The sequence below is a fragment of the Bubalus bubalis genome, chromosome 15, assembly GCF_019923935.1.
Source record: "Bubalus bubalis isolate 160015118507 breed Murrah chromosome 15, NDDB_SH_1, whole genome shotgun sequence".
Taxonomy (NCBI): domain Eukaryota; kingdom Metazoa; phylum Chordata; class Mammalia; order Artiodactyla; family Bovidae; genus Bubalus; species Bubalus bubalis.
Window position 1 is genome coordinate 22,410,866 of NC_059171.1, and position 72,089 is coordinate 22,482,954.

The window sequence follows — 72,089 nt, forward strand, 5'->3', positions numbered from 1 at the left end:
TTAGTACTTCTGGAAATAATATGCAGAGGGTTCTAGTGTTCCAAATTTACAGATGGAGAAATTGAACCAGAGTTAAGCTAAAAATATTGAGTCAGCTCACATGATAGAAATTGATAAAGTCAGATGTGGATTCTGAAGTCTAGCTCCAGAACCCAGGCTCTAGCTACCTGTCCTTGTTTAAGGTGATGGATTGAAGACCACTGGACTCAGCTCATGAGACTAGCCTTTGTTTCTCAGAAATGGAGGGGTCCGTAACATACAGAAAACATGGAAGCCAGGTTTATGCTTCCCTCAAGTCAAAGAAGTAGCTCTTGGTTTCCCAGAAAAAAATTTTTCTTGACCTCAAAGTAATAAGAGTACATGCCTTTTGTTTCAGGTCTAAAGTGGAGGTTTCTTGTATTTATACAAGAAGTATTTCTTGAACATGCACATTTATCAGATGAGGTGTTGTCAGGATATAGTAGATAACAAGATAGGCATGTTAGGATATAGTGGACAGTAAGCTTTTGGCCCTGAATGACTATATAGCATTGTACATTGTCATTGTACTTCAGTTTATTCTAATTTTGGAGAATCAAAGGATTAGATTGAAAATCTAAAAATATGATATCTATCATCAGGTTTGTTACTGTTATTTGTCAATAATTTGCATGTACTATAGATCAATTCAAGTTTCTCCTAAATATACAAAGAATCTGTTTCAAATTAATTGTGTGTCTCAAGGACTGTGTACTGGGTTCAACAACCTCTCTAAGCACACACCAAACTATATTTGCAGCCTGATTTGCACTTTAGGCGTGGTTGGACACTGGGATGTGGGTTGTTGTCTGAAGCAGTTTTTAGCAGAAATAAATGTGTCTAGATTTCTGTGTTCCTTGAGTAAAAATACACAGTCTCATACAGAATTAAAGAGCCATGGAATCTAGAACCTGCTTCCTGAAAATGAAGAAAGTATCTTCCCATCAGAGCAAATGCCTGGGAGACATGTGTTCACCCTTCCCACGGGTGTAGTACTTCTGTTATCTTAAAATGCCGCCATTTTTCAGTTTGCTGGGGTCTTGTGATCCAGCCATTTTCATTGTATTCCTTTTTTAGTATCAGTTTCTGTTCTACAACGATAAAATATTTGAAATTCTGGTATTGAATTTCATCTCCTCCTGAGACTTTCTCATTTAGAGACACGGCTCTTGAGCAGTGCCAAAGTTTCCGCTCCTAAAATTCAGAGGCAGAGATTTAAAACCAGTAGCAATCTGGGCAGATGTCAGCGGGTGAGAGGTTTCCACAGCCAGTCCTCATAAAGCACATGTCCATACCTCACTGTGGCTTCTAATCCCCCAATAAAGCACAGATCCTACCGCGATCATCGGCAGAGTCTCATGTCCAAAGGCAGATATTTTATTCAAATAATCTCACGCTGCTCTGTGGGAAATACTATTTTCATTATGTTTGCAAACATGTTAGCATTCATTAAAATGTGCACTGCCTGCAAGAAAGATTCATGGTGAGTTTTTTCCTGTTAGAGGACATATTTGTGAACAGCTCTCATGAGGCAGAAGTTTTTAACATTGGTGATTTGAAATGTGTGGTACTTTACATTGCTCTGCTCATCAGGAAGTTTCAGAGTATAGGCATCTAGGGTACATTCCATCCCTCCAGCCATCTGACAGGGCCAGGCCTTCAAAATTCTGGAACTTAAACTCCCTTTTTCCTTGTGGAAGACTTCATTCTGGACTAAATTTTGGTTTTATTATTATTTTTTTCCTATTCCATCATGCCCTCCTTACTTGATCAATAGTTTTGAAAGCTTCTTTTTGTTTCTTTATTATTTTTTTTTTTGTTTTGTCTTCTGTTTAGGTCTTAACAACATTATAGCCTACTTTGTCTGTTGAGAACACGCTTTGTCTTTTTCATCCGTTGTATGATTTTTATTACCTGTTTAGGTATTATTCTGTTTTACAATGGATGAGATACTAAAAACTCAAAAGCATAAAGTGTTTATAAATTGAATGCAACTTTTATGTAGATTTATATTATGTTTTTTTAAAGATGCTTTGCGTTAGTCAAATGAAATGCTGTCTAGCTCTAGAGGTACACTTAGACTAGATTCTTTCCTTCCTAAATGAATGGACATTTATTTGTACAGAAGAAGAGACTTATAGAGTATAAGTATAAATTTAAGTAAACTTTAATTTCTAAAATGAATATGATCCCACAGTCATGATTGTATTTCTTACACATAACACACTCATATGCACATAGGTACACACACATACACACACACACACACACACATGCAAATACCTATACTTCATGGTAATGGCCAGGCAGCAAACAGCCTGAAGTCTAGTTAGGTCAAAAAATTAGCAGTGACTTCACTCTCACTTTTCACTTTCATGCATTGGAGAAGGAAATGGCAACCCACTCCAGTGTTCTTGCCTGGAGAATCCCAAGGACGGTGGAGCCTGGTGAGCTGCCATCTATGGGGTCGCACAGAGTCGTACACGACTGAAGCGACTTAGCAGCAGCAGCAGCAGGGGTGGGTTGAGCCATGGAAGTCCTTAAAAATTTGAGTCCATATAGGTAAAAGTTAACCATCATTCCATTTTCAGGAAAAATAATCTATTTATCCCTAAAAATTATGCTAAGTGACAATCACATCTTTCATTTTAAATAAAGCCTTTAGGGGACTTTCCTGGTAGTCCAGTGGCTAAGACTCCACATGTCCAATGCAGAGGGCCTGGGTTTGATCCCTTGTCAGGGAACTAGATCCCACATGATACAACTAAGACTTGGTACAGCCAGATTAATGAAATAAAAATATTTTAAAATAGTTATTACAATTAAATAATACCTTTAAAGCTAAAATTAAATTGCTATGTTGTCAAAGCTCTTAGGAGACAATCTAGTGATCTACAGAAGAGAATTCCATCTTGGGAGGCTCTTGCAGGGAGTGAGCTAGTCTCTGGGAGAAAGAGGTGTCTAGAGATTTTCTACTAAGACTTGCTATTTTTATCTTCATTCCAGTGAATTTTAAATCAGTTGAAAAATTATTTTCTTCTTTGTCAGTGATTGGTAAAAATGGTTGTCCCTGTATTGAATGAGTTATTTAACTTTTATTTCCTCATTTATAGAAAGAATCACAATTTCAACTTAATTGAGATGTTGGAAAGATTATGGGATATGATCCCTGTAAAGGTCAGAATAAAACCTGATACCTAATAGGGTCTCCATGGTGGTGACTCTTCCTGGCACTATCTTTTGATAACACTTCCTGGCTAGTATCTTGTTGTCCCCAAACTTTTTGTCACCTATTTGCATATAATTTCAGAAAATCTAGGGCTAGAGGTCTTGCTGGAGGACTTCACAAGGATCTGCTTTTCTCTTTATGGTTTTAAGATGTTTCCTGGTTGCCTAGGGTCTGCCTGTTGCAACCATGGTCCCTACACCTTCATAGGTCTTATGTGTGCAGTCAAACTCGGTCTATTCAAACTTGGGATGGGATATGTGGGGACCTATGTAGATTCAATTCAGTCATTCTACTTTGAAAAATAATATTTCAAGCTTACTATATGTTTTTACTTCCAAAATAGAGAGAACCTGATAGTCTAATCAAAGCATTCATTCTAACCCAAGTAAAGATTAATGACTTCTGGTAATCAGGGCCTGAGTGTTTTGGTCTAATTTGAAAGAGAATTCTAGCAGCAAAAAACTTTCAGAATAGGAAAGTAAAAAAAAAAAAAAAAATGGTAACAATAACCCTGTGTACGAGACAGCAAAAGAGACACTGATGTATAGATCAGTCTTATGGACTCTGTGGGAGAGGGAGATGGTGGGAAGATTTGGGAGAATGGCATTGAAACATGTAAAATATCATGTATGAAATGAAACAAAACAAAACAAAAAAAAACCTTAGTATATATAATAGAATTAAAGTTGGAAAAGATCTGAGAGATTATATGTATCAATTTTTCATTATCTAGATGGAACTGAAGACCAGAAAGAAAGAGTTAGTCTCTCAGTCATGTTTGACTCTTTGCAACCCCATGGACTGTAGCCCACCAGGCTCTTCTATCTATGGGATTCTCCAGGCAAGATTACTGGAGGGAGTAGCCATTTCTTTCTCCAGGGGATCTTTCTGACCCAGGGTTTGAACCCAGATCTCCCACATTGCAGGCAGATTCTTTACCAAAAGAGGTTAAGTAAAAATTTTAAGGTCACAACCCACTCCAGTGTTCTTGCCTGGAGAATCCCATGGACGGAGAAGCCTGGTAGGCTGCAGTCCATGGGGTTGCACAGAGTCGGACATGACTGAAGCGACTTAGCAGCAGCAGCAGCAGCGAGCTAAATTGGGAGCTGAGACTAGAACTTGAGTATTCTAATTTCTAGTGCTTTTGATTGTTGTTTTTTTCTTTTTTTTAAATAGATGTTTTCTTGAAGGTTGGATCCATGGGCTTCCCAACTTATAAAGCATGAAGTCTGGGCAGCTGGATGGCTCTCTCCTCAGATTTCTACCCTGGTCTTTATCATCCAGTTTTTCTGTCTTATTCTGGTAATCAAAGAACTAAAAGCCTTATGTCAATAGTGTTTTATTCACTGGGAAATACCATTCAGTTCAGTTTAGTCACTCAGTCATGTCTGACTCTTTGTGACCCCATGAACTCACTTTGTGAGCTTGACACCCTCTGGCTCTGTCTACTCCTCCAGCCCTCACTGAGCAATCGCCTCTTTCCATTTCACCAAGTTCTGCCCTAGGTGAATGTATGGCTTCAGGGAGAAGGGAGCCAACTTCTTATGGCAGATCACCCATGACATTGAGTTGCAAGTGGTAAGAAACAGGTGCAAGTTCCAATTTGTCCTCACTCTTCTCTCTTCACTTAGAGTTTTTGTTTCTGATTAGCTACTCTGATGACCTTCGGTGAGCTCAGAATCAGACTCCTTCCCTAGTGTTCATGATTGTATAAAGTCTAATCCCTGTTTGAAATTCATTATTTTTTATCACTGCTTCTCTGAAGGAAACTTTTCATATTCAAAATGAAAACCTTGATATTTAGAATGTTTAAATATTATGTGTGTGTTGCTGCTGTTGCTGCTTTTTAGTTTCAGGCCTTCATTTTAACCTACACGATTCTCTTTAGATGTTGATTATGGCACCAACATAATTCAGGTTCTGAGTTTCATGTCCTCTGCAATTTTGGTAAACAGGTCATCTATATTTTCACCCACATCATATATAAAAAGATCTATTTGTTTTAGACTTATTAGCATATTTTTTGAAGCTATATAACCATGCTTATCACTTCATTCCATGAATATTTTTTTCATATTTCCATAAACATTAAGAAGAGAATTTGTCAAAAACTTTGGTTGTACTCAGATGTGCTATACTTACTATATTTTTATGATTCCACAAGTTATCAGTTCTATCTGTGAGATTTTAAAAAGTTACTTTTAACTTAATTAGAAAATGGCAAGGACATGAATAGATGTTTCTCCAAAGAAGGCTCACAGATGGCCAACAGGTATGAAAAAGTGCTCAAGATCACTAATCATCAGGAAAATACAAATTAAAACCACAATGAGATATCACTTCACACCTGTAAGAATGGTTATTATCTTAAAAAAAACAATATTTAACAAGTATTACTGAGGTTGTGGAGAAATCAGAAGCCTTATAACATTGTTGGTGGGAATATAAAATGGTGCAGCCACTTTGGAAAGCAGTATAGAGATCTCTCAAAAAATTAAAAATAAAACTACCATATGATCTAGCAATCCCACTTTTAGGTATATATCCAAAGGAATTGAAGTCAGTATCTGAAAGAGATATCTTCATTCTCGCTTATTGTAGCATCATTCACAGTAACCAAGATAAGGAAACAACTTAAATGCCTATAGATAAGTGAATGGATAAAGAAAATGTGGTGCATGATACCATGGACTATAACTCAGCCTTAAAGTAGAAGAAAATCTTGCATTATGCAGCAACAGGGATGAACATGGAGGATATTAAGCTGAATAAAATAAGCTGGTCACATAAGGACAAATACTGCATGATTTCAGTTATATATGCTATCTAAAGTAGTTGAACACATCAAAACAGAAAGTTAAATGGTAGTGGTCAGGAACTTGAGGGAGTGGGAACCGGAGAAATTAATAAAGAAAGTTGGCAAAGTTAATTATTTTGTATACAGAAATGCCTAGTATTACTAAAAAATGTTGGAAGGAGAAAACTATAAAAAACTAGAAATAAATATAAGTACTTCTTATTAATTACCTTCTAAAAATTAATACAGCAAGAATGAGATAAAATTTAGAAGTTTTGTGTCTTTTCTACTCCATTTCTGTACTTATTTGTTCTAGGCATCACTTGTTTCTATGCTGGTATTTTTTCAGCTGTTCCTTCAATCCCCATAACTTCTGAATGACTCTGAAAATTAAACATGAACCTAAGAACTCGTTGGCACCAGCCCTCTCTGAACTTCATTACTCCAGCCCTGCCAATGATTTTGTAAACACAAATTTCCATACATACATCTTTTCCTGCTGAAATATTAGAGTGGTTTTTATTTTTCTGAAAGAACAACAATTGTTCTCATTACAATGCTTAACTCGCTTCCCAGCTCATTCAGGGTAAAATTTCTCCGATGCCTTCAAGACCCTACTCAGTCTGGTCTCTATTTCTCTGATCTTGCTCCCTCAGTCCTCTTGTTCATGACCTCTGCTCCTGCCAGACTGGTCTTCCTACTGCTCCTCAAACCAGGAAGGGCCTCCCTGCCTCAGTGCCTTTGCACTTTCTGTTCCTTCTGCTCAAGATGCCTCTCCTCCAGATAGCTGTCCAGCTTACCCTCTCACCTCCTTCAGTTCTTGGTACAAGTGCCATCTTTTTATAGAGGGCTTTCCTCTGACCACCCAATTCAAAAGAATTTCTACCCTTCAGCCCAGGTTGTAGAAGTAGATAGTGGAATCCTCTCTATTTAAAACATAAGAAGATATATGGCTAAGAAAAAAAGCCCAAACCCTTATCAGGGCTTTTAAATGCTAAACCTAATATTTATCTTATCCAAAGTGTAAGAACCTTAAAAAGAATGGTGGTGACCCTAGATGTCCATCAACAGATGAATGGATAAAGAAGGTGTGGTAAATATATACAATGGAATATTCAGTTCAGTTTAGTTGCTCAGCTGTGTCTGACTCTTTGCGACCCCATGGACTGCAGCATGCCAGGCTTCCCTGTCCATCACCAACTCCTGGAGTTTATTCAAACTCATGTCCATTATGTCAGTGATGCCATCCAACCGTCTCATCCTCTGTCATCCCCTTCTCCTCCTGCCTTCAATCTTTCCCAGCATCAGGGTCTTTTCCAATGAGTTAGTTCTTTGCATCAGGTGGCCAAAGTATTGGAGTTTCAGCTTCAGCATCAGTCCTTCCAATGAACATTCAGGACTGATTTCCTTTAGGATGGACTGGTTGGATCTCCTTGCAGTCCAAGGGACTCTCAAGAGTCTTCTTCAACACCACAGTTCAAAAGCATCAGTTCTTTGGTGCTCAGCTTTCATTATAGTTCAGCTCTCACATCCATACATGACTACTGGAAAAATCATAGCTTTGACTAGGCAGAGCTTTTTTGGTAAAGTAATGTCTCTGCTTTTAATATGCTGTCTAGGTTGGTCATAGCTTTTCTTCCAAGGAGCAAGCGTCTTTTAATTTCATGGCTGCAGTCACCATTTGCCATGATTTTGGAGCCCCAAAAATAAAGTCTCTCACTGTTTCCATTGTTTGCCCATCTATTTGCCTTGAACTGATGGGACCAGTGCCATGATCTTAGTTTTCTGAGAGCTGAGCTTTAAGCCAACTTTTTCACTCTCTTCTTTCACTTTCATCAAGAGGCTCTTTAGTTCTTCTTCACTATCTGCCATAAGGGTGGTGTCTTCTGCATATCTGAGGTTATTGATATTTTTCCCGGCAATCTTGGGCACAGCTTGTGCTTCATCCAGCCTGGCATTTCGCATGATGTACTCTGCATATAAGTTAAATAAGCAGGGTGACAATATACAGCCTTGACACATTGCTTTCCCAGTTTGGAACTGGTCTATTGTTCCATATCCAGTTCTAACTGTTGCTTCTTGACCTGCATACAGATTTCTCATGAGGCAGGTCAGGTGGTCTTGTATTCCCATCTCTTGAAGAATTTTCCTACAGTTTGTTGTGATCCACACAGTCAAAGTCTTTGGCGTAGTCAATAAAGCAAAAGTAGATGTTTTTCTGGAACTCTCTTTCTTTTTCAATGATCCAACGGATGTTGGCAATTTGATCTCTGGTTCCTCTGCCTTTTCTAAAACAAGCTTGAACATCTGGAAGTTCACAATTCACGTACTGTTGAAGCCTTTGTTGGAGAATTTTGAGCATTACTTTGCTAGTGTGTGAGATGAGTGCAATTGTGCAGTAGTTTGAATACTCTTTAGCATTGCCTTTCTTTGGGATTGGAATGAAAACTGACCTTTTCCAGTCCCGTGGCCACTGCAAATGGAATATTACTCAATCATAAAAAGGACTGCATTTGAATCAGTCCTAATGAGGTGGATGAACCTAGAGCCTATTATACAGAGTGAAGTAAGTCAGAAAGAAAAAAACAAATATTGTATGCTGACACATATACATAGAATCTAGAAAGATGGTAACTGATGAACCTATTTGCAGAACAGCAATGTAGATGCAGACATACAGAACAGACTTATGGACATGGCTGTTTGAGAGGGGAGGAAGGAGAGGGTGGGATGTTTGGAGAGAGTAACATGGAAACATACATGACCATCTGTAAAACAGATAGCCATGGTAATTTGCTGTATGACTCAGGGAACTCAAACTAGGACTTGGTAACAACCTAGAGGGGTGAGGTGGGGAGGGAGATGAGAGGGATGTTCAAGTTGGAGTGAACATGGGTAAACATGTGGCTGATTCATGTTGATGTTTATTGGAAACCAACACAATGCTGTAAAGCAATTATCCTTCAATTAAAAATAAATAAATAAAAAAGAGTCAGTGGTGTTTAGTCACTAAGTCATGTCTGACTCTTTGTTACCCCGTGGACTGTAGCCCTCCAGGCTCCTCTGTCCATGGAATTCTCTAGGCACAAATACTGGAGTGGGTTGCCATTTCCTTCTCCAGGGAATCTTTCTGACTCAGGGATAGAACCTGTGTCTCCTGTATCGCAAGTGGATTCTTTACTGTTGAGCTACCAGGGAAGCCCTAGAAAGGGTGGGTAGTTAGTAAACATTCGTGTTGATGTTGCAGTGATGGCAGTGTTGGATACAGCAGGGGATGATTACAACTCTTTCAAGGAAGAGTAGTTAGGCCTGACTCATAACAGGGAAGACCCCTGGAGATTGAGTAAATAACTACTAGTCACAGATTTCACAGCTTACATATTCTTTGGGTTTTAGACTAGATCCTATTATTTTTTTTCTGCAAAGGAAGGTCAGAATAAAACAAATTCTATTTTTTTTAAAATAGATTTTCTAGTCTAAACACTGTCCTAAATCATGGTAAGGACATTTGAGACTACCTGAAAATTCCCTAATATGAGCATGTTATAACGATAGGCTTACTTAGGCAAAATTACTCAATCCCTTTACTTTTTGTTCATAGGATGCATATTAAGGATTTATTTACTATTATAAAGTTATGGGTAAATGGAACTGGAGTCTAAAAAAAAGTAATGAAATGGAATCAATATGACAGGAATAATTAATTGTTCTTCTTAATCCTTTTTTTGGGATGTACACATTGATTATTTCCCTGAATGCCTGGCCGGAGGGGAGTGGTACAAAGAACACTTTTATGTAGAGAAACTTTCAGAATTTTAGTATCAAGAGCAAAAATAAATCAACTGGAGCCAGAGTAACATTGAAAAGATTTGGCAGAATTGACTAAAAAAATAAAATGGATCTAGCCCTCTCTGTGACCTGGGCTATTTAGCTTCAGATGGTGCTCTGCCTTTAAAGAAAACAGTGAACTCTTCAAGAACAAAAATAAGATAACTCTGTTAAAGAAAAATGGATAGAATGATTCAGGAAAAAATGTAGCTGCAGATGGCAAAAGAACACACAGAGGACAAAATTGCCCTTTATCCATTTCAGGAGTGAGAAACAACTAGCAGTGTGCTGGGATTCTTTCCTGGAAGAAATCTGAAGCGACAGAATTGAAGGCTGACGTTCTGGTCACAGTGCTCCTGGAAATGGGTTTATATGATATCTGGGCACAGACAGAGAAAAAGCATCTGTAGCTGACTTTTGTTGCTCTCTGTGGGACCCAAATGTTGGATTTTTCCCCTCTTCTTTAAAGTTCCCCAGTGACACTAAAGGACATCCACAGACTCCTCCATCTCCTTAGTTAAGGTTCTGCTTTGGATTATGAAAACAACTGCTAACTTGATCTTCCTGACTCTAGCTTCGCCCTTACAATCTTATTCTCAACAAAAATCAGTGTCATCTTTACAAATGCAAATCTGATTATAACTGTCTGCTGATAAAAGCCATTCAGTGACTCCCCATCGAACATAACAGCAATTCCCAATGTTTATTCCAATAACTGCCATGAACTGTTAGTAAATATTTTTTAAAAAGATGTGGAAAATTGTAAGTTAAGATTAAGCATTTTTTTTACAGTAGTTTTTTTTTTTTTTTTGAAATATAGTTGATTTACAATATCGTGTTAGCTTCTGGTGTACAGCAAAGAGCTTCAATTATATATATATATATATAAACATTTTTTCCAATTCTTTTGCATTATAGATATTTACAAGAAATTGAATATAGTTTCCTGTGCTATACAATAAATCCTTGTTGTTTGTCTCTTTTATATATAGTTTTACATGCCTGTTAATCCCATACAATAGGTTTAATGCTGATGTTCACTGTGAATCTCTTAGAAAGGGAAAGATATGAAAAGTAAGATTTCCCAAACTTTTTGATTATGGAAACTATTTCTTTTTTGTAGAGTGTCTCACATGACTAATTTGGTGTGGAATGCATCTTTAGAAATACTGGCTTATAGTGCAGCTCAAGTTTGTGCACAATGCAAGGAATAATTAGAATAATCTAGAACCTATTGTCCTTAGTCTGCATTTCCCTGACACATTATGCTTTCTTTCTTTTCCATGCTGTACAAGAAGTTCCTCAGAAGATAGAAGAAATTCAAATGGCTAGCAATAATTAAAGAGAATATTATATCTATGGTGCACAGAGAATAGAAGTTTAGGCAAAAAAAATAATTCATGCTTCTAATGATGAGTCCAGAATAAATGGAGCAGAAGCAAAACCATAAATGGAAAAAAATTCCCTTAAAACTTCTCTTAATTTGAACCCTTTCCAGTCCACTTGACTAATGCCTACTCAACATTTTGGATCACTGGAATTTTCATAGCTTTGACTTTGTGTTTTTCCTCTTCAGGTTGCAGAATGTTTAACTGATATAACTAATTTATATCAATCATTCCTTGATTTAAGATCTGATAAGAAGAAAGTAAAGGGAGCTGAGAATAGTCTATCAACTCAATTTAGAGAAAAATAGCTTATATCATTGCTTTTTCCTCATTTTTGGAGGCGTGAAGAGTAGGAAAGGGGATCCAGGGAAAAATTTTATAAAATAAAAGGTGGATGATAATTCTCAAGACGGACAGGAAAGAACATACTTTTGAAAACAACTTGCTAGATTAACAGGTAAATTTTATGTGATACACATTTTATTTCTGAATAAGATAAAAATATAACCTTGAAAAGATGATGCTGTATACAATAAAGCAAGTTTTAAAAGAAAATAAAATGCAATAACAAAGCTAGCACATTAACTGGAAACTGGAAATAACAAAATCTATAGTGCATGAGGTCAAATTGTTTTGGAGAAAAATATGAAGTTCCATAGACGATAGAAGAAACCAAAATATATAGCAATAATATATAGCAATAATCAATGAGAAGATTATAGCTATGGAGCACAGAGAATAGAAATTTAGGCAAAAGATAATTTATGTGTCTAAAATGAGTCTAAAATAAATAAAAAGAAGCAAAACTCATAAATGGAATAAAATAAACTGAGCAAATATCTCAGAGTGTCTGTAGAATGAAGCCTCCCTCTGTGCACCTGGCAAAAGAAGGAAGAGGAGATTATTATCTAACCATATGAAGATCGCAAAGTAAAAGAAAGAATCTTACAAGATTCCTAGGAAAATAAGTTACCTACAGAAGTAGAAAATTCAGTCTTCTTCTTGACATTAAATGCTTGGACATAATGACAGAAAGTTTGTATAATTTTGAGGGAAAAATTTTTGGCTCAAGAAATTTATATATAGCTATACTGCTGTTGTGAGAGCCTACTCATTAGAAAAGACCCTGATACTGGGAAAGACTGAAGGCAGGAGGAGAAGGAGACGACAGAGGATGAGATGGTTGGATGGCATCACCGACTCGATGGACATGAGTTTGAGTAAACTCTGGGAGATGGTGAAGGACAGGGAAGCCTGGCGTGCTGCAGTCCGTGGACTCACAAAGAGTCGTACACGACTGAGTGACTGAACGACACTGTTAGGACTTCCGTAGTGGCTCAGGTGGTAAAGAATCTGCCTGCAATGCAGGAGACTTGGGTTTGATCCCTGGGTGGGGAAGATTCCCTGGAGAAGGAAATGACAACCCGCTCCAGTATTCTTGCCTGGAGAATTCCATGGACAGAGGAGCCTGCAGGGCTACCATCCATGGGGTCACAAAAAGTTGGACATGGCTGAATGATTTATACTACAGTATTGCTAAGATGTGAAGGTAATAGAAAGACATAATCAGATTACTACACATGTCCTTTTCTGAAAGAGTTATTCAAAAATATGTTCTACTAAGTGAGAAAGGAATCAAAATAAATGAACTGACTTATGGTAAGAATTGAAACCACATCAATATAGACTTATGCATAGTATTTATAAATGTGGTTAGATATATAACTCAGAAAAGCTGTCAAAATATAAAGAATAGCAGTCAGAAACATAGTACTAGAAGACTTAAATGCATCCTTGTTTCATAGGTAAAATTAGGCAAATAATTGTTAAAAGATTTAGTTAGTATGTATAAATTGATATAATAAATACGAGTTTAATTTTGTGCACTAAATATGGAGACTAGTTCACCTTGTTTTCACCGTGGCTCATGGAACGTTTATAAAACTGATCACATATTAGGTGATGAAAAAATGCCTCATTATATTCTCCAAAACAATTTAAATAAATCACTTTTTTTAAAAAGACACTGAAATAAAATTCAAGGTTTTCCAAATATGCAACCATTTATAATTTAACTATTGTTCTAAATAGTTCTTGACTACTTTAGAATTTAGAAGTGTAGTTAATGGACAATTTAGAAAATAATAGCAATGAGAACACTATGTTAAACCTGAGGTTTTTTCCAGGGTCCCCTCTGCGATAAAGATCAGATGAACAAAAATGTTTTCAATAAAGAGAAAAGAATACGTAATTGAAGGTTATGGAGATTATAGCTTTTGTTTTATACTTTCAAATTTCAGCCTCTTTCTTTCCACTGCGAAGTTTATACTAGTGTGTATTTATCACCAGCAAGTATGAAAATATCTGTTTTATTACAACTGGTCAACTTTATTATTTAAAATCGTTACCAATTTGCCTTTTTCTGTGTGTGACCATTTAGAGTCCATTATCTATATGTGGTCTCTGTTTAAAATCTTCCAAAGTCTTTGGTTGCAACCAGAATGAAATCTAAGCTCCCAAAAGGCTCTCTTTGGTCTGGCCCTTCCCTAACTTTTCAACTTTATCTTTCTCCATTATTTCTCTAACTCACATTTCAGAAACACTGGTCTTATTTCTCCTCTTCAAATATGAATACTCCTTCTGCTTGGAATGTTTTTCCTGAGAGCTAGGTCTAAATTGAAGTGTCATCTTTCCCCAGAGGCCTTCAAATAACGTTCATGATAGCTTCCAAAGTACTTTCTACCTCTCTATGCCACAAAAGGCTTCCTTGGTGGCTCAGTGGTAAAGAATCTGCCTGCCAATGCAGGAGATGCGGGTATGACCCTTGATCTGGGAAGATCCCCTGGAACATGAAACCCCCTCCAATATTTTTGTCCGGAAAATCCCATGGACAGAGGAGCCTGGCAGGTTACAGTCTATGGGGTCACAAAAAGTTGGACACGACTTAGTGACAGAAGATCAGATGTAACTTTTTCTTCTTCATAACATGTATTTTCTTCTTTTGCTTATTTACCTTTTTCTAGCCAGTAGAACATAGGTTTTTTTGGGAGAGTATTTCTGTTCAATAGAGATAGAGACCTGGGCATCTAGAACAGCTACTGGTGTAAGGGGTCCACTCAAGAGAGGTTTGTTGACTGACTCTTGTCCTTGATTGTATGGTCATGCTTTGGAAAGGGCCTTCAGCACTTACATTATACAATGGCATTATTGCAATTTCTATATGCGTGCATGCTAAGCTGCTGTGTCTGACTCTTTGCAATCCTATGGACTGTAGCCTGCCAGGCTCCTCTGTTGATGAGATTCTCCAGGCAAGTGGATTGCCATTCCCTTCTCCAGGAGATCTTCCTGACTCAGGGATTGAACCTGGGTCTCACGTCTCCTGCATTGGCAGGTGAGTTCTTTACCGCTAGTGCCACCCGGGATGTAAAATGATAATGATGGCTCTTTGTGGATATGGAATAAAGGATACTTTAAGTCTTTTTATCCACGATTTCCACATTTTATGTATTTTCTCCCATAAACCTTTCTTTTTAGAATCACAATATTTTAAAAAATTCTATAAGACCTTGGTCAGACAAAAAAATTGATTATATATCTTCATATATACTTGGATGACAGTTATTAATAATAATGTACAATAATTTATACTTAGCCATGGTGAAGTAATGGATGATGACTAATATTTATGGTGTCAATAATAATAATAAGCATAGTAATTAGCAAATAGAAATGGTTGTGTCAGATTATGACAGGACGTGTAAGAAAAATTCTTCATTTTCTCTATTTCATTTTTTTTGTTGTTGTTCTTTGCCTGTCTCTCACTAAAATAAATGTAATATTTTCTGTCTACAGGTGACAGTATCTTTATTGTGAAATCTCTAGTGTGGCTCTTAAATATACTTGGAAACAGAGGTAATTCTCTGGGGGGTGAAAATAAGTCTGCAACCTGGAGATGAAAGAAGAGGACACTGAATTCAGAAGAATCTTCTAAAAGACTGAAACCAAAAAAGAGAGAGTTATTTCACAAAAGGAGCTTGGGACCTGATTTTCCCTGTGAGAGCTTTTGTGGGATTGCAATGAGCCCCTAATGCTTTATTTAATAGAGTTTTTAAAAATTCCACTTCTAGCTTTCCCATTTATCTACCCTTTCATTCACAAAATGTATGGTTTTTTTTTTGGTCTTTACTGTGCCAAGCTTTGTTTTGGAATGAGAGAAAGGAATGATGATCCCCAAATAGATACAATTACATTTCAGAGCAAAGGTACAAGTTGGAGTTTATGAAATCAGATTCCAGAACATCACAAGAAACCAGAGTAACCTCATGGAGCAGAAGGTGAAGTTAAATTATATTTGACTCTGGTAGAATTTCTATTTCTGTAGAGTCAGCATATGTAACGACATCCATTATTGGTGATTCGCCTATTTTCTTTCTCTTTTAGTTTTGGGTCAGTTTTTAAGGTTTTACTCCATCATTTCTTATTCACAGAGGATTTAGTTTGTGTGGGTTTAGAGTGTAAGATGATATTTTTCTGGAAGGAATTGCCCTGGGCTGGTAAAGAGTGTCACAATTCATAACGCTACTGCCTATATCTTTCTCCCCATTTTAAAATTTAGCTTTGCTGTTATTTCTCTGACCTGCTTCCACTCTGTTTCAGATTTGTATACTCATGTTTCATGTATCAGTGATGATTCCAATTACACGCTAGGTAACACGAGTTTAATAAAATGTGGCAATAAATTGTGGAAAGACATCATGCATGTGAAAAAAAAGTGTATTAAGAAATGTGTTCCAGGTAGAGCTTCCAGTATTAAATGACTAATCACATCCACACACATATACAAAGTGAAGGTTTTATTTAGTGAAGTTTGGCCTTTCAAAACTAGAAGGCCAAACGGTGCCTTCTAAGTAGTTTTCTAGCCTGTCTGCAGCACGTGGCTGTTGCTTCTTTTTACTGATAACCTTTTAGATAGTCTTCCATAGCCCTTCAGCTGAAAGAAGGTAGGAAATCTAGTTCAAAGCTCACATTATTTTGATTTAAATAGCAAATGGGAATAAAAAGCAATAATTTATACCCCGTAGAGCCTAGTGGTCATATGACTAGAATTGAATCCAGGCGCTTCCTCTTGGTAGATATGTGATGAATTGGGCAAATATCTTACAAGCTATTGGCAAAACCAGAATTGTAATATTTCCTTTACTGAGATATGGTGGAAGATCAATTTTTTTTTTGAAATGTAAAATATTAAGTCCCATGTGGGCCATAGTATAAGCACTCAATAAATATATTATTATGAAAAGGAAGTTTACTGCAAAGGTTTGAATAAGTATAGCAACTCTAGAACAAAACAAAATAGGTTATGTGGGGGCAGAGATGCTATACTGATTTTTTATTTCACTGTTACTCTCAGGTTATGCTTTGTAAGATCTTCTCCATCAGCTGTAGTATCATTTGAGTTCACTTCCACTCGATACATCTTCACTAAGAACTGCTATGAAGAGTCCTAAGTTTCAGCAACAGCTTGCTGAGATAGGAATCATGCATATAACTCTTTCCTGTCCATTTCAGTTGAAAGAAAACATTCAGAAAACATAGGCATTAAAGAAACTGTTTGCTGATGACCAGGTTTATTTCACTACACATGCATCAGGACTATTCCAAGGACCCATAAAGGAGCCGGTGGTGTGCGTGCTCTATCTGTGGAGGAGTGTCTTAGAGGGAAGGGCGTGTGGATTATGGACTCAGAGAGCCTATCACTTTCTCACTGTGGGATGCTGAGAAGTTTTTTAATTCCTCTGTACCTCTCTGTTCTCCTATAACAGGGCACAATAAGATCTAGAGAACACGTGTTTTAAAATGTCCAGGACAAAACCTGGCAAATGATAATAAAGGCTAGTTTGTTTGGTATATTATTGATGATTTGTGGGAATAAAATGTCATTAGATGGAAGGACTAGAACTGAAGAATCATTTATTTATAGACAGCCTAACCTTTATCCTGGGGCTTCTCTGTTGGCTCAAACAGTGAAGAATTTGCCTGCAATACAGGAGACCTAGGTTCAATCCTTGAGTCAGGAAGATCCCCTGGAGAGGGGAATGGCTACCCACTCCAGTATTCTTGCCTGGAGAATTCCATAGAAGAAGAGCCTGGAGGGCTACAGTCCATGAGGTTGCAAGGAGTCGGACATGACTGAGTGACTAACATATCACAAACAGTTGGACACAATCTAGCAACTGAGCGCGCGTGCACACAAGTGTCTCTTTGGTGCTTACTGTCCACTTAGTGTGCGTCCAAGAGCACGACTTGCTTCTCATATCAACCCTATGAAGTGGAGACTATTGCTCTTACAATATTACAAGGAAAATGAACACTTTTATTGTTTCTTCCCGAAGAAAGGTGATCCCCTTTTCCCCATGGTCCAAGAGATTTGGGAAATCATAGCTTGCTTGGTGTGGAAGAAAAAAGAAAGTACTCAAGACCCTTAGAAGGGAAGAATGCCAGAGCTTGGAGAAACTCTTATGATGCCAGTAGTACTTACAATGATGATGTGATAATAATAATAACCACATCACGATTATTATTATGAGACATTTTATGCAAGTGCTGTGTTTTACGCATTTCTGCTTTATCTAATGATACTTCTGGAATGAGTGATATCAGAACATATATTTTTAGATTAATACAGGTATTATAGTGCACTGAAGTATTTATTGAAGATGAGAATACATATCTATCAGTTTATATATATAATTTTTTGGTTCATAATATCTATTAAGTTATAACAAATGTAAAAATATACATAGGGAAAAGAATAATCAGCGAGAATGATTCCTGACTGTTTTGGCCCAGAGGGTCAGCTAAACTTTGGGGTGCTAACATGCTCTTGTCTGAGGTTGAATTAATTTAGTGACATCAATACTGAAGTTTTGAATTTCTTATTTTTAGGACAGCATGTCAGCTGAGTGTTTTGAGTTAATGTCAATGGGATTTGGACTTAACCTAGAGTATGTTTGTTAGTAAGATATTCTGTAGTAAATATTTTAATAAAAATGTTTTAAAAATCACACCTTTGTCAATGATCTATAATTGTACTTTACTGATTTTTATAGTAAAATATTATATTGTAAATAATTAAATTCAAGTTTATCTTGCTTTACCTAAGTTGAATGTTTGAAAATCTTTAAAAAATAAATTATGGGCACTTGCTTTGCCAAAAAGAATTTTTACTTATAAAAAGACTTAGGAATCTTTTGAACAGGAGATCCTTTAGAACCCTCAAACTATGTGTAAATTTAATGAAATTTGACTTGTACATGTGTTGCTTATCATAAAAGACCAATTTTTCACTTATAAGTCAAACATATTTCTCCTGGGTTTTCACCTGACATCTATATTATTAGTTCCTTGTGTGATTTGGATGTTGGACTAGATTTTTTTTTTAGGTTTGTTTTGATCTAAAATTCTAAGTTTCCATAAACGTTTTTAAAAGCCCCTCTTGTCTAACGGAGAAGGCAATAGCAACCCACTCCAGTACTCTTGCCTGGCAAATCCCATGGACAGAGGAGCCTGGTAGGCTGCAGTCCATGGGGTCACTAGGAGTTGGACACAACTGAGCAACTTCACTTTTACTTTTCACTTTCATGCATTGGAGAAGGAAATGGCAACCCACTCCAGTGTTCTTGCCTGGAGAATCCCAGGGACGGGGGAGCCTGGTGGGCTGCCGTCTATGGGGTCGCACAGAGTCTGACATGACTGAAGCGACTTAGCAGCAGCTTGTCTAACAAGTCCTCCTGTGATTTGAAAGTTAGCATAGTTGGCAGAGTGTAGCCTGAAACAACTGGGCTCCGTTCCTTGGTCCAGCCTTTAGTAGCCATGTGCCCTTGTCCAGTCACTTAACCTCTGAGTCCCAGGTCTTCCTCATGAGTGTACCTATCATGAAAGTTTGCAGCACACTTAAAAGAGTGGCTGGCATATTAAGCATTATACATGCTGTTTTTTAACTTATTGTTTATTTAATTAAAAATTGCAAGATTGCATTGTCTAGACATGAAAATTACTGAAACATCTGTGATTAGAGGATCTTCAATTAAGGAATTTAAAAGCTGGTAAAGAAAACAGGACTGGGGAATCTATGAAAACTGGTATAAAAAAAGAAGAAATTTATATTATCACCCTGCTTATTTAACTTATATGTAGAGTACATCATGAGAAATGCTGGGCTGGAGGAAGTACAAGCTGGAATCAAGGTTGCCAGAAAAAATATCAATAACCTCAGATATGCAGATGACACCACCCTTATGGCAGATAGTGAAGAAGAACTAAAGAGCCTCTTCATGAAAGTGAAAGAGGAGAGTGAAAAAGTTGGCTTAAAGCTCAACATTCAGAAAACTAAAATCATGGCATCTGGTCCCATCCCTGGCAAATAGATGGGGAAACAGTGGCTGACTTTATTTTTCTGGGCTCCAAAATCACTGCAGATGCTGACTGCAGCCATGAAATTAAAGACGCTTACTCCTTGGAAGGAAAGTTATGACCAACCTAGATAGCATATTGAAAAGCAGAGACATTACTTTGCCAACAAAGGTTCGTCTAGTCAAGGCTATAGTTTTTCCAGTGGTCATGTATGGATGTGAGAGTTGGACTGTGAAGTAAGCTGAGTGCCAAAGAACTGATGCTTTTGAACTGTGGTGTTGGAGAAGACTCTTGAGAGTCCCTTGGCCTGCAAGGAGATCCAACCAGTCCATTCTGAAGGAGATCAGCCCTGGGATTTCTTTGGAAGGAATGATGCTAAGCTGAAACTCCAGTACTTTGGCCACCTCATGCAAAGAGTTGACTCATTGGAAAAGACTCTGATGCTGGGAAACATTGAAGGCCAGAGGAGAAGGGGACAACAGAGGATGAGATGGTTGGATGGCATCACCGACTCAATGGACATGGGTTTGGGTAGACTCCAGGAGTTGGTGATGGACAAGGAGGCCTGGCGTGCTGCGGTTCATGGAGTCAGAAAGAGTCGGACACGACTGAACGACTGAACTGACTGACTGATAGTCAGTGATGTAAGACAGTAATAATAGGAGATAAAAAGAATGAAATGGAATGCTAAATTGACTTCTAAGAATATTTTCCACATTTTAAAGTTAGCAATAATGGTTTTTTTACCCACCATCTTTCAACTAGAAATATTTCAAATTCTCCTCTGAACTTTATGACAAAAATTTTGGTTTTTTGTTTTGTTGCTAAGAAGCAATTCCCCCACTCCTCCATGGTTAATCATCTATCCAGATGTTGACAATATTCTTAACATTTAGTATGTTGGATCTGTAGGTTTCTGTTCATGATGTGAAGTTACTTGCCATTCAATATCTGTATGTTCAAAGCAGCTCTTATTCCTACTGCATCAGACAGGGTTAATATCACTACTACCCAAGGCCAGAAATGCTCCTTCTCTCAATTTCCAGGCAGAATATTCCTTTCTGAAGATACTGTGAAAGTTATGGAACTAGTGCCTCTGGCCATTTGTTGGAAAACACAAGGATATTTGTTTAAATGGGAGTAAATGGAACTACTATTATGTTCCTTTACAGATGAGTGAACTAAATCTGCTTAAATAACCCTTTTAAGATTATAAAATTAGTAAACCCTTGGCAGGCTGCCACCAAAGCCCATGTTCTTTCCACACAAAGAGTGAAGGAAAACTATATGGACCTATACAATATTGAGAGCATGGACTTGGAAACTTTGAAGGGAAAGGGAGTGTTGGGAGGAGGTGAGTTGTTACCTGGTATAGTCTAGGTGCAAGATTGTATCTATATGTTTAAGTAACTAATTTCTTTGATTACAGACATAACACACAATCACCAAGAAAAACTTGGGAAATATAAAAAAAAATAAAAACATAGCATAGCAATTCACAGCTTAGAGATGACCACAGTTGACATTATTGTGTATCTCTCCTCATTTTCTCTTTTTACTAAGAGAGTGATATCTGGAATGACATAACAGGGTTTACACAATATAAGAAGTTTCCAATATTGCTTTTTCCATTTAACATCATGTCTCATCCATTGTTCAAGCTAGCATGTGAATAACTCCTTGAAATTTTGGGAAATTATAGTTTGACTTGTTATCCTTTTACTGAGAAGAAAGGCTTGGTTTAACTAAAGAGATACAAAAACACCAAGTTACAGATCTTCATAGAAAAAAATTATGGAAAGGGAGCAGATATTATACAAGATAGCTTAGGTAAGGTAAAAGTAAGTCACTTCAGTCGTGTCCGACTCTGTGCGACCCCATAGACGGCAGCCCACCAGGCTCCCCCGTCCCTGGGATTCTCCAGGCAAGAACACTGGAGTGGGTTGCCATTTCCTTCTCCAACAAGATAGCTTAGAATTTGCCAAAAATACAATTCATGTATAGCACACCCACCATATGTAGGTGCTCTCTCAGGAAAAACTTCTAAAAGACATGATGAAAGTGAAAGTTGCTCAGTCGTGTGCGACTCTTTGTGACCCCATGAACCATGCAGCCCGTGGAATTCTCCAGGCCACAGTACTGGAGTGGGTAGCCTTTCCCTTCTCCAGGGAATCTTCCCAACCCACGAATTGAACCGAGGTCTCTGGCATTGCAGACGGATTCTTTACCAACTGAGCCAGAAGGGAAGCCCAAGAGCCATGGTAAGGGGCCTGATATAGGGTAGATGTTTAAACTGAGTAGACCCTTGACTTTTCATCTGTTTTCTAGAGAGGGTCTGAAGTGGGCCCTAGCAGCTTCCAAATCAGAGGTCAGTCTTGGATTTGCTCTGGAATTGACCTTGAGCTTCTCCCCTGTCCTGTAGTGTCATTCATTAAACACAAGGCTTTACTGAGCTCACTCTGTGGGCCAGGCACTCTGCTAGACTCACATAGCCTCTGCTTTCATAGAATTTATAATCTGGTAGAGGAGAAAGGCTCTACACCACAATTTGCTGCTTGGCTTCTTAGCTAAGTACAAAGGTGGAAGTGCTATGGTAGAAAAGCAGAAGGTGACATGTCTTGGAGCAGGAGCTGGTGGACAGTGGGTGGTTAGGGAGAGCTTTTCTGAAGAAGACATATTTCACCTGAGGCTTGAAGGATGATTAAAATCTGTCCAGGAGAAATGCAGGTAAGGAGCTAGACGAAGAAGTACATATAATTTCCCCAAGCAGGATTTCAGCTTGGGGCTGGGGGAGACAGAGAGGCCAAGGTGGTTAAAGCATAGTGGTAAGGTGATTTGAGGTGACTCTGGACAAATACTATGGTCTATTCTATTCTATGTCATTTAAATACACCTCAATAGAAGCCAAAAATGCCCAGCAGAGGTTGAAACACCCGAGTTATCCTGGCAATTAAAATTTAAATGGGCCTAGAGAAGGAACAGTTTTAATTGTTAAGGAAGGAAATACAAATAAAGGAAATTGGGAAGACAAATGCAAAAAAGAGGTTGAGGTATTGATAGAAATGACTGTAAACTCAAGACAAATTCAAAGGGCAGCTTTCCTTTATTTTAATTTCCAATATTTATTCAGAGGATCATATGAACATATTCATAAGTTTAATGCTCCCTCTTTAAAAAAAACATTTTTAAACACTAATTTTTATTTCAGGAACAGAAGAAGCTAATGCTCACATTTTTATTCTGAATGAATTGCCAACATTTTATTCACTAGTTTCACAAAAGAGCTGGAACCTCACTGAGGTTTCTGAATTAAATTAGCTTTCAGAACCATTTAAAGTTCTTCCATTCTATTAATTCAGCAGACAATCAAGTTGTTCGCTTGTTGACTTTTATCCACATGCACTCAATCAAATCAACTATCAAAGAGAGATACCTATTAGTTGTTAATTTCATATGTTAGATAGGAATCCTAGAACTCCTGTTTATATCTGTTTGATAACCTTCTAATCTTTGCCACAGTCTCACTAACAGCAGTATTAACTAGTCTGCCATCTATCTTGATTAACAACACAGGGACTCCGAAAGATGCTCAAGATCTGATAAGCCGAACAGTCCAAATTTCTTACAATGTCCATAGCCCTAGGGAAAATGAACCTCTACCACCATTCTTGTAAACCCTTTAAGTTGTCTTTGAATTACAGTGTTGCAACTTATTACTGTAAGAAAATGAGAAGAGCTGGCCTTAGTGTAGGAATTCTTATGAGTAATTGGTAGCACTGAATGTTTTGTGACATTTTACCCTCTATTTTGCATCCTCTGGGTTTGGATTTTAGAAATTATTTTTGCCTTGCATTGAATTATAAGTGTACCATTGTCTCTGGATCAGATGAAATCAAAATATATTTGTTAATTTCTGTGTTCTAGCAGTTACTAGGTACATAAAAGATAAGAAAATAGACCTCCACATATCATAAAGTTTCATTTTTTGAAATCACAGCAACTAGATTTGTCTCATAAAGTGGAATTATATTGGCTTTTCTGAGAAGGGGAAGGAGGGAGGGGGAGAGAGAGAGAAAGGGAGAGAATATAATATTTGCTCCACACATCCAGGTTATTCCTCATGTACTTCTTTCAAAGTCTATTCACTTCACTCTTTATCCAGTTTCACTGATGAGATATTAAGGACACTTTACACATCATCCTTGTTGATTTTAGCAACTGGCAACTTTTGTCCTTATATTGGTGTCAGGAAGTCCTTGGTGACTTCCATATCCACCTTGATGATGATTCTGCCATAACAATTTCACATTTCATGTTTTTGAAACTTCCACTGACCCTGTTTTATTTCACTTCAAATGTTCTTAGGCAATGCTACACTGGCAAATTTGGTTGGAATTATGCCATCTCCATTACCGAACTCGGAGAAATTCCTTTTAACCTTCTCTGAATATTGATCCATCTGCTCCCTCAGGCAGCTTGTAGGAAGTAGACATCAACAAGAGGTTGGACAGAAGAATGCAGAATGTATGATTCTATATGTAAAACATTCCTAGATACATCCAGAATAAAGGGCATAGAGATGATAGAAAAATGTTGAAATCTTGTGTTATCTCATGAGAGTTTTGCATTGGCACATTTTAGCTATTGATGTGATAAAATGTAATTTAGATACAAGTTATACCCTCAAGATGATGCACCATAGAGACATCTACATTCCTCTCTCAATTCCCATATCTGTGCAAATGACTTCCTAATTTGTTTCTGAAGGCAAGGTCACTCTTTTTGAGTTCTAGGACTGAATTTTTCCAATCATTTGTTAGGTATCTCCCAAATACATCTCTCAGAGAACCTTCAAGTTCAATGTATCTCAATCTATATTCACCATTAACCTTCTTACACTAGTACTATCTGGCAATTTCATAGTCTATTAATGATATCACCATTCTTTAACTCATCCAAATTTCCTACTTCTCCCCTCCACTTCAAATTCATCGCTTATTCTCTGGCAATACTTTTCCCTGAAATTTCTCTTAAGTCTATACTTTTGTTCCATTCCAAATCCACTTCCACAATTCAACTTGTCATTATATCTCATTCTGAGTATTGCAATACACTTCTATCCATTTTCCCCAAACTCACTCCTCTAATATATCCTACTCATAAACATAAATTGCTTTCGTAAAGCTACTTTAATGTAGTCATTCCTGTTCAAAAATTTTCGATGATCTATCTTCTCAATGTAATTCAGACTCTTGAATCTGGTATTCTGGTCCTTTACAACCTGCCCAAACTTTTCTTTCAGTTTTATTTTCCTGCCATATATATTCTTCCAGAGTTTTCTCCATCCATTACCTTGAGTTTCACATCTCATGCTTTTGCTCATTTTTTTTTTCTGACTCTAATTGTTTCTATATATCTATAGGTCAACAAAATAATTTTCACTAAAAAAGATAATCCTTCCTTCTTTTCTCCTTTACTTCCTTCCTTCCCTCCTTCCTTCCATAAGTAGATACATTAACAGGTATTATGTTCCAAAAGGTCATGAAATTCTGCTGCAATGACGGCTTTCACAGTCCTGAGATGACCAATATGTCAATTGTTGTTCAGCCACTCAGTTGTGTCCGACTCTTTGTGACCCCATAGACTGCAGCACACCAGGCTTCCCTGTCCTTCATCGCCTCCCAGAGCATGCTCAAACTCATGTCCATTGAACCAGTGATGCCATCTCTTTTTCTCTCCCTCCCTCCATTCCCCTCTCAGTGATGCCATTTCATCCTCTGTCATCCCCTTCTCCTCCTGCCTTCAATCTTTCCCAGCATCAGGGTCTTTTCCAATGAGTCGGCTCTTCGTATCAGGTGGCCAAAGTATTGGAGCTTCAGCTTTAGCATCAGTCCTTCCAGTGAATATTCAGGACTGATTTCCTTTAGGATGGACTGGTTGGATCTTGCAGTCCGAGGGACTCTCAAGAGTCTTCTCCAACACCACAGTTCAAAAGCATCAATTCTTTGGCACTCAGCCTTCTATATGGTCCAACTCTCACATCTATACATGACTACTGGAAAAACCATAGTTTTGACCAGATGGACCTTTGTTGCAGAGCAATGTCTCTGCTTTCTAATATACTGACTCATTTGTCATAGCTCTTCTTCCAAATGACATGGCCAGATTTGCATTTTAGATAGACCAAGCAAGAAGCTATGATTTGAAGAAGAAAGACCACAGCCAATGACAGTAGGTGGAAAATATTAACATCATCTATGGAGGAGAGAGAATGAAAAGGAGGGAAAAATACTTAGTAGCTAATATTGGTAGTACTTTTTACATTGATGTTGGGGATTAGAAGAGAGTGAGACAATGATGACACTCACATTTTAGTTTGCATAACTGGCTGGATAGTGGAATTAAAAAGTGAGATTTAAAAAAATTATGCATGGGGAGCCAGAGAAGTGAGAAGGAAAGTTTAAAAGATAATTTAAACCGTTTCATATTACTTAATGAGTTAAGTAAGATGCAAGACACATGGCCTACTACCTGAAGATCAGGAGGCAGGTCTGAACTGAGCCTTAGAGTTGAGATTAATCTGAACACAGGTGGTATATTATGCCTGGATTGTGTTTATAGCAATGAGTGTACCCTGTAAGAAAGCTTAAAGGAATAGATGGAGGAATACTAGGTGAGGAGGTAAATAGGGAAGAAGTAATTGTCAGAAACATACTTTCCACTTTATTTCAATGTCTCTCTTTTCTTTGAGTTCCCAAAGCATTTGACACTTTGGGGAGGTAAGTGTTTCTATCTCACTTATTCTTTACAATACCCCAATTTTGGTCAGATTAAAGAAATGTATAGGACCATGTTTACTAGCGGATTGATTTACTCTTGCAAATTGATATGCTCTTGTGCCAAAACCTCTTTTTCCTTTCGATTTTCTTTAAGAGAGGTAATTGGTAATCTGTAGCAAGGCTCTCTTGAAAGTCTTTCTTGCTCCTCTTTTCTTACAGACTTCTAAATCCACATCACTTCTGGTGACTAGTTGTGGAATTAAGACTGGGCATGGTTTGCCCTGTATGGGTTTTGGGCATCAAACACATAGTCCAAACCAGCTTTATCAGAGAACCTGTACTAAGGTATTGGCCCTAACTCAGCTAATTCTAAAGTGATAATGTACCCATTCATCTTTGTCTCTTATATGTATTGTTTCCTCAGTGCTTCCAAGACAGAAGAAATTGTTGGGCAAAGATAGAATTCAGGCATTCCTATCTTTCCCCTCTAGTTCACTTTTTTCCCCACAGAATACTTAATATCTTACATATATAGATTTATATAAATATATATTTTGATTTTTCTGTGTGTCTTTTATTCACTCTGTTATACCCTGAAAGTGAAGTGAAAGTGAAAGTTGCTCAGTCATGTCCAACTCTCTGTGACTCCATGGACTGTACAGTCCATGGAATTCTCCAGGCCAGAATACTGGAGTGGGTAGCCATTCTCCAGGGGATCCTTTCAACCCAGGGATCAAACCCAGATCTCCCACATTTCAGGCTGATTCTTTACCAACTGAGCCACCAGGGAAGCCCAAGAATACTGGAGTGGGTAGCCTGTCTCTTCTTTAAAGGATATTCCTGACCCAGGAATCCAACAAGTGTCTCCTACATTGCAGGTGGGTTCTTTACCAGCTAAGCTACTGGGAAAGCCCTAAGCTCTCTGAAATTTCATTCATATAATGATTAAAGACATTTTTATTTTTAACTATATACTAGAGCCTTAGATAGTTTGAAGGATTATACCAATGTGTATCATTCCAAGTTGACAAAAATGAAGTAGTGGAAACATGAATTGATAGCATTTTGTATGCTGACTACAATTTTGACTTGAAGTAAGAATCATAGACAAAACCAAGACTTGTAGTAGTATAATATATATTTTATCCTAGTAATTCAGGGCCTCTCTCAATTCTCTATAACTATTTATTTATCTTTGGTTGTGCTAGGTCTTCCTTGCTGTGTGGGCTTTTCTCTAGTTGTGGTGAGTGAGGGCTGCTCTCTAGTTGCAGTGCCTTCTCTTGTAGAGTGCAGGTTCTAGGGCACATGGGCTTCAGAAGTTGCAACATGTGGGCTTAGTTTCCCCTTCAGCATGTGGAATCTTCCTGGAGCAGGGATTGAACCTGTGTCTTCTGCACTGGCAGGCCAATTCTTTACCACTCTGCCATCAGGGATGCCCTCAATGCTATACCTCATATTCGTGTGATAGCTTTCCTTCCACTGGGAAAGGAGTATTATGGCATTAAGGTATCTGAGTATTGCAATGTAAAGAGCGAGAGGGGTCATGATTTTGATATTGACTGGATGGACAATAATGAAAAAGCTCAAGTGTGTATGGGGAATAGGCAACTTTTTACTTTTATGACATACTGAGGACCTGCAATGCAGAAATGTCTTTCTACTTTGGCTTCTTATAGATGTCACCTTTTATGCTTAAGCTTCCAATTAGTTTACTCTGTGTACCATGCTTTCTTGGTTTATTGGTGCATGAATGAAACTTTGGTGTCTTTATTATTTTCTTGGAAGGCCTTTCCCAATCGTAAGGGAGTTACTTAGAGGTGTTTTGTGTATGTGTGTGTGTATGTGCATGTGTGATGAAATTGTGCTCAGACACTCAGTTATGTATGATTCTTTGTGACCCCAGGGACTGTAGCCCACCAGGCTCCTCTATCCATGAGATTCTCCCAGCAAGAATGCTGGAGTGGGTTGCCATTTCCTCCTCCAGGAGATCTTCCAGACTCAGGGATCAAACCCTGCATTGGTAGGCAGATTTGCCACCTGGAAAGCCCATGATGAAATTAGCTAACATTTTTGAATGTGTACTTTGATTTCAATACTTTTGGATATATACCTAGAAGTAGAATTACTGAATCATATGGTAATTAATTTTTTGAGGAATCTCCATACTATTTTCCATGAAAGCTGCCCATTTTGCACTTCCACCAATAGTGTAATAGGGTTTCAATTTCTCCATAGTCCCATGAATACTTGCCTTTTCTTTTTAGCCATCTCGTAGCACTATTCACAATAGCCAAAATGGGGAAATAGCTTAAATGTCCATTGAGAGATGAATGGATAAAGAAATATGTTTTATATATACACAGTGAAATACTATTCAGTCTTAAAAAAGAAAGAAATAGTGCAACATGCATGAAATTTGAGGCTATTTTGTTAAATGATATAGATCAGTCTTAGAAAAAGACAAATGCTGCATGATTCCACTTATAGCAGTCATCTAAAATAGTCAAATTCATAGAATCAAAGAGTGAATAGAATTAAGATGAGTAAGCTCCAGAGGTCTGTTTTACAATATTATATCTATAATCAACAATCATGTATTGTATACTTAAAACTTATGAAGACAGATCTTCTGTTGTGTTCACAAGAACAGGGCAGTGATTCAAACTTCAGAATGAAGTTTAAATTTATCTTACTAAAATATGCCCTTGACCTCTTATAATTCTGCAAGTGTCCCTGGTTCCTGTTTAATGCCTGGGAAATGGAACCATAGCAAGTGCTTAGTCCATTTTGTAAGGTGTGGATAATAACTTTTGAAAATTTAAGGGAGAAGGAGAGCTTTATCAATGAAGTTGAATGAAGCGCATTATATTGTATCATGACCATCAGAGTTCTATTTTTCCGGAGTCACTCAGGTATGGCCACAGAGCCAAGGCTTGGATATTGCTGTCTTGTTTCCAGCTCAAATGCAGGCAATCATGGAAGGCAAAAAAAAAATTATTATATTTTTGATGTTGATGATTCTGGTCTGGGTCCCCAATCTGAAAAGTAAATCTAGAAATGACCTGGAGGTTTCCATCTTTTTGATAACTGCCTTTAATCAAATCTCATTTTTCCAGATTTCTTGGCAAATGCATATTTTCCCTTGTTGAAACCTAACATTTCACTCTCTCCATATCCTCTGTTCTGAATCACTGTTTACTTTCCTTCTTTCTCAATGTAAATGAAATAACTGCAAACTTCAGTTTTGGGGAGGGCAGATGGGCTGGGTTTTTTTTTCTACCAGGTCCCCCCAGAAGAACTGGAAAACAATATAGACTGGATCTTTCTTTTTTCCCTTTGCTTTAGTTTTTTTGCTTTGGCAAGTACTTTCAAATCTCTTCTCTTGCTTTGTTCTGAAGACAGGAAAACCGTATGTAATTACAGAAATTTTGTTTTATATTTTTAGTAACTTTTCCCTCTATCCATATAAATCTTCTAATTTATAGTAAATACTCAACTTGGTCACACAAACCTGGACATTCAAATTCCATGAGAAAGGCTGGAAGTATGGGATGTTTCTCCAGAACTAGATTATCGAGATATGTGTTATCTCCCTAGGACCCTTGCCACTCATTCTGCTTTCATTTTAAAATTTATTTGCTCTTTGTTTTGTAGCATTTTGTAGCATTCAAAACACAATTAAAATGAGACCTCAATTTGCCCCTCCACATGGTATTTCAATGAATTAAAATTGTAGCTAACTTGCTATTAAGTCTCATTTTTTCACATTCATCCCATTCAGTAATAATAAGCACATCTTAGTTACAACAATTGTATTAAATGTTTAACATTACAAAGCACTGAGAGAGCATTCAAAAGCTGACTCTCTTGATCTGACAGCCACAGAGGGATCCTCTTGAGCACAGTTTACTGTAAAGAGAGAATATTTTCCTTGCTAAGAGGAGATGTGATAGAAAGAAAATCAACATTTGTTGATCATATATTAGTAATATGCAGTAGGCATGAGGCTAGATATTTTTTCCTCAGTCATTTTATAATAACTTCATGAGGTAGGGATTAGTATGCTCATTTTATAAATAGGAGCTTCCCTGGTGGCTCAGACAGTAAAGAATCCACCTGCCACATGGTGTGGGAGACTTGGGTTTGATCCCTGGGTTGAAAAGATCCTCTGAAGGAGGACATAGCAACCCACTTCAGTATTTTAGCTTGAAGAATCCCCATGGACAGAGGAGCACCTTGGGCTACAGTCCATGGGGTTGCAAAGAGTTGGACACAACTGAGCGACTAAGTACACACACACACATCTTATAAACGTAGCTTAAAGGTAAAGTACTTTGGCCAAAGACACACCACTAGAAGATGAGTAAGCTGAGGTTGAACCAAAATCTACCTGGCTATGGAACCCATGAACTTGACTCAGTGTATTCAACTGCCTTTTAACATCGTGTGAAAAGCTTTGGACTAAGGAGCTAAAAAGGCTTTCCAGGTGGCTCAGAAGGTAAAGAATCTGCCTGCAATGTTGGGTCCAATCCCTGGATCAGGAAGATCCCCTGGAGAAGGGATTGGTAATCCACTCCAGAATTCTTGACTAGGAAATCCCATGGAGAGGAGCCTGGCGGGCTATAGTCTATGGGGTCATAAAGAGTCAGACACTGACTGAGTGACTCACACTTTCACAAGGAGGAAAAAACCTGGGTCCAAACACATTTTCCAGATGTGGATCCATGAGAAACTTTGGCTTCTGGACCACTGTCTCTCAATTTGTCAACCAAGAATAAAATACCTCCAAAGCTGGTTATGGAATTAAATAAGATTATGTGTAAACCCTTCATAGAAAATATTATGAACAGCATGTATTCAGTTGCATGGTAGTTATCCTATTAAAGACTTTTAAAGTAGTCATTAGTTTAATTACTTAAAAACTGCCTATGGTTATTTATATCTCCATTTTACATAAGGAAACTGAGGCACAGATAGGCTAAGTAACTTGCCCAAGGCCAGACAATTAGCTAAGATGCAGAACCAGGATTTGAACTCAGGAAATCAAGATTCAGAAAGCACGTTAGTAAGCACCACTGTATATTGTGCTACAAAATGTATGAATTAGTATGATAATTTCAGACATCAAAATAAATATCTAAAGAATATAAGAATTTAGGCAAGACAGTGTCATCTAATAGCTTCAGAGAAGTGGAGCTGGAACTATTCAATATTCAAGTAACCAAAATGTGCCATAGGAGTTCGGAGAAGGCAATGGCACCCCACTCCAGTACTCTTGCCTGAAAATCCCATGGACGGAGGAGCCTGGTGGGCTGCAGTCCATGGGGTCGCTAAGAGTCGGACACAACTGAGTGACTTCACTTTCACTTTTCTCTTTCATGCATTGGAGAAGGAAATGACAACCCACTCCAGTGTTCTTGCCTGGAGAATCCCAGGGACAGGGGAGCCTGGTGGGCTGCCGTCTATGGGGTTGCACAGAGTCGGACACGACTGAAGCGACTTAGCAGCAGCAGCAGCAGCAGCCATAGGAGTTATTTTAAAGAAGTTCAGTCTAGTCCACTACCATGGCATTCATTCATGTGAGGATGGAATCAGACAGTTCTTGTGGTTCTACTTGGACCCAGTAGCAATATTTAGACTATCTAAAGTAATTCACTCTTCCCAAGGAGACTCGGATGTCTTGGTAACATGCCCACTAAAGAAGGCTTTGAAGGATCCTAGCAGGACAGTATGCTCCTACAGACACAAGCAGAATGTTTATGCTCATAATATAAGCATAAAAGAGGGAACTCTTCTTGGAGATTTATGTTAACAAGTCCCAGAATTCAGAATATACTTTTATGGTTTCACTCTACCCCCAGACCTGACCTCAAAACTCTGACCACATAATTCCACAAGAACTTTTTTCTTCTTGGCCTCTATATGGCCTTAGAATATTTCTCAACCCTAATCTCAGACATTGCTACTAACTCCCATTCTAGTCTTTCTTATTTCCTTCCTCCTGTTTGCTCTAGGGATTGTTTGGCTTTTTTTTCCCCCACATCTTAAGGTGAAAGTTCAAGTTGTTGATTTGAGATCTTTCTTCCTTTTAATATAAGCATTTATAGATATAAATTTCCCTCGAAGCACTGTTTTAACTGCATCCAATGAGTTTTGGTATGTTGTGTCTTTATTTTCATTTATCTCAGATTGTCTAATATCCATTTGATTTCTTCTTTAATCCATTACTTTTTAGGGCTGTGTTGTTTAATTTCTACATATCTCTGTGTTGGGCAAATTTCTTTTTGATATTGACTTCTAATTTCCTTCCTCTGTGGTCAAAAAAGATATTTTGTGTTATTTCTATCTTTTTAAATTTATTGAGATTTGCTTTAGATCTAGTGCATGGTCTATTCTACAGAACGTTCTATGTATATCTCAGAAGAATGTATGTTTAGCTCTTGTTGGGTGGAGTGTTTTGTATATGTCTCTTAGGTCTATAGATATAAATCTTCATAGATTTACATTGTCGGTCAAGTCAGATGGGAGGGGAAGGAGGGTTAGGTAAGAAGGTAGGGAGTGGGGATTCAAAGCTAGTGGAGCTGAGTATGCAAAGGTCATAAGGCAGAAAGTAATTTGTCACATTCAAGTAGGAAAGCCAGCTTCGAACCAGGGGAGAATGTCAGATTAAACTGGTAAGGTTCGGACATAAAAGGCTTACAAACTGGGATAAGTATTTGCATCAGACCTCATTTAACTCTAATTATCACCCAAAAGCTCCCATCTCCAAATGCTATCATATTGAGGGTTAAGGCTTCAGCATATGTATTTTGAAGGAACACAATACAGTCCATCCAGTCCATGGCATTCTTCCTGGTCTTAGCAAACTCCAAGCATCTCAGAGAGCTTTCCTTGACCAGTAGTCGGTTTTAGAGACCTTCCTTTGTTCCCATGGTACACTGTGCATGCTTCTGTCACCAACTGGTCATCAGATCAGATCAGATCAGTCGCTCAGTTGTGTCCGACTCTTTGCAACCCCATGAATCGCAGCTGAACTGTAATTGCCCAATAGACTCAGTTTCCTGAAGGTGTTACCTGGCCGTATTCATCTCTATATCCCAAAGGCCTAGCATAGACCAGTGGCTCAAAAAAAGTAATTATTAAGTCGGTAAGTCATTTTTGAGAAAACCACTTTTATTAGAAATGCTTCTTTTATTTTATAATAGTGGCCAGATGTTTGGGAAAGAATTAGTTAAAATGTTAAAAACATACATCTGTAGTACATAAAGGTACTCAGAGGGAAGAATATATTTTAACTTGATTTAAGCTTCCTGATGACAGGGTTGATTTGGGGAAAATGTGATTCTACAGTGTAGATCCCCCCTTACACGGGGAGCATAGCGCTGCTTGTGGCTATGGAGAGGCCTTCGTGTATGCTAATTCTGACATGTATGACTAATGTAGTTGCCCTCTGTTTTCAGTTAAAAAAAAGATTCTCACCTGAATTTTTTTCAATGCAAATAGAAGCATAAATAAAGATTTATGTAGAAATTGCAGATGGCTGAAACAGAGTAAATGTGTAAAAAAGGTCAGATGAGAACACAAAATTCATGCTGAAAGTTTGTTTCTATAAAAGCATTAGTACTTCCATGGCTGTGATTTGTTTTGTGTTTTTATATAATATTTATTGTTTACTATACTCCAGGCACTTAAGCATCTTACATACCTTATCTCATTTATCCACATAGCAGCCCTGGGAGGTAAGCTAGATTTTAGTTTATGCTCTGAGTTTGATATTAACACTCTTGGACTCTAATCAGGATGTGGGGGTAGATCCTTAGATAAATTTGCTAACGTGCTAAACCATCGTAGGCCTAGCTTTTAAATTATAAATATGACTGTTATCTTAGTTCTATGTTTCCTATAGGTATTTAGGCATTTACTGTTCTGGACTGGTAGAATCTTTCTTTAAGGTTAAACATTGTTTATTAAAAATCTTTCTGTGGACTTACCATTTGAGGGTCGCCTTTCTTTTTATTTCCTCTTGTGTTTGTGGTTAATTGAGGAATTGCAACGAATCTGAAGGGTAAGTAATTACGACTGACTAAGGTTTCAGGTTCTTTGAGGAAACGCCAGGTGCCATGGATCATAACCAAGACAGCGGACTTGAGCCCAGTCCAACATCAGAGACCCTTGGAAGGACTGCTTTGTGTTGTGATTATAGGAGGCTAGGGAACCTTTTGGCCTTAGCTTATGAAATGCAGAGGAAGCCAATTGTACCATCACTGGAGTAAACCATGACCTCAGGAGTCCCTTCTTTATTCCCCTGGGGCCTTGAAATGATAATAGGAAAGACCTTGAAGTCTCCTGTCTCCTTCACCTGAATCTTTCTCTGGATTTTATCAAGAATTGTTCTTGTTCTTTGGTGAAAACCTCTCTCACAAACAGCCTTGCAGAAATGCTCCATAAATCTTATTGTAATAGACTATTCTAAAACACAAACTTTTAACTCCTGGAGTCATTCAACTTTGTAAAATATCATTAAATTTAGAGGAATAAAAGTAGTCTTATGTGTTAGCAATCAGTGGTCTCTACCATATGACTGATTAGTTATCAGATTACATAGTGTAGGTTATGCAGGTTCAAATTTAGATACATGTGCTTTACATGGCAAAGGACAGATTTATACCTGGGGATTTTTTTTTAACACCATGTAACTATTTATGAAGTAGTTAATTTAAAGATTGTACTTGGAGATATTATAATAAATTGGGATATTGTATTTTACTCAGTTTACATTTAGTTTCAGGATGTTTACATTCTATAAAATGTGTTTCAAGACTCCCTAAAAAGACAAAATAGACACTCTTTGAGCAGTTTACAAGATACAGATCTTTATCTCCTACAAAGGAAGGGAAACAAGAAAGCTGTAAATAATAAGTTCTGAAAAGGAATGACATAAACTGCCTAATCAATGTCTTCCAGAACTGGCAAGTGACACCTCTTTGTTTTTTGCAAATAAAAACCTTCTTACCATCACAATATAAACCATTATCTCTTCAGGCAAGGTATATTTAGAAATGTACAAAATGTACATTTCCTGCCAGCCTCTAGATCAGTAGGTGGAGATCTAAAGTCATGCAAATATTACAGTAAATGCAGGCAACCAATTTCTAATTATTCCATATCAGCAGATTTGTGAGGAATATAATTTATTAAAAAAGAACAGTTTATGATCAGCAGACCTTGGTTATGACTGTTTAGGAATTCAGTGCATTTTGATCTAATCACAAAATCAAAATATTCATGAAACACAATGATATCTCCCTAAAGCAGCCGGGCAGCCATTAATTTTGAAATTCGGGTAATTTATTAACACTTATCTGAAGCTGTAAAAGCTTACCTCTGTGTTTGTAATACGGGGAAAAGTGAAAGCAGTTTTAAAACTGATTCCTAATGATTTATAATGGTTTGCTGTAATTTGAGCCAGAAATTCAATTAAAATGTATGTCTAGTTTTGTTTCAAGATCTTTAGTTAAAAATTCTATTAAAATTCTATTTCCTTCTTGCATTAAATGTATCTGTTATCTGCATATACAAGAAATATAAGAAAATTCTATCATTTATTCCCCAGTCTCCATAAATGCTTTAAAAAAGCATTCATTTTTATTTCATAATCCTGCTAGGATAGCATTTGGAATTTATGTATAGTAGAGGAAGAATAACTGTATATTCCTATTTCTCAGTAAGAAAAGAAATCTAACACTGAATACTTTAGGGACAAATCAAGTGATATTTGCCACTATATCAAACTAGAGGAAAACAAATAAAATGAAACAGACTCTTTTGGCTCCAAATTATTCACCTAATATAGGTTGTCTCTGAGGTGTTTTTTAAAAATATAACTTTCTAGAGAAAAGGGTGGAGCTGGGTAAAGTGGGGAGGGGGAGGGAGACTTCAATTTTCCTGAAACAAATGCAAACAGATAAAAAGTTTTGAAAGAGTTGTCCTAAGATATGAGATTCTTTCAGTAATTATTTTTTTCTAAAAACAAATTTGGTGAGTCACTTGAAGGAGAACCCTATTGGCTCTTGCTTCTTGTTTTCTATTATTTTCTTGAACTGCATGAAATCTAGCAATGCTTACTTGATGCTAACATTTAATGGTTCATGTCAATGATTTTTGGAGCAAAAGTCTGTGAGCAGAAATAACAATGATGCTATAATTTATTGAGCATTTGGTATGTGTAGATTAATGAATTACATGGATTTCTAAATGGTTCACTCTCCTCAATAGTATTTGTATTATATAAAGATATTATTATTTTTATTTTACTGAAGTGGTGGCAGAGACACAAAGTTTCATAAAACTGATAAGTGGAAGGGCTGAGATTCGAATCTAGGAGGGTTACGACTGATCTCTTTCTTCATTTGATCCTATGGTGATGGGGGTGGATAGTGGCCCTTCACATCACAAAGCCCAGAGCTGGGACAAAGAGAGCTAACTCCAAGTCTGTGGACTGTTTCTGAGAAAGGGGAAGGTTTGGTTAAGAAAACTAATAGACACTGGGAAGAAGCAGAATGGCACTTTCCTCTCTTACTTTGATAATTCCAAGATTGGGGACCTACCTGTATTCCCTCTCATGGGGAATTGGGGATCTGAGCACAGTGCAGAGCTTGAGGGATGTAGAACTGGGTGTCAAAATGCCAGAACACGAACAAGGTGAATAATAGAAAACTTGGTTATCAAGTCAAATGAGTTGAGAGAAAGAGAGAAAGAAAGAAAACAAAAAGTGAGAACAGGCAAGTAAACCAAGTGATGATGCCATTCGAGCTTGTGACAGAGGGAAGCTTAGGAATGAGATTGTAGAAAAACTGAAGGAAGAAAGATAGACCTGGAGCAATTCCCAAGTGGAGGAGGCTTTTACAATGCTGTCCTGATGGTCCCTTGTGGGGATGAACTGAAATCATATAAAGGGATCAGCACCAGTTAACTGTGCACCTTCTTTTTTGACTACTCCCTTAGAATCACACTAAGATTTCCCTGCTGAAGTTACTAAAGGCCAGTAAGTTTCTATTTTGTATTCCAAGGGGGACCAGGGCCTGACAGCTTTTCCCTACCTATACTAGGATTCCTGATAAGGGGTCCTCAGAGTCAGGACTGGGTTTTATTGGACTAGACTTGCTGATAAATGATAGAAGTCAAGGTGGATGTCACAACTGCTGTGAAACTGCGGTGTTGATAGAAGCAGATTTAGGGATGAGGTAGGTGGGACAATTGTATCACAGACGGGTACCATATTGATGGAGGAATTTTTCTAGGCACCAATGCATGCATGCTAAGTCACATCATGTCTGACTCTGTGATTCTATGGATTAGAGCCTGCCAGGCTCCTCTGTCCATGGGATTCTCCAGGTGAGAATACTGGAGTGGGTTGCCATGCCCTCAGGGGATCTTCCCAACTCTGGGATCCAACCTGCGTCTCTTATGTTTTCTGCTTTGGCAGGGTTCTTTTCCACTAGCACCACCTGGAAGACCCCTAGACACTAATATGCTTCATGTATTCATCTGAAAACAATGGCTAAATAGACATGAATCTGAAAGGCCTTAAACAACGCTACGAAAGCAGAGTTGCAAACTGAGATCTTCAGATAGAGGAAGCAGGTGGATTAGAGGTAAGGAAAAGGGGAGATGAGGATTCAAAATGGACCAAAGCTACCAGGATGCTCTCATGGTTGAGGAAGAAGCCGTCAGAGATGCAGTGTGTAATGTGATAATATTTGGGAATATTCTGGGGTCAGTATTCTTTGGGATTGTCTAGGTCTGTGCTTGACACCTGAACCATTTCCTCTTATGGATGTGCTCACCAACAGTCTCTACACCTTGTTAACAGGTTTGCACAGGCCAGGTTGGCCACCAAGATGGCACTACAGCATAACCACAGTGTCTAGATTCAAGTCTTCCTGGCATATTTATAGAGTTGAGTACTTTCCTATTAATAGAATAGGCCCTTTGACATTCTACATTTTCCACGACCAGTCTTGGGAAGCTGTGAATTTTGAGGACTATAAGTCCAAGTGCTGGATTAATTGTCCATGTATATTCTTGGTGAAGGGAAGTTTTGGACTCTGTTAGAAAAAAGCTTCTGTCAGGCAACATCTTTGCCCTATGTTGGACGAGAACAACTGATCAGGATGTTCTACAAGTGGCAGTCATTTCTCTTAACAAAATTCTGATATCACATGGATGGCATGTGTTTCTTGGGAGGTGGTCAAGTCCTGAACCTCTAGCCATGTTCAAAATGGAAGTAGTTACTCTGATGTGGGGGTACAGCTCCCTCTACAGGCTCTCTGATGTGGCTGAGCCAAGGATGCATAATTAGCAGAGATGGACTAAATGGTGATGGGGAGCAAGACGACAGCTGCAGAATTATAAACAAAAGCAAGGTGTAAGACCGCGTGCATGCTATGTAGAGGAGCCTGAGACCAGGCTTCCATGCCCTTCTCTCCTCTACTACCTGGGAATTGAATGAAAATCTTTACACAAGAAGGATATGACTTTTCAGAGCACTTAGCCTTTTGTTTGCAATGGATTGTCTCCATTAACTAAATTTCTTCCTATAACTTTATAATAAGGGTGCTTTTCCTGCAAGGCAGATGGCATATGAAACGAATATCTCTAAAGGCTATTTGTAGAAGAGTGTGGCTGACAAAAGAGTTATGTGGCAAGGGTTATGTTCCCAAGGATTACATGGACAAGACAAAGTCAAAAAGCCTTGAAATATAGTTACTGATGCTTAGTGAATGTTAAATAATGTTGCCTTGAAGAATTGGGATGGGATGTGAGATCCTTTGAGTCCATTTACAAAAATCTAATAGACATTAGCATCCTGGGGTTATTAAAAATGACAATAAAACACTACACTCAGGACTAATTGTCATAGCATGTAAATGAAAATGTATTATCTTGGCTGATATTCACTTATTTGTTTATGTTTTAACTTCATCAATTAACCTCAAAGCAACCCCATTATTCCTTCACCACCAAATTTCTTAAAAGATGTTTATGTTTGATGATTTTACTTTGTCCTCATTGGCTCTGCACCCAGCTATAGTATGGTTTGCTGCTGCTGCTGCTAAGTCGCTTCAGTCGTGTCCGACTCTGTGCGACCCCATAGACGGTAGCCCACCAGGCTCCCCCGTCCCTGGGATTCTCCAGGCAAGAACACTGGAGTGGGTTGCCATTTCTTTCTCCAATATAGTATGGTTTATGCTCCTCCTATTCTAATGACACCACTTTTTTTAAGTTCTCCAATAAGCTCGTAATTGCCAATCTTTATGGCTATTACTTTTTTTTTTCCTTTTTTAAAAAAAAATTATTTTATTTAACTTTACAATATTGTATTGGTTTTGCCATATATCAAAATGAATCTGCCACAGGTATATATGTGTTCCCCATCCTGAACCCTCCTCCCTCCTCCCTCCCCGTACCATCCCTCTGGGTCATCCCAGTGCACCAGCCCCAAGCATCCAGTATCTTTGACTGTTATCTTTCTCGATTTCTTTAATGCTTGTCTTCCTATCAATTAATCACATTGCTTATCAGTCTCCTTTCTTTCCAGTTTTTATCGAACTCTCCTGCTTTCCTTGAGCCTTCTTCCTTCCTTCCCAGTCTATTCTGTGGTTTTCTAGGATTCTGTTCTTAATTCATCTGCAGAACCAAAACTCAGACCTCCAGTCCATTGGGTCAGGCTTTTTTCTAGACCACCCTATCCCAGACAAATGGAAGGGTGGGTGGTACCCATTTTATATCATACTAACTTATGTTATTTTCTTAGCTCTGTTTCTGGGTTACCTATTCTTTTCCATTACTTTGTCTATATCTTCAGTCATTGTGGCTTTATAATACACTGAGCTCTGGGAAAGTTAGCATTTCCCTTCCTTCATTAAGCTTCTTTTTCAATGTCTTTAGATATATATCACTATTTATTACTTTGGCAAATATTAGTGTAGCATATAGTGTTTTATGTATTTCTCACTTTTGATGTTGCCCCAAAGAGAAACTTTCACTGAAGCTATAAGCAAAGCTTTTGACAACATGTAAGTGAAAGTTGCTCAGTCGTGTCCAACTCTTTGCAACCCCTGGACCATAGGATCCTCTGTCCATGGAATTCTCCAGGCCAGAATAGTGGAGTGGGTAACCGTTCCCTTCTCCAGGGGCTCTTCCCAACCCGGGGATCAAACCCAGGTCTTTTGCATTGCAGGAGGATTCTTTACAATCTGAGCCACCAGGGAAGCCTGACAGCATATAAGGGTTTTGTGGGGGAAAAAAAGCCTTCGATGAAACAGAATGTGCAGATTCTAGCTATGACTTTAAACAAGTTATAATTTCTTTTATTTAAAATTTTTTAAATTAATTTTTATTGGAATATAGTTGATTGACAATATTGTGTTAGCTTATGTGATACAGTGAAGTGAATTGGTTATATTTACACATATATCCGTTCTTTCTTAAATTCTTTACCAATTTAGGTCATTACAGAGTATTGAATAGAGTTCTCAGTGCTATATGCAAGGTTCTTATTAGTTATTTATTTTGTATATAACAGAGTGTATGTGTCAATCCCAGTCTTCCAATTTATTTCTCCTCCCCTTTCCCTCTTGGTAACCATAAATTTGCTTTCTACGTTTATGACTCTATTTCTTTTTTGTAAATAAGTTCATTTGTACCATTTTTTAAAGATTCAATTTCTTTTAATACCCCATTCTCACTTACAAAGTGAGAGGTTTGTTCTACACAGTTTTTGGCTTTCTTTCACCTCAGGCTTTTTACATACAGAATTCTGATGTTAGAAGCTTAAATAATTCCTTTACATATACATTTATTGTTTCATTAATTTTCTGAACACTTGGAAATGATGGTGGGAATGGCGGTAGGAATGGGATGGAAGGAGGCAAGGGGATAAGCATATGTATAAAGTATAACTCTAATCTTCAGGTCATTTACTAGGTATATTTCTTTATCACTACCACTAGATTGTAAACTTAGGAACGGTAGAACTTGCACTTTGTTTCTTGGGCCTTACAAGTAATAAATGCATATACAGATGATTTGTTGAATGGATAAGCACTGACTTCTACAAATTAGAAGAACATTCTGGATAGGGGGCCCTCCAAAGTGACTAAGACATCAACTCCATAGTCTTCTTTCTCCAACTGTCCTTGTCCATGAAAATCGACCTCTTCCTGTTCTAATCAGATAACTCAGTTTTGTTGTCCCGCCTACATTCTTGGGCCTAAGCTCCAGCTACTTAAGATGAGAAGCTGAGTATGCAGTAGGATAAATACCAGACTCCTACCAGTCCCTTGCTGCTGCTGCTGCTGCTAAGTCACTTCAGTCATGTCCGACTCTGTGCGACCCCAGAGACGGCAGCCCACCAGGCTGCCCCATCCCTGGGATTCTCCAGGCAAGAACACTGAAATGGGTTGCCATTTCCTTCTCCAATTAATGAAAGTGAAAAGTGAAAGTGAAGTCGCTCAGTTATGTCCAACTCCTAGCGACCCCATGGACTGCAGCCTGCCAGGCTCCTCTGTCCATGGGATTTTCCAGGCAAGAGTACTGGAGTGGGGTGCCATTGCATAAGGCAAGGGAAATAGGGAAAGGGACTTAATCTCATCTCCATTCAGGATTTTCAGAAATTCCTCCAAATATTTTCCCTTCCCTATTTCCAGTCATCCTTCACTTTCATTTTATCTCTTATTACTCCTGTCTTTATCTCTTCTTATGGTGGCTCAGACGGTAAAAGCGTCTGCCTGCAATGTGGGAGACCCCGGTTCGATTCCTGTGTCGGGAAGATCCCCTGGAGAAGGAAATGGCAATCTACTCCAGCACTCTTGCCTGGAAAATCCCATGGATGGAGGAGCCTGATAGGCTACAGTCCATGGGGTGGCAAAGAGTCGGACACGACTTCACTTTCACTTTCACTTTCATGGTTCTTTGGAGTTGGTTTTCATATTTGATATATCTTATTTAATTCACTGCTTTTTAAAACTGACTCTGATATTCTGCCAATCTGGCTGTGGGTATCCCAAATTCATATCCCATTGTTGAATACTATGTCTTGTATAGACACCTCTGTCCAGCAAAAACCCTGAATTTTAATCTTGTCCACTCCACTGGTACTTACCTGGATCACCTCTCTCACCTTGTGAAAAACCGAGTATTTAGAATCACTGCCCCAGAATAAACTTCCAAACTAAAGAGAAAGTGCTGCTACTGAGAGAGTATGGGAATCTATGGCCTTTCTCTTTTAAAATTTTAAAATTGTGTTTAAATACATATAATATGGGCTTCCCTGGTAGCACAGATGGTAAAGAATCTGCCTGCAATGCAGGAGACCCAAGTTCGATCCTTGGAAAGATCCCCTGGAGAAGGGACTGGCAATCCACTCCAGCATTCTTGCCTATAGAATTCCATGGAAAGACCATGGGGGTAGCAAAGAGTCAGACACAACTGAGCAACTAACACATACACACAATACACACATACACACATACCACAGTGGCTCAGTGGTAAAGAATCCACCTGCCAATGCAGGAAATGTGGGCTCAATCCCTGGAGAAGGAAATGGCAACCCACTCCAGTATTCTTGCCTGGGAAATCCCATGGACAGAAGGGCCTGAAGGCCCACAGTCTATGAGGTTGTAAAGGTTTGGACACGACTTAGTGACTAAATGACAACAACCACACATAATATAAAACTGACCATGTTAACCACTTTAAGTGTACAGCCCAGTAGTATTAAGTACATTCATATTTTTGTGCAACTATCACCACCACACATCTTACAAAACTCTTTCCATCCTGTAAGACTGGCACTCGACACCCATTAAATGACAACTCTCTCTTCACCTCTCTTCCCAGTCCCTGGAAACCACCTTTTTATTTTCTGTCTCTATGAATTTGACTATATTATATATACCTACCTAATATGGGAATACCAGACCACCTGATCTGCCTCTTGAGAAATCTGTATGCAGGTCAGGAAGCAACAGTGAGAACTGGACATGGAACAACAGACTGGTTCCAAATAGGAAAAGGAGTACGTCAAGGCTGTATATTGTCACCCTGCTTATTTAACTTATATGCAGAGTACATCATGAGAAACGCTGGGCTGGAAGAAACACAAGCTGGAATCAAGATTGCCGGGAGAAATATCAATAACCTCAGATATGCAGATGACACCACCCTTATGGCAGAAAGTGAAGAGGAACTAAAAAACCTCTTGATGAAAATGAAAGTGGAGAGTGAAAAAGTTGGCTTAAAGCTCAACATTCAGAAAATGAAGATCATGGCATCTGGTCCCATCACTTCATGGGAAATAGATGGGGAAACAGTGTCAGACTTTATTTTTTGGGGCTCCAAAATCACTGCAGATGGTGATTGCAGCCATGAAATTAAAAGACGCTTACTCCTTGGAAGGAAAGTTATGACCAACCTAGATAGCATATTGAAAAGCAGAGACATTACTTTGCCAACAAAGGTCCATCTAGTCAAGGCTACGGTTTTTCCTGTGTTCATGTATGGATGTGAGAGTTGGACTGTGAAGAAGGCTGAGTGCCGAAGAATTGATGCTTTTGAACTGTGGTGTTGGAGAAGACTCTTGAGAGTCCCTTGGACTGCAAGGAGATCCAACCAGTCCATTCTGAAGGAGATCAGCCCTGGGATTTCTTTGGAAGGAATGATGTTAAAGCTGAAACTCCAGTACTTTGGCCACCTCATGCGAAGAGTTGACTCATTGGAAAAGACTCTGATGCTGGGAGGGATTGGGGGCATGAGGAGAAGGGGACGACAGAGAAGAGATGGCTGGATGGCATCACTGACTAGATGGACGTGAGTCTGGGTGAACTCCAGGAGTTAGTGATGGACAGGGAGGCCTGGCGTGCTGTGATTCATGGGGTTGCAAAGAGTCGGACACGACTGAGTGACTGAACTGAACTGAATATAAATGATATCATATAATCATTGTTTTTGTGTGTTTGTGTGTGTGACTGGCTTATTTTACTTAGAATGACGTCCTCAAATTTCATCTATACTATAGTATCTGTCAGAATTCCCTTCCTTTCTAAGGGTTGAGTATTATTCCATTGTATGTGCAAATCACATTTTGCTTATTTATTCATTTATCAATGGACTCGGGTTACTTCCATGTTTTAACCATTGAGAATAATGCTGCTTCAAACTTGAGTATACAGATATCTCTTTTGAGACCTTACTTTCAATTCTTTGGGACATACGCCAAATTGCTAGATCATATGGTAATTTTATTTTTAATTTTTTGAGGAGCTGTCCTACTGCTTTCCATAGTAGCTGTGCCATTTTATATTCCCACCAACAGAACACAAGTGTTCCAGTTGCCCTATATCCTTGCCAACACTTGTTATTTTCTGAGTTTTTTTCCCCAGTAATATTCATTCTAACAGATGTGAAGTAGTAGCTCCTTGTGAATTTGACTTGCATTTCTCTAATGATTCATAATGTGAGGGATTCTTTTTTATGTGCTTATTGGTCATTCGTATATCTTTTTTGGAGAAATGTCTATTCAAGTCCTTTATCCATAGGAGCCTATATTTTAAAAACTTGATCTTTATTTCACTTTTTTCAAGTTTTCCAGGATTTAACTTTCCTTGAATGAACATCCAATTTTTGCCTCTTCTATAAAACTCTCTCTGATTCCCCTAGGTAAAATTAGCTGCTTTCTTTTCCGTTTTTCATCTGTATCTTATACAGCATCTTAAGACATTTATTCCAGCACTTTATGATCATCCTATCAACAAGTGTGTTCCATCTACACAGAAGGTCAGCAACCATGTTTTATTAATCTTTATGTATGTATTATTTTTACTATATCTGGCACACAGTAGGTGCTTAGTGAATTTCTATTGAATAATTCAATATACTACTTATCTACTTTTAAGATTAAATGTTTATATTTATAGACAATTGAATATTTCAGTCATGACTTCTTAGGAAATTAATTTAAAAATGGTGTCTTTTAAGGCCCCCTGCATAATTGTTCTTTACTACAAAAATGGTTGGTAATTCTCAGCTCTGGTTGAACATTAAAATTGTCTCAATTCCTGAGTTTAACCTCGGAGATGTCAGTCACACTTGCGTACTGTGCTTTGTCATAGTTCTTCAGGCAATTCTAATGTGTGGCCAGGGCTGAGAACGTGAAGAATCGCCAAAACCTGTGACTACAAAGTCTATTGTTCCCCTCCATCTTTCTGGGCTTGAGTCCCCTAGTGTCACATTATGGGAAACAGGTAACATATTCATGAAAATTAATTTGTAGATTTGCTCACTTCCTAAATGTTCTTGTTTGTTTTGAAATAATCTAACACTGCCACCTCTATTCCTTACGCCTCTTATAATCCATCACATGACCATCTAGTTGGTACTCTGTCACAAGGATGTTCCGATTTTATTTTAGTTTGAGAAACGTGGTTCAGGTATCATTAATTGAGGCATTCAGAATCCATGGAATGAGGTAAGAAGCATGATGTCTCTCTAAGTCTGAGCTATTTCCACGTGAAACGTTATCAAAGTCGGCAGGGCAGTGTTGGTAACCTTTTTGCATGGGGAGGGGTGGATTTTATAATTACTTATGAATTTGCTTCTGTTATTGTCTCTGGCTCTAGCCTTGGCATTCTTTTAATGTGCATTTCTGTACAAATTTGAAAAGCAAGAGTTAAGATGTAGAACTTACGTGTCTGGCCACAGATGTTCAGACCAATTCAGTGTGTCAAGCTGAGGTCAAATGAATAGGGAATGTCATTACTAAATGGTAACATTTTTCTGAGAGCTTTAAAGAAATTCAAGTCCTTTTTGAATCTACATTTATTTTATCTTTTTTTCAGGGTGATAGGTTGGATTTCTAGTTCTTGTCAGAGATTTGTACATTAAAAAGACTTTAAATTTAACTATTCTGGAAATCAACTTTCCAAATAGTACTTCAGGCAACTCCAGTAGAAGAAATACCATTTTATTTGAGATACATGCTTCTTTTTTAAATGCAATGAGCTATATGTGTTTATTTGTAAAGCTGATGTGACATATGCCTATATATCTTTTTGATATATTAACGAAGGCACTGAGGATTAGGTCATGTTTCCAAATTCCATGCTCTGAATTCTATCTTCTTATAGCCCATTAAATTTAAAATGCTATAATTTTCAGAAGTTTAGGGTATATTTATACCAGTTTGAAAGCTAACAAAATAAATTGCACACCTGTGTGTTCATGCTGTGCGTTATGATAATACAATCTGATAAACAGGGGGATTTGGATATAAAATATGTTATGCATATTTCAAGCCAGTGATGTAGCATTTAGGGTACAGAATTTGCAAAAATGGATGAAGGACAAGTTATAGGGTAGCATTTTCACGTATGCCATCCCTATCATGTCTGTAAGGAATCACATCACACAGTGAAGAAGAGAAAAATGGGATCTATACTACTTAATCTCTAGAATAGAGGTGAGCAGAAATGCAGCTAAGTATATGGTAGGCTGGTATAGCACACACTATTGGTACCTTGTACATATCTTTCAGACTTTTGTATCTTCTGCATTCATGTTGATATCCAGTCACCAGAATCTCCAACTTTTTGTCTAAGGACTTATTCTGCAGCAATGGAAGTCCACTCAGCCCACGTGCAGAGCAGGATGAAGGGCCAAAGAATTGTCTCCTTTTAGACACATGCTTCATCCAGTGATGGATGGGAGTTGATGAAAAAATACTCTGGCTTCTGTTTCCACAAGCGAGAGAACTCTGATGCACTCATTCTATTCCACTCCCAGACACGACCAGTTGGATTATCTCTAAGGGCCAAGAGGAGCAATTTTCTGGATTTAGCATATCAATAAATACACCCTTGATTGTCTTATTGCTTTATTGGCACTCTTTCCATGTATGTTACAATCCCACTCCCACATCAACATTTCTTGTAGCTCCCAAACATACCAACATCCTTGTCTTAAGGTCCACTTTTGGGAGAACTCAAACTATGAATTTTGACAGTGGCATGTGCTTTTTATTTTTGTTTTAAAGCAGAAATTTATGGGAATTGACCTAAAACATATTTGCAAAGTGATATTCTAAGAACTCTGTGGCTTTGAACAACTCACATCTTCCCGAGCCTCAGTTTCCTTGTTTAGGAAATTAACAGATGGAATAAATGATCTCCCTTCGAGATTCTATTATTTTCAGGCCTGAATTATGGTTTCTTTCTCCCTCATCCTAGCATTATTTCTGCAATTTACTGCTGAGTGTTTCTTCGCTATGTTGCTAAAGACCACTGTCTTTTAAGGTCCTCTTAGCCGACGAGAGTGAAGCTTCCAAAATGTTTCTCTGCTGGATGCATTCTGTGAGTTCTTTGTTCTCACTTGTCATCAGTACAGGCTCTGGGTACCATTCCTCCTACTGTTTCCCCCTCCTATGAGGCTGACAGCTGCAGCCTCAGCTATAGAGCGTTAAGATGCCAGACTGCATTCTCCAGGAAATCCTTCACGTTCTTCTCCTTCTGTCCCAGCTTTATGCTGTCCTGATGCGATCAGACTCTGCCTCTCCGTGAGGCTCCTACTGTTGCTCCTTACAGGAGGTTTGAGCACTTGCTCCTCAATCTGATTTTATTTGTACAATACAATAAAAAGGGATTGGATACCATACTCAATAGATGTGTCCAGCATGACAGGCTGATTCCAGGGATGAAGTTGGTGCCTTATCAGGGGTTGAAATCATTGTGAGCACCACCAGCACGGCTTGCCTTTTGGAGATGGAAGTAAAGACAAAAAGAAATATGAAGTACATGGGGGAAAGCACACACATTAAATATTTGTTTTTGAAAAATGCAAGTATGATTGTTATTTTCCAAACCTTGGCTAGTCTGGAGAGGGCTGACTTGGGTTTCCTGAGCACCCACAGCTCGGCAGTCTGTCCTCTTGGCAGACGGAAAACATTTAGATTCTGGGTATATGTTTTCTTTCACTTGCAGCTCTTCTCGGATTTGGAATAGACATGAGAATAATGGAGAGGGCCTTGTTTCCCAAGCGGCTCAGTGGTAAAGAATCTGCCTGCCGATGCAGACAAGACAGGAGATGTGGGTTTGATCCCTGGGTTGGGGAGATCCCCTGGAGAAGGAAATGCCAACCCATTCCAGTATTCTTGCCTGAAAAATCCCATGGACAGAGGAGCCTTGTGGACTACAGTCCATGGACTCACAAAGAGTCAGACATGACTGAGCACAAGCACAAAGACGGAGAGGGTCTATGGAGGGAACATGGCGTCACTATTGCTCATAAGGGGCTTTCTGAAAAAGGGCTGTCACTCATCATGCTTTTCAGGTGGTTTATCTCAATTTATTGGTGCTTTGTCAGCCAGAGTCTCAGGACCACAGGAATTCCAATAGGTTTTTCACCATCCAAAGAATGAGAACAGATGTATGACTATATATGGGTTCTAGGTATTTTCACCTTAAGTTTGGTTTCAATTGGTTGACAGTTGGTTTCATTTCTCCATTGATACAATACTACCATTTTTATGTTATATAAATCTAAGGCCTTAAAATGGACTCTACAGTGAAATATAAGCGTGGTGGTCTTAAAATAGTGGATGATAGCAATTGCATATATAGACTTAATAGAAAATATAATGATAAGCAAACTTATTGAAAGTGTGAAATAAGATGGTGTAAATTAAATTGCACACTAATCTAGAGAATAACATGTGGTGGTTTAGTTGGTAAGTTGTGCCTGACTTTTGCAACCCTCTGGACTGTAATCCACCAGGTTCCTCTGTCCAGGGAAGAATACTGGAGTGGGTTGCCATTTCCTTCTCCAGGGGATCTTCCTGACCTAGGGATTGGACCTGTGTCTCCTGCACAAGTAAAGTGGATTCTTTACCATTGAGCCACCAGGGAAGCTCTAGAAAATAACGTAACAGTTTACAAATCCTTCTGTGAACACAGGCATCCCTCCCAACTATCAAAACCAAAAGTTTACTAAGCTATGACAAATGTAAAAGAGGTGGCTAGTAATTCACAACAGTCTTTGAGAGCTTAATGACCTATTGTTGGGACTCCTTGGTGGTCCAGTTGTTAATGCTTCACCTTTCAATGCAGGGGGTGTGGGTTTGATCCCTGGTGGGGGAGCTAAGATCCTACATGACTTGTAGCCAAACAACCGAAACACAAAACAGAAACAATATTGTAACAAATTCAACAAAGACTTAAAAAATATGAGTCACATTAAAAAAAAACAACTTTGAAAAAATCTCCTATTGTTTAGCCTATTTAGATTTAATGGCTTACTCTTTAATGCTGTCTTTACCAAATTTGGGCTTCCCTGGTGGATCAGCTGGTAAAGAATCTGCCTGCAAGGCAGAAGACCTGGGTTTGATCCCTGAATTGGGAAGATTCCCTGGAGAAGGGAAAGGCTACCCACTCCAGTATTCTGGCCTGGAGAATTCCATGGACCGTATAGTCCATGGAGATCACAAAGAGTCAGACACAACTGAGCAACTTTCACTTTACCAAATTTATGACACAATATTAGAAGTTGAAGGCAAAAGAAGAATCAAGCTCCTCCTATCACCTCCAAAAGAAACAGTTACCTGATTCCTGATACATTTCTTGAAAAGGGTGAAATATTTTTGGCTATTTGATAGTGGAGAAAACGATGCAATCAGAATCTTGGTATTTGGCACAGAATCTGGCTTAAGTGACTTCAGTTCAGTCACTCAGTCGTGTCCGACTCTTTGCGACCCCATGAATCACAGCACGCCAGGCCTCCCTGTCCATCACAAACTCCTGGAGTTCACTCAGACTCACGTCCATCGAGTCAGTGATGCCATCCAGCCATCTCATTCTCTGTCATCCCCTTCTCCTCCTGCCCCCAATCCCTCCCAGCATCAGAGTCTTTTCCAATGAATCAGCTCTTCACATGAGGTGGCCAAAGTACTGGAGTTTCAGCTTGAGCATCATTCCTTCCAAAGAAATCCCAGGGCTGATCTCCTTCAGAATGGACTGGTTGGATCTCCTTGCAGTCCAAGGGACTCTCAAGAGTCTTCTCCAACACCACAGTTTGAAAGCATCAATTCTTGGGCACTCAGCCTTCTTCACAGTCCAACTCTCACATCCATACATGACTACTGGGAAAACCATAGCCTTGACTAGATGAACCTTTGTTGGCAAAGTAATGTCTCTGCTTTTGAATATGCTATCCAGGTTGGTCATAACTTTCCTTCCAAGGAGTAAGCGTCTTTTAATTTCATGGCTGCAGTCACCATCTGCAGTGATTTTGGAGCCCAGAAAAATAAAGTCTGACACTGTTTCCACTGTTTCCCCATCTATTTGCCATGAAGTGATGGGACCGGATGCCATGATCTTTGTTTCCTGAATGTTGAGCTTTAAGCCAACTTTTTCACTCTCCACTTTCACTTTCATCAAGAGGCTCTTTAGTTCTTCTTCACTTTCTGCCATAAGGGTGGTGTCATCTGCATATCTGAGGTTATTGATATTTCTCCCGGCAATCTTGATTCCAGCTTGTGTTTCTTCCAGCCCAGCATTTCTCATGATGTACTCTGCATAGACGTTAAATAAGCCAGGTGACAATATACAGCCTTGACATACTCCTTTTCCTATTTGGAAAAAGTCTGTTGTTCCATGTCCAGTTCTAACTGTTGCTTCCTGACCTGCATACAAATTTCTCAAGAGGCAGGTCAGCCATACATAATACATTTATCCATTCTACCCCAAACTCCCCTCCCATGCAGGCTGCCACATAACATTGAGCAGAGAGTTCCATGTGCTATATAGTAGGTCCTTGTTGGTTATCCATTTTAAATATAGCAATGGATACATGTTGATCCCAAAGTGAAAGTAAAAGTCACTCAGTCGTGTCCAACTCTTTGAGACCCCATGGACTTACACAGTCCATGGAATTTTTCAGGCCAGAATACTGGAGTGGGTAGCCTTTCCCTTCTCCAGGGGATCTTCCCAACCCAAGGATCGAACCTAGGTCTCCTGCATTGCAGGCACATTCTTTACCAGCTGAGCCATAAGAGAAGCCCAAGAATACTGAAGTGGGTAGCCTATCCCTTCTTCAGTGAATCTTCCTGACCCAGGAAGTGAACCAGGGTGTCCTGCATTGCAGGCGGATTCTTTACCAACTGAGCTATCAGTGAACTCCCTACCTATCGCCTCCCCCATCCTTCTCTCCACCCTCATCCTGTGGCAAGTGTAAACTCATTCCTAAAGTCTGTGAGTCTCTTTCTGTTTTTTAAGTAAGTTCATTTATATTGTTTCTTTTTAGATTCCATATGTAAGGGATATCATATAATATTTATCCACCTCTGTCAAACTCTCCAATCTTTCAAGTTCAAATTAGAGTGGGTAAAGAAGGGGTGATTCAGAACACTCACAAAAGATCCAGACTCTTTTCTTCTTTTCTTTTTGCTGTTTTGCCTAGATTGGAGCAAAGCAAAGGGCAGGGTGTGGCAAGGAGTGTTTAAATCCAGCCAATTTGCTGATAATTCTCTTCAAATAATTGTGGCTGGATTTTGAGGCAGCTCCTGAAGGAAGTAACTTCAGAATGGTATTTATCCTGTGTCTTGTGTTTTGATAGTGGTTTTTTTCACCCCCCATCAGATTTGAAGCCCCTTATTGTCAATCTCTTCCTTTTTCTTATTGGTGATATCTCTACACAACCTTAGTGTGTTAGGGACAATTACTTCCATCGAATATGCTTCCCATGTTCCCAGGCTCCAGGATGTTAAGTGGGCCATCTGGATAGTTCTTGCCAATGAGATGGTGCTTGTTAGTACTAAGCGGAGGCAACAACAAACCCGTGAAAGATTCTACAGTGTCTCTGTCTTCTGTTTTGGAGGATAACAACGTTCCAGATGGTGGTGCCTCTGTCAGTCTGTGTTCATGAGTAACTAGGTGAGGGAAAACCCACACTGAGCATGATGCATATGTGAGAAATATAATGTTGTTGGATTCAGTCACTGAGACTTCAGGGTTATGTGACCACAGTATAATCAGTTCATATTGACTAATATGGAAATTCGTACCTGAAATAGGGTGGTGCAGAACTAAAATACATCACTTTGGTTTAGTGACCAGGTCACAGGTAGTGACTAAACTGATATTGAAAACTAGAAAGGTGGTAACTGTTGAATGCTGGCTTCCCCACAATTACCTCTCAATAAGACAGAGCTGAGTTTACTGTTTACCACAGTAATGAAGAACACCACATCGATGCAGCCCTTTGGGAGGGTCATAAAGCCCACAGTGTGGGGTTGGTGGACATGGATGTAAATTAAAGTGATGGGATGGCAGATGATTCCTTTGCTAGAGCAAGTGTTTCAATAAACAGCTTTCACTAATTTGATTTCTAATTAAAATTTGTTTTTGACACAGTAGAATTTGAATTCGAAGGTGTTATTTAAGAGCCCTATGCACTGAAAGACATTTTAAAGTATAGTTTTTATAATCTAGTGGCTCCAGATTCTTAACAGATACATTAACAGCTATCCGCCCATCAGCTTCCTACACGAAGTGTCATCTTTCTCAAGTCTATATCTGGTGAGATCAGTTAGCATCTAGAAAATGATCTCTTTATTTGATTAGTTGCCAAAACCACAGGAGACAACTGTAGGCTTTTATTTAATTGCTATTTTAGCCCTGCAACCCAACAGAAGTGCAGGGTGAACCTTGGTTCATAGTGTTTCCTTTTCCTTGCTTCTCATCCCCACCTAGAAAATCTCTTCAAGGCAAAGACTTACTGATTTAATGATATATTCTTCTTGAGTCCTCCACAGATTCTCTTAGAGTTAATCCAACCCAATTCTAAGCTCTCAGAGCAGTTCATTTATTAATTTATTATAGCATTTACCATGAGCTGACTTTGTGTTAATGGTTGTCTGTGTCTATATCTCCCTTCTGTCTTCTTTAGTCCCCATGCCTGGGCTAAAGCTTCCTAAATTTCAGATGATGTGGGCCATCAGTTGGAAAAATCAACTGTCGATTCTTTTGCACAATACTGAAAGGATATATTTTCTTGTGGTCTTGTTCTATGTGTATTAGTCAGGATGAGATAGGTTATAGCGCTGTAACAATAATCTCCCCAAATTTCCATTACTTGACGGACACAAGTTTATGTCTCACTTTTACTACATGTGAAAAATGGGTCAGTATGATTTTCTGCATGATCAGTGATTCAGGGACACAAGGCGACAGAGAACTTGACATCTGAAATATTCTCGGTAGCTGAAACAGAGGAAGAAAGATTCTGGAGAATCATACATGAGTTTTGTACTGCTCCAATCCAAGCAGCTCATGGATGGATAGCTGTTAAGGTGTCGAAGAGCCACTCAATTCTAAAATCTATGTTTTGAATTTGTTATTCAATGAGCAGGTTTTTTTTTTTAACTAACATTTCATATTCAAATTCTATTGTGCCAAACCCAACACTAAGCAAGAAACCAAATTAGCAAATGCCAATTATTCAAATGCTTGCAAAAGAAGCCTTTCCCATCACTTTTGCTTCTGCAGGGCTTCAAAGGGGATTTGAAAGGAGAGTGAACTAAATAAAGTTAAAAGGGGACAGTCTATTAGGTTAAGACTTTCAGAAGGAGTGTGGAGAAGTTTGTGATTGGCCTTTAGGTATATTTGGTTGTCCTTGTTTGATTGCAACTGAACAGAATAACAGTTTTGGGAGTTTTCCAGAGAGGAAGAGGCTGTTCAGTCTGTGGCTGGCCATTTCCTAGAATTAGTGGGGGTCGATAGAATGTTCTTTATGGTTAAACTGATAAAATATTTGAGTCATGGTCCTTAGGTTGGGTGGTAGTGACAGATAGTTTCTCAACTGAATTATTAATCTTAGTGAGTTCTGGAAGCAGCACTGAATTGTTGCATTCTCATCTGGTGTGATGAATTACGAGGGCTTGGACCAGTCAACAAATTTCTCTTGACTGCATTTTCTTCCTCCGATGAAGACAGTGAATTAGGTGATGTCTAAATTCTCTTCAGCTGCTTACAAATCTAGGATTCCATGATGACGTTGGCCACAAACTAATTTAATTACTTCATGTTTATCAGTTGCTGATTGAGATGAATAGCAATTTGTCTCTTAGGATGTGTACAGGGAGAAATCATGTTACATCAAGAGCTTTACCAATGAATACACCCACTGAATTATGGAACTCTCCATAATAACCAACCATTCTCTGTTATTTAAAGGTGACAGCATTTTAGTGGCAGGGGGGCGGGGGGGGGGGGTCCTCCTTCCAAGCCTATGTGTTTGTGACTCAAGAGACTGGTGGGGGTATGCCCTCCTCTTTGTACATCTCTGAAGTAAGGGCTCATCTTTGATTGTGGGTACAGCCTTGTCTCCCAGAACCTAAGGCCATTCACGACCTTGCCACTTAGCTGTGCAGTCAGCTGGAAACCTTTATTCAAAGGAGCTGCTTCCGGCTTCGTGGCTGCCAAGTTGATGCAACTTTCCCAGCTGCCCACATCTATGCCACAAAGTTGGAATCTATGCCCTGAAACAACCCGATCCTTCTCTGCATATGGTTTCTCCACTTCAGCTCACTGAAGTCTGAGGCAGAGTTCACTTGGGGCAGAAAGTATTGTCATGATGTTAGAAATTGTACAGTGGTCCTTTTTCAAGTAAAATGTAAGTAAAGGATGCTTGATAATAATTTGAGGATGTATTTGTCAACGGCCAGTATTTTGTTAAAATGCCTGTCTCTAATTCACAAGGGTAGGCTCTCTTTACACTTCCCTTGGGAAAGGTAGTCATTTTCCAGTTCAAGTAAGACATTTGAACTTGGCAAGTGTGAGTATGCCTAACATTTACTCAACTCTTACTCTGAGTAAGGCACTGTGCCAAGTTCTCTAGGTGCACAGTAACTCATTGAATAATCAAAATCACTTGAGAGTTTGATGCAATTTATAGCCCCATTTTGCAGATGATACAATGAGGAAGTTTAGAGTAACTTGCCTGAAGTCACATATGAAATAATGACATACTCTGGGAATGTCATCAGAGACTATTGCTGTAGAGGAGGCTTTCTAGTTTTAATTTATTATTTTTTTTTGCTATGGCTATAAATTTCCATTTTGCAAAATATAGGTTATACACATCTTGCTTTTATTTCACTTTTAAAATATCACAAAGATGCCATATTACTATAGGGCCTTAGTTCTTCTCAGGGGCTTACCCAGAGTTGTTGGTTGGTCCAGTGGCCTATGAGTACCTGCCATTGGAAGTTTCAAGTTGCATTATTCCAGAAAGGAGAAAGAAATATGTTCTTCATTTAAAACGTTGTGGCAGCCATGGTAGATGCCATGTTTCCTGGTGAAAAATGATCACACTCTGAAATCTGCCCTTGCTATCTGGCAAAAGTTGCTGGGTTTTTTTTTTGTTGTTTTTTTTAAATGATTTCAATGTGTAAAAAGAGCTTGCTTATTTCTGTGGATCCTGAAGTGGAGAAAGGCAGCACATCACCTCTCTTTCTCACTCCGATTGTCCATCTGTAAAATGGGGATTATGAGTGACCTTAAAGAGAATGCTTACTGAGCGTTCTGGAACACACTGGGCAGATGGTAAAGATGACTCACATTCGCGGATGGCCCTTCTCTAGAGAACGAGCTGGGCAGCGATTCCTCTGAATCTTTACAGGCATGGGCTTAGATGAACGTTTATGAAACGCTTATAATTATGCAGTATATCACTTGGTAGGCACATACATTTGGTTTGAAACTTCATGAAGAAGTTGGGTTTTTTTCCCCCTCCTTGTTTTCCTGGCATAATACTCTGAACAGCAGCAATGCAATCTGTTGTTTGTTTAGAAAAGATGGCAGAAGGGTCTATGTTGTGTATGTGTGCATGTGGTGTGGAGAGGGCTATTCATAAGACATAGTCCAGGAAAAAAGGAGTTTTGCAACATAAAGTCACCTGAGTTATCATCATTTGAGAAGAGGATAACGTTCTAAATGAATTAGTTAAAGCTATGCTCCTGTAGTGGGCACATAGCAGAGAAAATCCACCCTTCATCCCTCCTCCCTCCCTAGTGTGGGTTCATGCATACGTGCACACAGATGTACACGCATATGTGCATACACACACAGCAGAAGGGCATTTTCATCTCATGGTCTTCCCACAGTAGAACTCTTCTGTCCTTGGCTTCGGCAGCCCTATCTTTCTCCCCACCACTCTTACCCCCTCCCACCTTGGATACTGGGCTCTGCTAGAGAGCAGAGGAAGCCTCTGAGCTGGTGGAAGAATCACCATAGCAACGTGGCACGGAGTCCTGCCCCCAAAGGTCTAGCCATGCTTGGCTTTTGGTTTCAGCCCAAGTAAAGCAACATGAGGATTTTCCTCACTGCCCAATCAGCTCTGACTTTGAGCTACCTTTCCTTCCCAGGTAGGCCCATACCCCTGGCCTCTGCACACTTTGTGAGCTGGATTTTCTATTTTCTCTCCACCAGTCCAGAGATCCTCAAATGCTGATTTATTTATGTGTTTCAGATAAGAAGCCACCCTACCCAAAGGTATCCAAAGGTGGTAGTTAGCAGCACCTACTATTGTGATTCAGGGCTCCTGCAAAGAGCTCCCTCTGAGTAAATATGTAACTCAGAAGAGGAAGAGCTGCTTGGAGGGAAAGAGTGTCCATTATATAATAGTGGATTAAGTGCAGGTCTTTCAGTTAGGATATTGGGTTCAAATTTATTTCTTATCAATAGCATAGAGCTGGATACTGTCAGGTTTCAAAATTATTTTAGCCAATGTGTGATCAGGAATATGGATGGATTCTAGTAATGTGATGCTGAGAATGAAACATAAGCTCCATTGTATGTGTTGTGCTGGGCTTGGTTGCTCACTCATGTTCGACTTTTTGTGACCCAATGGACTGTAGCCCACCAGGCTCCTCTGTCCATGCGGATTCTCCAGGCAAGTATACTGCAGTGGGTTGCCATGCCCTCCTGCAGGGGATCTTCCCGACCCAGGGATTGAACCAGGGTCTTCTCATTGCTGGTGGATTCTTTAAAAACTGAACCACCAGGGAAGCCCATTGTATAATAAAATTCAAAAGCTACTAAAACTAAACAATATTCTTTAAGCAGGCCTATATTGTGATTGTGTGTGTGTGTGTGTGTCTGTGTGTGTGTGTATGTAAAAGAACAGTAAACATTTTGGCTACATCAAGTTGTAGCAAAGGTTAGGATAAGGGTGGTAGATGTAAGTTATTGTCAATGACAAGTCTTTGGGTTGGGTGGTGAGTTTATACATATTCACTATTTTACTTAAATTACTTCATTAATTAAAGTAAGGAGGACTACTTGTAGGCCAGTAATGATGGTTATGTCTTGAAGCAATAATTATGGTTTGTGAAAGTCCGTATATTTTAAGGTCACAAAACAAAATCCAGCACTCCTTAATTGTAGCTGCTAATGTAAGTTTTCTTTGCACTCTGAACCTTAGTTACCTTATTTACAAAATCATTGATTTGAGCTAAATTATCTTGCAGGTATATTTTAGGCTGAATGGCAACATGATTGAGACAGCAGACTCTAGAATCAGACAGTATGAAATGTGAATCTCAGCTGTGTCACCTATAGTCTTGGTAACAGACCATTGTAGAATCAGAATGGCAGTATGGGCAGCTTCTGGGGAGGGTGTCTTCTGGCTTGCAGAAGTCTGACATTTCATTGTATCCACATATGGTAGAGAGCAGAGAGAGGAAGGAAACATCGTTGTGATTCTTCTAAAGGCATTAATCCCATTCATGAAGACCCTTCCCTCATGAGCCCACCTAATCTTAACTACCTTCCAAAGACCCCGTTTCCTAATACCATCACATTGGGGATAGGATTTCAACATATGAATTTGGGGAGACCGTAAACATTTAGTCCATAACAGTCTGATTATTGAATATATTAATAAAGAAGTACATACATTTTTATTTCACATATTTGGTATTTGGACCACTGTGTTTTAATATACTTCATTTCTCTACTAGTCTTATATTTCTGAGGAGGATTTCATAGGTTTCATCAGAGAACCAAAGTAGTTCATAGCTCAAAAAGGGTATGCAGTTTTTATGGAAAACTCAAAATTATCTACATACATGAACACATACACACAGAGACATAAAATTCTGTTCCATGGATAGCCTGGGTGGCCTGAGAAAGTTTGGGGGAAAAAAATCTACGTTTTCCTCCCTCAATTCTCAATAAGCTGCATTTTTGGTGTTTGTCTTTCTTTTTGATTTGCATTTATTTCTCTCAAGATGAAAAGCAAAATGATATTTTTTGACACATTAAATACATGGAAAAGAAGTGTCTTATTACCTTTTCTGTTAAACTCCACAGAAGAAAGCAATTCTTAAGAAAAGGATTTAAATGTGTTAAAATAGTTCATTCAAGTTCTAAATCATTTTTGAAAACTCTTGAGAAAATTTCATGATCTGAAGGTCTTTGGGTTATTTTCTTCAATCTAAAAAATGAGGGTCAGACAAAGTGCGGTATGACATTACAGCATTTCCTACATCATAGGCTTAAAAATATGGACACATGGTTCTGTGTGCTAAAATCCATCCAGGGACAAATCCATATGATTTTTATTTACACTTTCTTACTCACTCATTGACTTTTATCTAGAGACTTGGGATCTCAATTTGTTCTTATAAAATTATTTACTTCCATAAAAGGTTTTAGTATAAATGAACATCAGAGTTCTTAGACACCAATTTAAACCACATACCCCACGGTCTGGGAGAGATTAACCAATGGCTTATTTGTATAACGGACTATGAAAATTAATAAACAGAAAACTCAATTAAAATAGAGTTGGGAGTCCAGAAGGGGGAGCTCTCATGCTCTATGCTAGCAGAAACCAACCGGAAGAAGAAAGACTTCCTTTTCTTGCCTGGCCAGAGCTCAGCCAATAAGAGGCTGTCAAAACTCAGCCAATGAAAAGTCACGGACCCTTTGTTTACCACAGGCTCTCACTTTCCTTTCCCCTTCTATAAAAGAGTTTTCCTATCCCTAACCTGCGGTACTTGCCCATGGTTCACTGTGGCTGCATACCTTGAGTTGCAAGTCTCTGCTGATCTCAAATAAATCAATTTTTGCTGGAGAAAAAGCTGGCAGTCTATTTAAGGTAAAAAAGACCAAGGCATTTTATGAAAACAATCCATCCTAAGAGAAAAGGAAATAGAAACAATACACAAGCTTCGTCCCAGGACAGTGTTGTCAGAGAAGTGCCACTTTTTAGCAGAGAAAGAAATGTATTTTTCAGATTGTTCTTTGGCAATCCGGGACTTGAGTAGACCTCAGGAGTGGGCAATATAACCGAGTTGGATAACAATAGAATATGGGTAAGTTCTTTGAAGCTACTGGGCTGGCCAATAAGTTGGATTGGGTTTTTCCATAAAGTGTAATGAAAACCCAAATGAAATTTTTGGCCAATCCAATACTTTCTGGTCCCTCTGATAGAATCTAACAAGTGGTACAACTTTTGGTTGTCTCAACATCCATCACTTCCTCACTGTCTCATAGCCTTGCTGTATGCGTGTTAGTTGCTTGGTCGTGTCTGACTCCTTGTGACTCCAAGGACTGTAGCCTGCCAGGCTCCTCTGTCCATGGAATTCTCCAAGCAAGAATACTGAAATGGGTTGCCATTTCCTTCTTCAGGGGATCTTCATGACCCAAAGATTGAACCCAGGTATTGCAGGCAGATTCTTTACCATCTGAGCCACCAGGGAAGCCCTCTGAGGGTAGCAGTAATTTTGCCTCCACCCATTGAGTCACTCAGCATTGCTTCATCTCTCTGCCATAAGGATTGATTTGCAAGAAGGCACACAGCAAAAGTGGCTCAGCTGAAGGAAAGCTCAGGACTTGCATTTGATGAGTAGGCGAGGAAAAATCCTGTTTTCTGGAAGTTATGTGTGGATGTTCAGTTCAGTTCAGTTCAGTTCAGTCGCTCAGTAGTGTCCAACTCTTTGCGACCCCATGAATCATAGCACGCCAGGCCTCCCTGTCCATCACAAACTCCCGGAGTTCACTAAGACTCACATCCATTGAGTCAGTGATGCCATCCAGCCATCTCATTCTCTGTCATCCCCTTCTCCTCCTGCCCCCAATCCCTCCCAGCATCAGTCGTTTCCAGTGAGTCAACTCTTCGCATGAGGTGACAAAGTACTGGAGTTTCAGCTTGAGCATCATTCCTTCCAAAGAAATCCCAGGGCTGATCTCCTTCAGAATGGACTGGTTGGATCTCCTTGCAGTCCAAGGGACACTCAAGAGTCTTCTCCAACACCAAAGCTCAAAAGCATCAATTCTTGGGCGCTCAGCCTTCTTCACAGTCCAACTCTCACATCCATATATGACCACAGGAAAAACCATAGCCTCGACTAGACGGACCTTGTTGGCAAAGAAATGTCTCTGCCTTTGAATATGCTATCTAGGTTGGTCATAACTTTCCTTCCAAGGAGTAAGCGTCTTTTAATTTCATGGCTGCAGTCACCATCTGCAGTGATTTTGGAGCCCCCCAAAATAAAGTCTGACACTGTTCCCACTGTTTCCCCATCTATTTGCCATGAAGTGATGGGACCAGATGCCATGATCTTCGTTTTCTGAATGTTGAGCTTTAAGCCAACTTTTTCACTCTCCACTTTCACTTTCATCAAGAGGCTTTTTAGTTCCTCTTCACTAACACCTGGATTTAATGATGCTCTTTGGCCCCATTTGGGAAGCTAGCCTGAAGGTAAGGATGACTGTGAAGAAGGTCAGAGAGACAATTCATTTGTGCAGAACCAGAGGTGGAGCCCTGATCAGAACAGGCCTGAAGTGGATCTACTTCTAGATTTTTCTATTACACAAACTACACAGTGACTTTACCATGCAAACCACTTTGATTTACTTTAAAATTGTGGGATAAAGATATTCCTTATTTGGCCAAACTCAACTGTGAAAACTACTCTGGCATATTGAGTTATAGAAAAGAAGTAAAAGAGAAAAGACAAAGAAAGAGAGCAATGGTTTTCTGAATTTCTAGCCCTTTGTGAAGTTTTTTTTTTTTAACAAGGTAATATATGATTAATGCCCCTATTTTACAGATTGAAACACATCTGCTGGTGAGTCTCATGGTCCCATATGAGTTACTCTATAAATTAAGAATTAAACCTTGTCTTTGATTCAGCTCACACAGGCAGCACCGATTATTGTGGACTTTTAAGTAGTTTTTGAAGTTTTAGAACCTGGAGGCATTTTATGAAATTCTTCCAGATTTGGGACATTTGTATGGCTTACCTGTTCCCTCCCTGAAATTCACTCACAAGGAATAATTAGCTGGTCTGGAGGTGATTCTCTTTTATTGTCATTAGATGAAGATGACAGAGTATAAACTATTGAGAGCACCTTAATCCCCAATTGAAAAATTGTCATTCTGTCTAATGGGATTTCCCTGGCTGACAGGAAGTTTAAAATAATGATGGTAATTGTTTATTAAGCATTCCCTTTATATCAGGTATCCTGTTACAGCCTTACGTGCATTATCTCATGTAATCTTTGCAAAACTTGAGAGCTTGTTTCCATTTTGCTATTTTCATATAATACAGCCTTAGAAACGGAGCAGGAATGTGACCTGGGAGAGTTAAGAGGTCCATGAGGGTTGGTGATCTCAGACTACCTTAGGGCATTACTGCATTATCATTCCACGTGCTATAAACTCCCATCCCACTCAGGATGCAAAGGAGACCCTCTCAAATGGTTTTGTGTCATTTATCAACTTGAAAATTATTATTTTAGATGCTTCCAGTAATTTTTTTTTCAAATCTTCACTATTGGTCCTTCTGCGTTTGAATAATACATCACAATTTTTGAAAATTTTCTTTCAGTAGAGAAAATAAAATTAATTTTTCCAAATACATTGTTATTTTATATTTGAAAGTAATTTTATTCAATGCTTCATGCTTCATTGGTTGACAACTATATATTAAGTAAGGAGTCATAAAGACGAGAGAAGCATTGCATGTCTGAATAACAGTGATGAAGAATCAATTTTTGTAACTGCATATCATCACATTTTTATTTTAAAATCGAAATGCTTTTATAGTTCTGAGATATTTTAGGGAAGATTGATTATTCCAGACCTTTTTGTAAGAATAAACACATATCTCCTATAACACGCCTATAAAATATTTATAAAACTCTAATATATCTTATAATGAAGTTTTTTATTAAACATATTCCTTGAAGGCGAATGTCATTTCTGATTGGAGTTTGTTATAAACTTAAAAATAAATTCCTTCAGAGGAAAATTCACAAATAGAGAAAGTTAAAGTGTTTGAGGGTAAAAGTGGTTACATGCATGCATGCTTCAGTCATGTCTGACTCTTTGCTACCCTATGGATTGTAGCCCACCAGACTCCTCTGACCATGGGATTCTCCAGGCAAGAATACTGGAGTGGGTTGCCATGCCCTCCTTCAGGGGATCTTCCCAACCCAGGGATTGAACCTGTGTGTCTCTTACATCTCCTCCATTGGCAGATTACTACTAGCACCCCCTGGGAAGCCAAAAAGTGGTTAAGCTGTTGCTAGTTCTAGAGCTCAGAGAAGGCAATGGCACCCCACTCCAATACTCTTGCCTGGAAAATCCCATGGATGGAGGAGCCTGGTGGGCTGCAGTCCATGGGGTCGCTAAGAGTCGGACACGACTGAGCGACTTCACTTTCACTTCTCACTTTCATGCATTGGAGAAGGAAATGGCAACCCACTCCAGTGTTCTTGCCTGGAGAATCCCAGGGACGGGGGAGCCTGGTGGGCTACCGTCTGTAGGGTTGCACAGAGTTGGACACGACTGAAGCGACTCAGCAGCAGCAGTTCTAGAGCTACATGGCCTCATGGTATATCTCCGGATTATAAAATATTTATTGGCTGAAGAAAGTTTTAACTAAAAATTCACTTTGCCCTTAAGACATTTTCTTAACTTGAAGATATCCTTTCTTCCAAATGTTAGTATCCCTCTCCCTTTTATTTTCTTCTTGAATCAGGTGGACACATGCATATTTTTATTCTTTCTGATCAATTCCTTGATTTCACACACAAACCCAGCAAAACTCTGTTGCATCTTTTCTTTTTTTTTTAATATTTATTTATTTATTTACTTTTGGCTACACTAGGTCTTCATTGCTGAGTGGGCTTTCTCTAGTTGCAGTGAGTGGAGACTACTCTCTAGTTTCAGTGCATGAACTTCTCATTACTGTCCGTGCCTTTTCTTGTTGCAGAGCACAGGTCTAGAGCATGGTCTCAGTAGCTGTGGGACATGGGCTTTGTTACCCTGCAGTATGTGGAATCTTCCCTGACCAGGGATCAAACCCATGTCCCCTGCATTGGATGGTGGATTCCTAATCACTGGACCTCCAGAGAAGTCCTGTTGCATCCTTGCTTGGTATAAAAGTTAAAACCAAGCCTAGGTCATTATTCTCTGTATGTATACAAGGCTGCAGGGCTTCCCAGGTGGTGCTAGTGGTAAATAATCCACCTGCCAATGCAGGAGAAAAAGGATGTGGGTTCGATCCCTGGGTGGGGAAGATCCCCTGGAGGAGGGCAAGGCAACCCAGTCCAGTATTCTTGCCTGGAGAATCCCATGGACAGAGGAGCTTGGCAGGCTACAGTCCCTAGGGTCACAGAGTCAGACATGACTGCAGTGACTTAGCTCACTGTACACACACATACTAGGCTGTAACCCTGAAATTTGCCAGGAGATCTCACAATCTCACTATTGATTCACAAAATCCCCAAGTTCAAGGTCTCAGGAAGATGGTAAATTCCTACTAATTGGATAAGATTTTATAAAGCTTGAAAGTCTACCTTCAAATTTACTTAGAAAAAGGCACACTTGCATTACGAACGGTAAAAAGTTGGCATTTTTTTCTAACAAATGGTATCAAATACAAACACATAATTAACTTATCTCAGCACTCCTCTTGAAGTGAAGCAGCTCCTGCCAATCCACAGAGTTTCCAAGACAGATAAAGGAGATGATGAGGAGTGCTGGCTTCGCTGTCTGCGCTATCTCTGTCTCCATCCATATAGAGATAGGGTTTCTTCTCATCACCTTCAAATCCCCTTTAAGCTCCACTCTTACCCATCTCTAAACTCGATCTTCTGATGAGTGATCCAGAAACAGCTTCAGAAAGGAGGGATCTGTCTTCACCAAACGCCGAACTTCACTTGTCCCAGTTCTTGTCTAGCTTGCTGCTCTTGCTACAACCCCTGTGCCATAAAAAGAGACAATGTTTGCACTGTAATTCCTAAATCTGTGCTGTTCCAGTGACTTTTTCATGCAAAGATGTGCAAATTACACGGACTGCCAATAATTCTTGAAACAAGCATGCACTCACCCTTCCCCTAATCAAGGATGGAAGTGTTGAATAAAGACAGTAAAGTCAGAATTAGGGACTGGGCAAGTCAAATTGACCTGAAGGTCTCTGAATCTAAAGATAGTGGGAGAATTGCACCCACGATGAAACCCGTGTGCATTCCTATTCTTCCTCTCTCCTCTTTACCACTCATGTTCAATTCATAACAAACTCCTATCTTACATCTTGATCTTTTATATTGTTCTTGCTTTACAAGTCTTCTAACCTGTATTTCTGCTTCTTCAGGTTACCTTCTTAGGCTTTCCAGGTGACGCTAGTGGTTAAAGAACCTTCCTGCCAGTGCAGGAGATGTAAGAGGGGTTTGATCCCTGGGTTGGGAAGATCTCCTGGAGAAGGAAATGGCAATCCACTCCAGTATTTTCGCCTGGAGAATCCCATGGACAGAGGAGCCTGGAGGCCTACAGTCCATAGGTTTGCAAAGAGTCAGACATGACTGAAGCAACTGAGCGCATGCGCACACACACACACACACACACACACACACAGCTACCTTCTCATCTGTACTATATTGTACAGCCAGCGTAAAATGCAAGATGTGAATTTACACTTTCCCCAACAATGGATTCTCATTGATTTTAGGGCTGAATCTCAAATTCTAAGCTGGATAACAAGCTCATATTGATCTGTGCCTCTTTCCTGTTCTCATTACCACTCCTTAGGCAGCTAAGACTGGGAGCCATGATTTCTGGACTCTTCCTTCCCTTCCAGGTCCTGAGTTAGAAATTCCTGACCACAGGACCTGATATAAAATTTGAAAGGCAAGGGGAATTGAAGAAATTATTCTCAAGCAGCTGTGAGGTTCAGAGAGGAGGTTTTGTTACACCCAGGAGCTTCACAGACCCCTCTGGATACTCTCATTCTGTGTCGAGATGGATTTGTAAGCTCCCCTGAGAATTTGTTCCCTCATTTGCACTCCAGTCCCCCAAACTGAAGCTGTTGATGAACTTTTCTCAGATTTTCCAGTTATCCTTCTAGATTTCCACTTGTCCAGCAATTCTCACTTTTCTCACTTTTTCAACCCAAGTTCCTGCATTGACCCACACCTGCCTACATTGCTTTCTAATTCTCTGCATTTGCTTTAAAACTTTAAAAAATTGACCAGTTTCTGTTAATCCCATACTCCTAATCTGTCCCTTTTTCCTTTTGTGTAACTATATTTAAAATAAACTATACTTCAATTTTTAAAAAATAGCTTTTCCACTGTCAAAGGCTCTTTCTTTGCACCTTTTTGCAAGTGCTTCCTTTATTGCCATGCAGACACCTTTTCACCAAGTTAGCTGTAATATGTCCATCCAGGTCTGAAGAGACATCTCAGTTTCTTGGAAAATTCTTCCCTGAACCCTAGCTTAGATAATAATTATCCTTTATATCTATTTGGGTTTCCCTGGTGGCTCAGATGGTAAAGGACCCACCTGCAATGTGGGAGACCTGGGTTCGATCCCTGGGTAGGGAAGATCCCCTGGAGGAGGGCATGACAACCCATTCCAGTATTCTTGCCTGGAGAATCCCCGTGAACAGAGGAGCCTGGTGGGCTACAGTCCATGGGGTCACAAGAAGTGGAACATGACTGAGTGACTAAGTACAACTCAGCACTACATCTATTTACATGAGGATTCTCTTAAAGGTTGTCTTCTGCACAGGATAGTAAGCTCCATGGGAGTTAAGGACCAACCTGGACCTTGTCAGAGAAGGCAATGGCACCCCACTCCAGTACTCTTGCCTGGAAAATCCCATGGATGGAGGAGCCTGGTGGGCTGCAGTCCATGGGGTCGCTAGAGTCGGACACGACTGAGCGACTTCACTTTCACTTTTCACTTTCATGCATTGGAGAAGGAAATGGCAACCCACTCCAGTGTCCTTGCCTGGAGAATCCCAGGGACGTGGAAGCCTGGTGGGCTGCCATCTATGGGGTCGCACAGAGTCGAACACGACTGAAGCGACGCAGCAGCAGCAGCAGCAGCATGGACCTTGTCTGCTTTCATCTGACTTCTTTCTCCAGTGTCTCCTGTTCTCAGAAATAATCTTCTCTTTACCTCACTTCAATTTGGGAGATTTATGTGATAACTTCAGCCACCCATTTTAAAATATATTCATGATAAGAACAGCTTTTCATGCATGATAATTTAAACTTAATTTTTTTTAAAAAAATTGTGCCCTTTACTTAAAAAGACTGGGAGGCATTAGTTCAATAAAATGTACAATAATGAAAAGATCTGAAGTTATCACTGTGGAAATTTATAAAATATCAAGTGGCACCCAGACTGTGACCTCATCTTGCCCTGCCTGGGACACATGCTTGCCCACTTGCTCAGAGAGTCCCCCTCCCTGAGCAGCGTTTTGGTGTGTTACTTTCCCCATTCTAATGACTGAGATGGATAACACTTCACACTTGAACGTTACACATCATGCATTGGAACACCCCGTCTTTTCATACCAAACATTTTTCTCTCCACCGTCTCCAAATACAATTTTAGTGATTAATATATTCCAAAAGATGGTTCTCAGGATAATTTAGGTCAGATATTTTTGCCTAATTACCTGAACTATTGCTGATTTCTATGTCCCTTTGGCTTGAAAGCCAGACTCTCAGAGAGCACAGAGTTATGGAATGAACATGACTATAGTTCCCAGGGTGCCAATAAAAGAATGAAGCCAATTGCAGAGCACAGATTGAAGTCAGAGAATACCATCCCCTCTTCAAAGCGGGGAGCCCTAAGTAGACGGACTAGATCAAGGTTAATGACTGTCTTGAATAGCTATACAGCTTCTTTTTCCTTTTCCTGTAAGCTTTCTTTTCTCCATTTTTCCAGTCTCCTTTAATCTAAGGTGGATAAAACACAACACTAAATATGCATAGGTTTTCTCTGTTTTTCTCTCTCTCTGTGAAGTCTCTTGGAACATATAGGTCATCGCTCCAGTAATCACACATTTCCAACTGACTGACTTTTCTGGCTGTCTTCTGGTGTTACACCCATCTGAATGGCAGAAACCTAACAATCAATCCACTTTGCTCACAATCAATTTTGATATTTTGTTCACCGTGAATTCTTTTGCCCTCATTTTGGTTTTATAACTATTGCATTAAAATATTTATCTTGACTACTGAGTTTCTGGCACCCTCTTAAATTTTATGCCAAGGCGGTCACCACACTCTAGGTCCAGCCCTGTAAGCACAGCGGGCAAGAATGTCCTTAGATGTGGACAGCCTTGAAGCTCATTAATACTCTGCCATCACGATGAAATGTAATGACTTTCCAATTTAGAAACCTGACTATTTTATGATAAAACATCTTAATGGAAATTGTGATGCTATTTGTTTTTTTCCAGCTTGATGTGTTTATTTAAACAGTAATCTTTAGAATAGTTTACAGAGAACTGTCCCTACTTCTCAAGTGGATTGCAGTCTTTGGAAAAACATGGCAGCAAAGGGAATTGAGTTCATCTTTCTGCTCATTTGCACTCGGGCAATCTATGGATCTCACCATATACGCTTGATAGTGAAAAACAGATAAGCATGGGCTGCTTAGATTGCATCAAGGGAAGCCTTTTATTTTTGGGGGGTCATTTCTTTTCAGTCTTTTCAGAAAATGGCCTTTTGGGGGCTCTGACACCACTGCGTCCAGCCTGCGTGCTGCCACACTGAAGTCAACAACTCTGCATTTCAAAGAGAATTAGTTGCAGTCGTGCCCAGACATGAAATGTACCACAGATTTAAACTTTGAGTGTGGACACTGTTAGGGCATATTTAAAGGCCAGAGACTTTCACCAGAGAGACAAACGACCAGAGAAAATATCATTTTATTCTCCCACAAAACATTCAAATCAGTTGATCAAGAATGGCTTATGGTGTTTGGGGAGATTGGAAAAAGGTGGTCAAAAGGTACAAACTTCCAGTTATAAGGTAAATAAGTACTAGGGACATAATGTACAGCATGATTAATATAATTACCACTGCTGTATGTTATATGTGAAAGTTAAGAGAGTAAATCCTATGAGTTCTCATAACAAGGAAGACCATAAACCACATTTTTCTATTTTTTAAATTTTTCATCTATATTACATGGTGTCGGGATTGATTTAATGTTGTATCTTTATGGTTTGAGTAAGCTCCGGGAGTTGGTGATGGATTGGGAAGCTGGCGTACTGCAGTCCATGGGGTTGCAAAGTGTCGGACACGACTGAGCAACTGAACTGACTGAGCTGAACTGATGACATGGTGGGTGTTCATCAAATTGTGGTAATCGTGTCACATTGTTTGCAAGTCAAATCATTATGCAGCACGCCTTAGACTAACACAGTGCTGTATGTAAACCACATCTGAATAAAATTGGAAGAAAAAAAATTAATGGCTAATGAGAAAATAACTTTTAGTGTGGTGGGGAGAGAATTCTGCTAAATTCCACATTGCCATGACACGAAAGCCAAGGACAGTTTTGAGACCAAGAGACCACTTTTATTGAAATGGAAAACTGTAACTTTAATGAAAGAATAAGGGAAATGCCAACAGAAATGAAAGACCCAGAATTCAGAGGACAACACACAGGACTCTATATACTAAGCCACACAAATGGAAACAACCAAAATAAATGCCAATGCACAAGAAAAATAAATGTAACTCATCAGAGGTTAATGCTTTTTATGTTTTCTTCATATGGCCACTTGTTCTGTGGTTAGATAAAAAAGGATTGGGAACCAGACAGGGCATGAGGCTTTGCTAATCCATATTGAGCCACCGACTTTGTGTGACCTCTCTGGAGTTCGTCGGCCTCACTCAATCAACCCCCCCCTCCCCCACCCGAGACAAACACATACATGCACAACACACACAACTTTTAGTTGGCCAGTAAAAAGGGGAGGGATTAGTAAGGCTTCTGTAAAATCTGGCATCCTTTTGGGAGATCAGTTCTCGCCTCTGGTAATTGCAGAGAAAGAGGACTAAGAGGGGTGCTCAGATCTGCAGGGGAGTCAGCTCTCTTGGTTTCTGACAGGACAGCTCTCACAGAACAGAGTGTTTGCTGTGTGCATATCCCTGGCACGAGTTTGTAGGATTAACTAGCCTGCTGACAGGAGAACAAACAGTTTAATCCCCCTGGAGCACCTGCCATGGGCTGGGCTGGGCTCAGTACAGCATGGAACCAGACTCCCCACCCTCTCCTCTGTTCTTGGGCAGCACACTCTGGACTCTCTTGGCTCTCTAAATTTGGGGTAAGGGACATTTCCCAGGATCCACCAATCATGACAGAAGAGCTTGGCTACTTTGCTCAGGTAGAAACCTTGAGTTTTATAAGCTCTGAAATATGTTTTATAGCATCACAAAGACACTGGTACCTTGGATCAGTGAGCCCAGCTTTGTCAAAGGGATTGTAGTCCTACAGTTTTGGCTCATTCCACTCTTTCTGCCTGGTAGGTCTCCCTCCAACCCCCCCAAGAGTAGGTTAGGAGCCCATCTGCTCCTTAACTGTTCCCAGAATTCCCTGTGCTTGTTGGCATTCAGCACTTTAGTACCTTCCATGATTTACAATAAGCTCTTCATGGAGCCCATGCCCACCTTTCTTCATCCCAATTTCTGTCTCCCTTTCTCCCCTCCAGTGTCCACTAACGTGAAACTTAACTGGTTTCTCGTCTATCATCTCGTATTCTCTACATTCAGGAAGTCTCTCTCGTGAGGTTCATGCAGAGGCCCCTGGGTCAGATGGAACTATCGAGCCCCTTCTTCATCGCTTCTCATGCTGGCCCCTGGATCTGGGCCCTTTGCTATATCACTTTCTGCATTACCTCACATGAAAGGCAGAATGTTGCTCCCTCTTTCTTGGTCCCTTGATTTACGTGTTGGATGTATGACTTGCTTTGGCATGGACAGAAGTGATACTGTGCCAAGTCCAAGCCTTGTATGTTTCCACCCGCCCGTTTGTGCTCCTGTCCTTACCACGAGGTGGAGTTGTCTCTTCACGTCAGGCTCTGGAACAAGCGCAAGTGGAGGAAAGCGGCTGAAGGGCAGAGCTTCAGCAAAAAGACTATAGCCACCAGATAGCCTTAAACGCAGCTGCCCCTGGTGACTGCAGACACATGAGAAATAAGTGTTTCTGCTGTTTTCTACTGTTCACTTGGTGGACTCTTCCTTGTCTGTTAGGACTCAGCTAGGGGACCTTCATTCAGGAAGTGTGCTAACTGACATGCTGAGACTTTGGCCTTTCTTCCCATGTGCTAAGTCATTTCAGTCGTATTTGAAATGAATTCAAATTTTTTTGGTATTTTCTTCATCTTGAAGAAAGAAGATAACTGTTAGTTTCTCAGTCGTATCTGACTCTTTGGGATGCTATGGACTGTAGCCCACCAGGCTCTTCTGTCCATGGGATTTTCCAGGCAAGAATACTGGTGTGGGTTGCCATGCCCTCCTCCAGGGGATCTTCCTGACCCAGGGATTGAACTCAAGTCTCTTGCATCTCCTGCATTGACAGGCAGGTTCTTTACCACTAGTGCGACCTGGGAAGGCTTTCTTCCCATATGCTCCTGTAACTGGGGGGTAAGATTTAGAATCTCTGGCTTAGGATTTCCTTTCTCCTTAAATCTAGGATGCCAGTGTTTCCTTAACCCTTTCTTCAACTATCCTCACACCCCACACCTGATCAACAGTCAAGTCCTTCTCTGACTCTTCAAGGCCATGGACTCACTGCAGTCATATGCTGTCTGGCTTCTTGGCTCACCCCCTTTCTATAGCACTCTTCATGTAGTAACCAGAGTCATTGTTCTAAAACTGAGCCCCATTAGTCATACTTCCACCTCCTCATCACATCTCCAATACATCTCATCTTGTACTCTATACTCAGATATGCTCTCCCTTTCATTCATTCAACAAAATGCTTGCTGGGCCCTGACTTTGTAGGAAGGCACAAATTATAGTTTCTTTTATGAAGACTTCCATCTTTTTATTTCCATACCCACTTCACTCGCAACAAAACTCCCATTCTAATTCTTTCTTGTTTATCCTCAGGTTAGTTTCAGGTTCATTACTATTTGCTCTGCAAACCCTTCTGAGTCAGGTATCCCTGCTGTGTGCTCCTTGGGTGTTCTATTCATTCCCTGTTTTTTTAATGCATGTGTGTCGGACATTTACTAATGCTCTTTAAAGTGCTGATTTGTTGTA